We start from the raw sequence: 72,089 nt of genomic DNA, 5'->3' as shown, positions 1-72,089 counted from the left end.
TGAACTCAATGGCAAAACTCCCACCGACTTCACTGGGGTTAGGATATTATCCTTTGGTTCTCATTTTTCTGAGATTTCTGTGCAATGCAATCCATTTCCTATTCTTCCTTGAGGAAAAGTTTTACACAAATAAAAAAAAAGCATTTAGTGCATATGGCAATAGTTTTCAGGAAAACATTTGACCACATTTAACACAGATAAAAATGAATATATCAGATTAGAACAACTTTAATATTATGTTTAATTAATTTGCACAGTCAGAAGTCCTTTGCTACAAAAAATGATGACTTTCTTCTTTACCGTACCATAAATAGGTGACTTTATGAATTATCACACAGAATGTTAATGACTTTAGTATTAAGTCATAACAATGAAGCAATACACATTCCAATCTGTCAGCAAAATATACCCACAAGCAAGACATGTTTCAATAAAATGTCATTTTGTTACACTTAAATTACTTCTGTTTTTATTAAGCATCAAAGTAGAGTTTCAGGAGGTCAGTGAAAGCTACTATTAAGTACAGAACATGTTAATTATAGAAAATGGAACTTGGCCTGCTGAACATCTGCTATCCCATCATATATCATTACAGTTATATTTGATTTTCCACACAGAAAATTGTTTGCACCTGTCCTCATCTGTTTACTGTAAATATTTGCAGCATATCAATAGCACTTACTCCCCTAAATAACACTTCATGCTGTTGAATTGGTGCTGCTATTTATGTCAGAAGAAGTACTTTCCACCATTTATCACTGTTTTAGAAGTGTACATATACCTACCTTCAGGTATCATTCGAAGATAACATTGGAGTATGCTACCTGGACTAACTGTTGTCAGCCAGATTTTTGAATTTCTAAGTGTTGTAAACATTCTGGAGCTCATCCGAACAGAGATGAGAGATGAGATCCTAACAGAGCTGAACATACCATCTGCAGACTACCAGTCAGAAAACCTGAGGTTCTGTTTCCCACTTTGCCATTCACTCACAGTATGATCTTGGACAAGTCACTTGAGCTATCCAGGCCTCAGTTTACCCATCTTCAAATAAGGATTAATGGTACTTACTCACTTTTGTAAAAACGTTGAGATCTTCAGGTCAAAGTGGAGGAAATATTAAAATAATACATTAAAACCTTTGTAAGAAGTATATGCATGTTCTAATTTTTTTTTCAGAAATGACCATACAATTTCAAAAACTAGTTGTGCATTATTTTGCTTGTACAACTAATTTATTGTATCATACATATACACGCACAATTTTCTTCTTTGACTCATTTTCCATTTTGCCTCTCATGGCTCTTTTGGGTGAAATTGACATTGCAATACAGGAATATCAGGTCATTGAACACCACGGTTTTTCAAACTCAGCACAGAAAAAAGTCTCTAGTATCTACAAGATTATAATAATTCAAAGAGTATAATTTATGAAAGCTTTACATGGGCTCTTGGTAAGGTATTTCACTCAGAAAAAGGCATTTATGCATGATTTATTGATTTTATTACTATATTTTTTTCTGCTGATCTCATCTACCCAATATATGCACAGTTTCTCCCAACTCATGATCTCAGAGGAAGGTGGCCAAAAAAAAGCATTCCCATTCCAAAAGGCAGTTCATGCCTACTGCAAACAATTCACAAATGGAAGGGTAGCATTTGCAGCATACTGTTGCCTTGTGCAGCCATGCATAGATTTTACTGTGGCAGTGAGTATAAGTATGTAAAGCTTCAATTTGTGTTTATGGAAGGATGATTAGAGATTTTAAGGAGACTGTCTTACTTCCCCTGAAGAGCTGTCATGCCTAAATGTTTACCAGATGCAGGAAGTAGAGTAGATTTTCAAATTCAATCATTGCCATGATGAAACAGCAGTTCAGAAGTCACAGATTTCCATATTCTTACAAATTCTGCAGAGCAACAGTATACCATAGCCTACAAATGCCAAATCCAATTCTTCTACTATGGCTCCTTTAATGGAAAACAAACATGACCTCTATCAACCATAAAAGCATTTTCTCTACTCTTTTGTCATTAAAATTATTCAGAGACTACACCTAATAAGTAAAACAATAGAATAATATTGTTTGTTTTGTACTGTGACAATCTTTAATCCCCAGCCATACATACAATTTGGTGGATCTTTTCAACAGAAAAAGTAATAATAATTTAGTAATAACAAAAATGTAAATTTAAGAGTTTACATTTTCCAGTTATCACCCTGGATCCCTCTTGTTATATTGGGTGATATGCTTAAAAGGTGGTCATATCAGACTATTCGTACTTTTTAGTATATTACTATTGTTATCTTTAATAAAGTAAATAAACTTCCATTCATGGTAAGGGAAATCAGCCTGCGATTCTTATATAAATTTTATTTTTCTTTCAGCCTGATTTACTTTAGAAAAAGCTAAAATAAATCAGACTGAAAAAAAAATTATATAAGAATCACAATTTAAGCATACAAAGGGGGAAAAAAACCCTAAAATATGTTGAATTGGTAATCAGGTCCTTAAATAAATATAAACTACTCTCTCTTACCCAATGTCTGCCTTAAGAATTGGAGTTTATTTGTAGTCTCAATCAAGCCTATAGCCTAACTTGAGTTTCCTTAGCATTGGCATGAGACCAACAAAATGTTTTCTGGTACCTGACTATTAAAACTTCTGATGTACACAGTTCCATAATACAATAACTATAACAACCAATAATACAGGAACACACAGGCAAATGAAATAGATATGTTTGTTTAACCCAAAAGTAGGAGTCAAGAGAGCTGAATTTCAGTTCAGACTCTGGCATTGACTTGAAATGACACTAAGGTCTGGGCAAATCATTTAACCTTTCTCAATTCTAGTTTCCACATTTATAGAATACATATCCACAAAGCATTTCAAGATTTTTTGGAAGAAAGATGTTATATAGGGGTAAAGAATAACAACTAATGATTTCGGAAGAGGAAAAAAGGAAAGCAGAAACCAGAAAATATTATTAGTCATTCCCCATTCAACCCTAAATCCTAGAATAGAAAGATCATGTGAAATGTGATGTCCAATTAAAGGGAAAACCATCCCAGATTATCTTCTTTATTAATGTTAATTATAATAGGTACTAGAGCTGGTGGTTTAGTGACAAAACAGAAATCACAAACATTTGTTTCTATTCTGGACCACTGACTAGTCTACCAAATTTGTTCCTTGTATTTGTTAAACATATTTTTGTTCTCACAAATGTTTGGAGAATGGCTGTTATAATAATATATGGAGATATATCTATCGCATAGAACTGGAAGGGACCCTGAGAGGTCATCAAGTCCAGCCCCCTGCCTTCACTAGCAGGACCAAGTACTGATTTTGCCCCAGATCCCTAAGTGGCCCCCTCACGGATTGAACTCACAACCCTGGGTTTAGCAAGCCAATGCTCAAACCACTGAGCTATCCCTTCCCCCCCATAGGAATATTCATATTTACATAAGAACAAAACTATTTCTGTACAAACATTCTCTATTCATTATTTGCTATATGTTTTTCCACCATTCTTTATTCTTTGTCTACTTAAACTTTTAAGCAGGCCAGGTACAGAGGAGAAAACAACATAAGAGTCAACTAACCAATCTTGTGCAACAAACAACAGTCATAGCAAACAGTCTATGATTAATCTATAGGCTCAAAATTATTTGCTAGGTCTATTCAGCAAATGCTTATGAGTAGACACATCTACAGAAACAAATAGAAAAAAAACCTGGCTAAATTCACTGTCTAGTTTATTCACAATAAATGATTCAACCATGACTAGCAGTGATTTTCACCCTGGTGAAAAGTTCCCAGCGCTGAAAAATATGTTTAGCTACAATGACCTGTCAGCAGGCATCTCGTCATAATTAACTAGTCTTCTCCAGAGTGAAGTCGAGGAATGCTTGGGCTGGAAGCAGTACAGCATTTAAATCCCACAGTGGCCACTATGGAGCATCTAAGGCAATGGTTCTTGACATTGTGGGGCTCAGAACCCATTTGTAAATCTTGATGGCCTGTTGTGACCCAGTTAATAGCTTTAGTGCAAAAAACATTTGCCTTACTATATATTTCTTACCAACAGTATACACATTAATGTAATAGGCACTAAATAAGTACACTGTGCACACTGTAGCGGGGGTTCCTGCAGCTCCTGTCCTGTGGGGCTGGCTGGGCTTGGTTTCCTGCTTCAAACATGAAGACCCCCTGAGTTGCAGCACTGCTCAGGTTTGGCCTGGCTCTCCTGATGGGGGAGTTGGCCAAGCCAAATTTGTGAGAGTGGCATTCCAATGTGGCGGATGGGGATGCAGTGTCTCTCATTCAAATTTGGCCTGGTCAGCATTCCCGTGACATCATGACAGAGGGGAGCAGTGCTGCAACCCTGTGCACCAGGTTGCAACGAGTGGGGCTGGGAGCCAAATCTAGCCAGCCTCACAGGACCAGAGCACAGGATGGGTTTTGCAACACACACCCCCCCCGCCCCCAGGACCTCCCATGCAACCCTTGGACACATTCCCATAACCCAAATTTGTGTCACAACCTAAAGGTTGAGAAACCCTAATGTAAGGGGACATTGAGCCTAGAGCAAAGTCTAGATGGGACCAATACAGAAGTAATTACTTACTGTAACTCTGCTTTCTGCAGATGATCTCTCACAGGATTCTCCTTCTTGCGATCTCAAGTGTCCGGCATCAGACTCACCAGAACTGAGGCATCTATGCAGCAAGCTAGGGACTTGACTGGGGTATTGCACCAAGCTGGCGTTCTCACAACGTAACTAGCTCATAGCCTCTGAGCATGGTCTTGAGGCATCAAGGCACACAACTATCCAGATGCTCTGTTGCTGCACCAACAGGTTGTATCATAGAATCATAGAATATCAGGGTTGGAAGGGACCTCTGGAGGTCATCTAGTCCAACCCCTTGCTCAAAGCAGGACAAATTCCCAACTAAATCATACCAGCCAGGGCTTTGTCAAGCCTGACCTTAAAAACCTCTAAGGAAGGAGATTGCACCACCTCCCTAGGTAACCCATTCCAATGCTTCACCACCCTCCTAGTGAAAAAGTTTTTCCTAATATCCAACCTAAACCTCCCCCACTGCAACTTGAGACCATTACTTCTTGTTCGGTCATCTGGTACCACTGAGAATGGTCTAGATCCATCCTCTCTGGAACCCCCTTTCAGGTAGTTGAAAGCAGCTATCAAATCCCCCCTCATTCGTCTCTTCTGCAGACTAAACAATCCCAGTTCCCTCAGCCTCTTCTCATAAGTCATGTGCTCCAGGCCCCTAATCATTTTTGTTGCCCTCTGCTGGACTCTTTCCAATTTTTCCACATCCTTCTTGTAGTCTGGGGCCCAAAACTGGACACATTACTCCAGATGAGGCCTCACCAATGCCAAATAGAGGGGAATGATCACATCCCTCGATCTGCTGGTAATGCCCCTACTTATACAGCCCAAAATGCCGTTAGCCTTCTTGGCAACAAGGACACACTGTTGATTCATATCCAGCTTCTCATCCACTGTAACCCCTAGGTCCTTTTCTGCAGAACTGCTGCCTAGCCATTTGGTCACCTAGTCAGTAGTGTACTGAAGTGGTGGATCACAGGACATAGGGTTAGACACACAGATTGCATCTGACACAATATCATTAACTGGCTTAACTCCATGTTCAGAAAACCTAGAGTGACAGAGCAGAACATAAATGTAAATCTGTGTGATGCTCCCAGGCAAGAAGATGAAACCTTTTGTCTCTAGGGAGTTGGAGTAGCACTGACTGGAAGTCTGTAACTGAAAAACATGCACATTCTGACATCTTGGAAAAGTTACTACTATTTGTACTAGTAAATGAAACCTGGTCTCCTGGCTCTCCCCATCCCTGCTCTAATCACTAGGCTACGCTGACTCTAATGGAAGTATTAGTTTCTGCCTATCCTTTAGATTAATAACTTTAAATAAATATTTGCCTATTAAGAGAAAAACAGAGACCAGGTCAAAACTAGAAATCCTAATAAATTAATCAGTTTAAAAGAAATGAAATGTCTGTAAACAGTTTCTCCCAAAGATTGAGAAGGCATCTCTATAAAACTACCATTTGAGCATCATTATAAGTAATGGGAGTCAGCCATTGTCTTAGAAAGTGTTTACATAAATACATACAGTTGGGTTTGATATACATTCAGGATGATATCTTCCATCTTTTTTGTCAATGTATGCAACTAGCTTAAAGTTTGTCTGTAAGAATTATGACATGAAGAGTATTTTCTATTAAAGTCTCCTTTGATTAGACCTCCCATGCAGTCGTCAAGTGTATCTTCTTGATACTTCACTGTCAATTTTCTAAATCTCAAATGCCACTGAGATTTACAATATACCTGCAGGCTCCCCATGAAGATTTTGAAGAACCTCTCCCTGTTATAAACAGGGACTGGCAGCCTGTAAATAAAGATAATGGTGGAATTGCTAACAAGCTCTACTTCCACCAAATGTAATTTTATTGCTAAATCTGAAGCTGTATTCATGAATTCCATATGGTTGACAATTTCCTACTTCTTATAAGACAACTGGAGGTGTCTAAAATTTGTTTGCAATAAAAAAAGTTGGTTTTGAAGTCTGCTCATAAATAACTGAGTATTTAGTTTCTATATCACATTTTCCCCTTGATTATTAAACCACCATTAAAAAGAGTTGAAAAATATTAACCAATCTCTCATGTTGGTCAGCCACATTTCCAATGTCACAGATGCTCCCACTTTTCAGTAAAAATGCTTACTACTACCTCTTTTAATGAGAACACAAACTTCTCATCACCAAAACTGTGAAATACATTTGGGGTGGGAGGGAGAACTCCTTGTCTTTAGACCTAACAGATTGCTGCATTTTACTGATTGCAATATTTTTTCTTTAAATTATTTAATAAACTTTCATGAGGACCCAAATGATGGAAGACAAACAACTAAAACCAGAACACATTGATATAAGCAGGGTCTGAATAAGTGATGAGCTGGGGTAGAAGACTTCAGGACCTTGTTTGCATAAACACACCCACTCTGCCAAGGTGCACAGCATAATGGAGTTGCTTTGCCTGAATGATTATTTTTGGCAGGTGCTGGATTGCAAGTCACTTTATCAGGTACAGGGCTACTAAAGTGGTATAATCTTTGTTGTATGAATAAAGGGCAGCAGAACTGTTCTTGGCATGGACTGGTTGAGGCGTTCACCCTCAGTTGAACTGTGCTCGCTAAGCAGGGACTTGTAGGGATGCCAAAGTCCAGTGGAGACAAGAGAAGGTGAGGACAGGTGTTCCTATCTGGTGGTGTGGGCTCTGGTAAGAGCCCTAAATGTCACTTGACCCTTCTTCCCTCCACTGTTTAATGGCAGAGCTGATTAGACTCAACTGAGAGTCTTTTGTTATGGATCACTAGAGTTGAAATCACTGGTAACTAGGTCTAAGTGCTAAGCCTTGGGCCTGCTGTGGGACAGTGTCTCTGATGAAAAAGACTGCCCAGCCTGTACTAGCAGAGAGACTCCCCACTGAGCTGAAACAACGGAGAGCTGTACTAAGTGGTGGGACCTCAAAACATCCCAGAGGTTGCAGTAGAGAGGGCAGCGTTTGAGTGAATGACAATGGAGCAGCCGGCAGCAGAGTGAGCGACAGCGGAGCGGCCGCCGCCAAAGCAAACCACGGCAGAATGAGTGACAGCAGAGCGGCAGTGACGCAGAATGAACAGCACAGCACCAGCTGAGGCATTGCTCAAAACTCCCTCCCCAGGTTGGGAGTTGAACTCACAAATGCACGGCACACCTCCGTGTCTTTGCTGACCAAAGACAACAACTGTGAGTGGGGTGCGGGGAACGGAGAGGGGAGTGGCATGTTAAATGGACATTTGTTTTTCAGACTTTCACACTGCAAGGCGAGAGACTGAGGAAAAGAACAATGCCCAAAATACTTTGGGGTGGGTGTTTTGCTCATGGTCATGTTTTTTGAACCAGGCTTGCGATGTTTTCCCAAAGTAATGCCAGGTTCCTTCCCTCCTTTATTAAAAGTTTTCCTTTCCATACACACACTCAGTGCTTGCGAGTGTGGATGTATTGCTTCTTAGAGGTGGTGTGTAATTCCCCCAGATTACTGGGTTGGGGCTTGAGCCAGTTCTATTATCCCCTAGATAACCTTAGTCCTTGTTGCTGCCGACTCCATCAGACAAAAGGGTTACACTAAGGATATCCCAGATAGAAGAAAAATATTTACCTAGAATTCTGCTTCTTTGAAGGTTTCACCTCACAGGATTCTTGTTCTTGGTCTCAAGCCTCCAACTTCTGTGCAGTAGAGGAAGACCATGCTATAGTATAAGTCAGCCTTTCTGCCAGAGAAACTCTCTAGCCAGGAGAGCGGACACAGAAGTGGTCTCAGAATTGCAGCATTATGAAGGGAGATGGAGGGAAAAGAGGAAAGATGAGGCCCTGCATAGACCACCCCAACCTCCCAGTGTCCCCTGGACCCACAACTATGCAGGGGTGGCACCCCTCCTCTCCAGTGGGACTAAGACCCATGCAGGCTGGGACAAGGACACTATTGCAGAAAGGAGACAGCCAAACTCTCAAGCGGGCAGAGAAGCAGCCTCAGCAGGTCTCTGCAGCAGGAATCTGAGAGCACTAATGATGTCATCAGACTGTGTTCTACAGAATTCTGTTTTCTCTGCCTGCATTGACTGGCTGTGGGTGCTGGCCTCCTCCCTCACAGCCTCTTTACCTCAGTCTCCCTCTACCTGCCTGTCATCCTATCCTCATTCTGCCCCCCCTTCAGCCAGGGGCACCCTCAATCCATGTGGAGCCATTCCCACCACAGCCCACGCTAGGCTCACCTCCTACCTCCCAGCCCAGTCCGCCAAGTGCAGTGTCACTCCCCATCCCAGAGAGTAGACATGGGCAGCTGGAAGAGGGACAAAGCCAGGTGGGCCCCTGGGGAGAGCCTGGTACAGGAGCTGGCCCCACAGCAGCAGCGGGGAAGATCAGCCCTGGCCACCCCACTACCTACTCAGTTTTGGCCCCGCCCCTGCTCTGTCATGATGGGGAGTGTAGGACCAAAACCGAGGGAGTGGTGTTGCGACCTGGTGTTTGGTGTTGCAACTGGATATGCACCAGGTGGCTAAATTTTGGCTCCAAAGCTCCCACGCCATAACAGAGGGGCCACAGAGCCAAACCTGAGCAGCACTTGGACCTCCGGGCACCAGGTCGCAACACCACTCACTCAGTTATGGCCCCCTGATCAGGACGGCTGGACAGCAGGGCCAAATCTGAGCAGCAGTGGGCTCCAAAGAGGGACAGTGCTGCTTCTCCTCATCGCTACCAATAGCACTCACTGTGCATAACCAACACGTGTACAACTGCAGGCAACACTGCCTTCAATGTTCCCTCTCCCTTCTCTTGGCTTTCCATTTAGCTAATCTCTTCCTCACTAAACTCCACCCAAGAAATTAACAAAACAAAAGAAAATCATGGAAGTAATATACTGTTTACAAACCATCACTCTGCTTGTGTGTTAGATCCCTTTTCCCCATTCTTTATCTGCCATCTATTTAGACTGTAAGCCCTTCAGGGCAGTGACGGTCTGTTACTCTGCTTGTACAGTGCCTATTAGCATAAAAGGGCCCTGGCTGGTCTCTAGGCACTACTGACCTAAATATAAGAAATAAAAATAATCACATTCTCTGAATTACTCTCTTTTAATTGCCTCAATAAGAGAGAGTGCCTAAGCATGCCTTCAGAATGTTATATTTCATAGCATACAAACAGAGAAGTTAGAAAAAAACATAAAATACTCTTGCTGGAAGGTTGCAATGTAACACTACATAATTTCTGAGAATTCAGAACTATAACACCTACAAAACAAAGACACAAAGCAGGCAGCTTCCTTTAAAAAAAAAAAAAGGAGGAACCTCTCACCCAACCTTAGTCTAGACTGTCTGTCTGTAAAGTGACTCTTATTAGGCCCAATTGCATGCTTCCCCATAGAGCCCCCTAGCCTGCAAGCAGGACCAGGAAACCCCCCAGGGTACATAAAGTGACGGAGCACAATTTTAACACAGGTTTCAATACACTACAAAAAGCATATGAAGCTCATGTTCCCTGCTCTCGTAGCAGGGGTCTTTTGGAGCCCACAGTATAGATAGGGTGACCAGATAGCAACTGTGAATAAACATGACAGGGGGTGGGGGGGTAATAGGCGCCTATATAAGAAAAAGGTCCAAAAACTGGGACTGTCCCTTTAAAAATGGGACATCTGGTCACCCTAAGTATAGATAGGGCCTCTGTGCAGACTGGCCTTCATGCCTCAATACATATAGGGCTCTTGGCACAAGGGTGGAGCTGGCCTTACTAGAGCAACACCACTTCACTACTCAGTAAAGGAATTTCAGTATAGGGGAGGGAGTGCTTCAGAGTACAGAGATACTGAAAACTTCTCAGGGTCAGAATAAGGCAATGCAATCAACTCAGGCTTCCTTCTGTCCCATGACAACTGGAAGTGGTGAATCTGGATTCATGCTAGAATCCACTCAACTCCAAGGCAAAATTGACACTCAGGGGTCCAGCCTATGGCAATCAGATTGCAACATAGGTGCTGGAACTGGGGTGCTGCCGCACCCCTGGCTTGAAGTGGTTTCCATCATATACAGGGTTTACAGTTTGGTTCAATGGCTCTCAGCACCCCCACTATACAAATTGTTCCAGCACCCCTGGGTGGCAATGAATCCTCTAGAGTCCAAAAGCGCTTGCATAAGTCAAGTATCAGAGGGGTAGCCGTGTTAGTCTGAATCTATAAAGAGCAACAGAGGGTCCTGTGGCACCTTTAAGACTAACAGAAGTATTGGGAGCATAAGCTTTTGTGGGTAAGAACCTCACTTCTTCATCTCAATCCCAATACTTGTTAGTCTTAAAGGTGCCACAGGACCCTCTGTTGCTCTTTGCATACGTCAGTCTATGAAAGCTCCAACTGTTCAGCCACCTTGGATAGGGAATGGGTTTGAATACAATTTGGAGACAGAAAACTCTTTTGCCTCAGGGTAAGCCGCCATGGGACCCTCTCCTGGGTAGTAGCCTGGATAACCCTCAGAGGAACTGAGGTCATTGTAGAAGGCAGAGATTGGGAACCAGACACAAAAAGAAAGGAAAAGAACCAAATGGCAAGAGGAAACAGGAGCCTCCTGGCAAATCCCAGAATACTTATTATCATAGCACACTGCCAAAAGATAGATTGCAAGACAATTACTAATGTAAATGCATTTAAAATCCCGTGACCAGCCCAGGACTAAGGAGAAAATCACGCAAACAGCTGAGCAGAGAGGACCGCTTGCAGCAGAACTCAGAGGGAGCTCACCTCAGCAGCAGATAGCATCCAGAAAACAGAGAGGGAAGCTATCAGACTGTACTACTCACATGGTAGGGTTGGAATGTTCCACCTGTGGATATTAGAGGGGAAGGTATAGCCCTCCAATAATCTCTAGTTTTTGGAGTTGTGTCCTTTCTTACATTGAGTGAGATTGGGAACCTCTTGAAAGAGCCGGTTACTTTTTACAGTTAAAAGCATGCTGCTGCAGCCAGCCCTGATTAGTAACAGACAACTTCTATTTGGATAATTAGGAATTAACAAACAGACGAAAGGTCCTGTAAATTTCTGCATGCCTCCAACAATGATTGAAGTCCTGGATACTCTGACGCTTGCAAGAACAGCCCTTTTACCTATTTAGAAAAATACTGTGCATTAACTCATTTTTCAATTTCCCCCATATACGCTAGTAAATCCTTCCTTCCAAGACCAAAACTTCCCAGAGAAATGCTCCTGAAGTGTCTTGAATGCATACCAGTAATGACAAAACGAAAGGTGCAAAAATCGTGAGTCAGACCCCCCCCCACCCAATCATTAATTTTTTTCCTAAAGATTCTATTTTGTTTTTTGGTTGGTTTTGTGTTTTTTGTACTCCTTCTGTCCATCCCCATGTGTACTCGTGGGACAATTACCATTGCCCATTCTCCCATATTTATTGGGTAAGGTGATTTTGACATGTTGCAGGAGCTCTCAGCCCCACTGTTCAATGTATAGCAAGTAATCTTAAAACTGCAAAGGAAACGGGAGAGGTTATGGTCATTAAGAATAAATAGGAGATCTAAAGGATGTAGAAGCATGCCCATAATTACCTATTCCAGTTTTTAGTCTCTCTCCCCTTTTCAGGTAGTACTAAAATACTCACCCAAAGAGTATAGGTTGATATATGGATTCCATACTCAGATGGTCAAATTCAATGATCTAGCCTTTTCTAGAATCTGTGACTCATCTTCCACATCCTCAGGTTAGCTCTGTGAACCACCTGTTTAAATCTGGCACCAGTTGTATTTAGGTTGTCATAAAGATAAAGCACAGGGTAGGGGCCTAGAGAGCCCAATGAAATATCAGATTGGCCTTCTTAACACTTGTTAATGTTAGACGTTTTGAATTTATGCATTTTTCCTTCTATGGTAAATTCTATTTTACTAATGTGTTGCTCCATCTCAGACAATGCATTTGAGAGCTTCTGCATATTCCTGGAATGAGCACTGGTCAGTTTGATATTGATCACTCTCAAATTACATTAAAAAAATTGTTACTAGAATGTTATTTAGGTTGCAAAGTCCAGCACCTGAAAGTAACTCAGTTGCCCTGTGCAAATTATTCTGCCCACTTGTGCATCTATCCTGTGGCAGTGAATGAGACTAGGATCCTGTGGAAAAATTAGCATGTGTTCATAAAATTAAAGACTATTACAATACATACACATAAGGTGGCAGATTTAATGTTGTATGGACATGCATAAAACTAGCATTCTTAACTTTTGAGTGACTGATGATGGAACCTGAATATTATTCTTTTAATGTATTTTAATGTAATTTCTTAATATTTTTAAATGGAAAAAAGGTAAAAACAAGTTATGCACATACATCAGCAGAGTTCAAATCCCAATCCTCCAGCACCACAGCATAGACATACTACTTGAGCTACATGATGAACTGCTTAACTGGCAGCAGCAAAGGGCTGTTATCCCAGAATGGAGATTGACTGCTGGGTCCAGCTACTGGGTCCTGGTGGTGGCCTACACCTGTCAGCTCTCTCCTCCCCCAACCTGGGAGTTGTGTAGCACTAGTCCCATGGTGTGGGGAGAGAACAACTGCTGGGTCAGGGAGGCGTTCGTCAAAGATCAATCAGACCCAGTTTCTACTCATGTGTTACACCCAAAGAGGGTGTAGGCCATGAGGGCCAGATGCTAGATTGGAGGAGGGGAACCCAGCCCGGCTCCCTTGTTTCCCGCACTACAGGTTCTCTGATAGCTCCCAGACATTTCCCCTACAATGTCTGCTGCTGCAGGAGTTGTGGTTGTAAGCTCAACGTTAGAATGTTGGTAATCAAGTTATTTTGAAATGGTGACAAAATTTTCCTGATGAACACAAACCAGAGAAATAGTAATTGTTAACAGTTTATATCTCAGCAAAAGCTGAACAAAATTTCATAGTAAAAGGGCACTTGTATATTTTGAGGTTATTCCCCCTGTTGAATATGAAAGGGCTATTGTAAGATAGGGAGGTGAGAGTTTCTGAAAGGAAAGATTTATATATAATAGAAAGGGTTAGGCAATCTAAATATAGGAGTTCTCCTACAACTACTTCCTTTGCATGCGGGCACAATGTACCAATGACTGGAGGGCATTCAATAGCTGTTTGACCAGCTCAGAAATTCCACTTATTCCTGAGAAAACAAAGTCCAGGTAAGAGCCCTGATATTCCTCAGAATTAAGTAGAACGCTGCAGCATATCAAGTCTGTCTCCCCATGGCTAATGTGAAGAATATAAGAGTCTGTCATGGATTCCCAAAAACTGGAAAAGCTGCAGTATTAGGAAATTATTTTTTCTTAGTTGTGGGATTAATTAATTTAAATTGTCCATTTTGTTAGCCTAGTTCCATAGCTCCACTTGCTTCCCACATACTTCTGAAATGCTGGACTAGTTGAGATACTACATCCTCTTAAAAATAAATGGTGTGCCTTAACCTTCTATGCCTACTGAAATATAAAATCAGGTAAAAAAATGGCCATTTTTAAAGAGACCAAATATTTTGAATAGCTAGCTTTAAAAAAAAAAAAAAAAAAAAAAGATCACTGCACCGCTGATCATTTAGAAAAACAAAATGGCCAAAACTTCTGTAGATTCTACAAAAACAATGTTTAGTGCTCCTTTTGATTGCTAGTCAATGGATTACTTATACACTATTCCTAAAATTTTCTTGACACAAATGACATTGCTCATGTACAAAGATTTTTTTGGCAGGATATAAGGCACCATGAAAGTTGAAGCTGTTAAGCAAAATCAGCAATTTTAAGATGCATAGAAAAAAAATCAATGTTCGCTACATGGAAAAAAGACAAAATTGCTAGAGGAAATCTGTCAGTATGCTACAAAAGTATAACAGAAAATTAAAAGTAAACACACATTAGAAATTCCTTACAAAGTCAGAGTGGTGGCATGTTTCTCAAACTTCAGGACTTCATCCAGGAACTGGTAATTCTTGAACACTTCTGCATCAGCAAGTCTAATACAAAGGGGATTTCTTTTAGGGGTCAATTTTCCCATTGATACAAGAAAGATTTACATATGCAAGTCCATTAGCATTAATGGGAGTTACCCACATAAATCCCCTTGCAATGATAGGAGGAAAGACCCCATACTCTGCAAAGATCCAAGTTCTAATGATTACCTGTCAAATGGCCCTAAGCATCATCATCACCAGAAAAAGCAGACATAGCAGATTCTTGGTGGAAAATACTTCCTAGGAAAGAGTAACTGATTGCTGTCAGAGATCAGGCAATACAACACCAGGAAGGAAAAGTGGCATCAAATTGCAGGTTTGAATATTAAGGGTTAATCCCATTAACCAAAGTTAAAAAGAAAGTACTCATTAAAAAAGGAATTCAAACATATCAAAGCACTTGTTAGAAAAAAAGGTGTGAATATTGTATGAGCTCCAAGGTGCTTGAAGGATAATACAGCTACTTGTTTAAAAATTCAATTAACCTTATCTTTCTTTAACTTGATTTATTAATAATCCCACAGATAAATTGCTGGTTCTTAAAAAGTCATGTTATCTTTTGAATACGTCTTGTCTGACAAGCCTTAAAAACTACTTCAAATAAGCCTAACCCTCACTTTGTAGGCTTAAATCATTTAATTTGAGAACAAACCACAGTTCAATACATGATTTCCATATAATAAAAGAACATCAACAGTCTTGTCTATTCCTATTCCAAGTGAGCTATTGGGTGCTCAACTACCACAGGAAAAAACAGTTAAGATTTCATTCACTATATGAAGAAGACATGAAAAGAGTTTTTAGGCAATCAATGTAGTGTAAAATCATAGCTTATGACTTGTAAGTTGCACAGCCCTTGTTTTAGCTAAAAATCAAATGTGTAATATACAAACCTTTTACTTTACATTGACATGAATGCATGAAATATATTTATTAAGTAAATTTCTTAGGATGCACGTAAATTTTAATCACATCACAAATAGCAATGTGACAATAAACGGACATTAAACAGTTCGGCAAAACTTTAGAAGCTAGCAGTAAAGTGCTTTTCTTGCACAACTGAAAGAAAATACAGAAAGAAATGCACGTGCAAGCAAACCTTTAAATTTCAAACAACAAATGTTACTTTCTTGTAAACATAAAAGATGAAAACTCAAACATGATTCCTGTTACTGAAAGGCAAATAGAAACCAGGTTTTTGTCTGAGTTCCTTTACAGATTTGTAAATGTTAACTATAATTAACCTACATTCATGCTTTTTGATATATACATAGGAATGGTAGCTGAGAATGAAAAGGCAGGCAGACTATTTGTTACCATCTGTAATTAGCTGCTTAATTGCAAGCATACCAAGGATCACTATTATTTAGCAATCAAAATGGATTTCAACTACATTTTTTCTGAGGACTTTACAATTAACAGCATGATGCCTATCTAGTAAAAACAAATGTGACAGAATGCAAACATTAACACACATTTAATAAATGCAATCTGGATATTGTATTATGATGCACAACAGAAAATAGTGTTCTATATTGTGTTGGCTATGTTGTAAAAAAATAAATAAATCGACCTTTATGGCACAAAGCCATCTCCAAGGCAGGCACATTTACTGAAAAACTGTAGAAAATCCTAGCTGTATTAATAATTTCAGTCAATACCGGACATCAATTATTTGATGGCATTATTTGTATTGATGTACAGTATTTAAAACATTACTATAATTTGCTGTATAATGATATAATCATATCTAAGCTTAGGTAGCAGTTTAAACTCTGACCATCATCAACATTTGTTCACCGTGTATATGTATAGATATTGGTGAATTATACTGTATATATTTGACTTCAGGTAAATATTTAGATTTTTTGGTAAAACTTCCACCTCTCAAATTTCACTTTTTTGTAATTTAAAGCCCATATGTACTTATTTCTTTCTTTAGAGTGTAGAATTTCAAAATATTATTTAGAAGAGAGGTGAAAGCCTATTTACTATCATTAACCTTTTCAAGATTTTTCTAGTTTTGTAATTCTGTACACAAACCAAGTTTATAAATACATTTACAAATTCTCTTGTATAAATATGCTTTATGATTTATCATTACAAAATGCATAATTTACAGCTATCTCACTACTTTTAGATGCATTATCTGGGATGAAGACAATTGTAATTATAACCAGTCCAACATTTTCCCTTCAAAACTATGGCCAAAAATTTCTATTTTAACTATTTAAATTGCAAACCCTTATGTACGTGCAAGTTTGGGGCCTTAATCTTGTTTAAACAAAATATTTACAGAGACTCAAAAACATGCTGTATTTCTGGTGGTTCTTAATTATGTAAGAATAATTTTAATTAATTTAAGTAAATTTAAGTAATTTTAAGTAATTATATTTTCTTCCTGACTAGACTGTAAAAGTCACTGGCAAATATAGATAAATTCTTGACACCAATCAAAAAAGGAGTGTATTAAATGTTTTTAATGTTTTAAGTACTAATATACATGGTTTCAATTGAGACCAATGTATTTATTATATACAGTTTATTTCTGCTTAATATGAATAATGAACCTATGACACCAATTTCAAAAACTAGTACAGAATATTTTTCATAAGCAAAGTAAATGTGATATTAGCTATTCTAAAAGCAGCCTTCAAATGAAGGACTTGTATCAGCAAATATAAAAGTTTATCTGCTTGAATACCCTAGAACTGTCAATAGTGTCTAATGTTCCCTCCTTTTATGCAATTTAAAGGAGGGAAAGATTTTGGGGCAGATCCTCTGCTGGTGTAAATTGAAGTCAATATAGCTATTACAATTTACATCAGCGGATGATTTGTCCCATTGCCAATTCTATTTAACTAACTCACAAGTTTTGTTGCTATTGATAATCTTGAAGTGTGTCTCTGTTTGTAAGGTGGAGGAATCATTACTAAAAACAAAGTCTTCTCAAGGAAATTAAAATCAGATTTGAAAATGAAATGTTTTATTTTATGATTCTGGATCCAGCTCTGATAACCTCCCTGTGACAGGTTGAGTATTACTCAATTATAAGCAGGCCCATCGAAATCAAATGAGGCTTCTTAAAAAGTAAGATATTATTCATCCTAAGTAAGGAGATGGTATATAATACATACAACTGCTTGTACTACTCCCCGCCCCCGACTAAGTCAAACTCTTCCACTGAGATGATAGTGATACTGGGTTCAATCTCAGTACATTCTATTCTTTATGATGTTCTTCTGAAACTTTACAGCTATCTCCATCACTGCTTTCCTTGGGCGAGGGCTCTGTTTTTATATTGGATGAACTACTGAATCCAGGGTCTTCTGGCTGAGCCCCATCTCCATCATAGATTATATCTTCTGGATTTGGTGGTGGTGGACAGAATTCTTCCTTAGGAAACATTTCTTGAAAAAGTGTCTCAGCCTATTCAAGGAAAACACAAAAAGTTAACTTTAGGTTGACGTTTAATATATTGCAGAAATATTTTACTGACATTTAAGAATAAAATTCTATCATTGCAACAAACTATAATGATCATTTGACAGTATTACTAAAACCAGATCAAAATCCGAAAGAAAACCAATGGTGTGAAAAGACAGATTCTGTGGTTTTTAGTTTCTCAGCAATTGTTGGTGCATTCTACAGTATATTGCAAATGTAGCTTTCATTTACAAATTGTATGAATCTTTTTCCATTGAGAAGACACACCTGGTTCCAGCAAAGGTATGAACTTTACCGGCCCATTGGAGCCATTAAAATGTTAACATTTAACATAGATCATCTATCCCCCCAAATACCTCCTTTTTTAAATTAAAAACTGCAAAAAAATCATAGCTGTATTGCTTGCATGTAGGATTTACTACTGATGTTTTTCTCATTAAATTCATAGCTCAATATTAATTACTATTACTGTAAAATGTACTATTTTTGTTGACAAATGTATATGTAGTTTTGCATGATTTATTTTTATATTTTATCAAAACAGTTATAAATGCTTATATATCTATAAAGTTTGTGTTTGTATGCATGTGTACCCAAACATACAGACCACCTCTCTGAAAAAGGTGTCTATATACATAATACATTATATTTTAATAAGAATAAAGTTGCTATAAGAAGTAACACAATGATTTCATTATTAAATAATTTATTCCAGACACTGTTAAGGTTCAGTAATTAAGTACTTAAAAGTGACAGTGTTAAGCTGTCGACTGTCACAATGATTGATGTTAAAAAAATGCTTACTGTAGGAAGAATCAGGACACATGCTATAATAATGCATGGATTACAATAGTAAATACACTACATTCTGGGTAAGCATGCAACGGCAAAGGAACAGTAATTCCTGCAAATCATACATTTTGCATAGATTCAAGATCTCGGGGACCAGGGGCAAAATCCCAGATAGCCATAGCTATGCAAAAGGTATCATTACTTATTTTATTATTCTATTTACATTGCTTTTCCCAAATTAAGCAATGAGCGGATTGCTTTTCCCAAATTAAGCAATCTCCTTTTATAGGCCATTTAATGATTCTGATTTACAAGGAGAGCTAAGGAGTCTTACAGTTTGAGGATTATTGTTTAGATAACATCAAATGATATACACTGTACAGACAAATTGAAGACAAGTTCCCTGTCCCTAAGAGCTTACACTCTAAGGCAAGTGGATCTGGCACTAGCACAGTCCCACAGAAGTCAATGGGGCTCTACAAGAGCACAGGGATCCACCTGAGTGCATCTCTTTGCAGGATCAGGGTCTAAATAAAATCTGGAATGAGATGAGATTTGTACTCTCCACTCCCACTTCCCACCTCCACCTGTGAAATTAGTGGTACTCAAGGGATTAGTGGTACTCAAACTGGATTTTCAGCTTGGAAATGGAGACTGAAGGGGTCTATTTATTCACAGAACAGATACAGCATGGACAGCGGCAACAGAAGATTCCCCCACTCTCTCCTTTCAATATACCTCATCCTGATGTGTGTAGGCATCACTTCAAGAGATTAGAGGATAAACTTAGTTTCTGTGCCCATCCGATCACTGGCATTTGCACTGGCCAACAATGAGGTCAACCAGTACCAACTGCAGAGGTGGGTTTTGTGGTGTGGGTGCCTGTCCACTCAGGAACTGTTAATACAAGTCCACATTAACCAAAGAGCCTTTTAATGATGAACTTCACTCACCTCTGACCAGCAATGGATTTGAACTGAGATGAAGGATTCCATTACTAAGCTTCTATCTAAGTGACACAGACTCATTTCGGTATCATTGTAAAATTCTGGTTTCCCTAATTTACATTTTTTCTCCTATTTCAAAACTGTTTTCCATTACAAATCAGGAATATAGCATGTCTAATACACAAATTCTATTTTACAATACAAACCATGCCTTTTCAATTTGAAAATCAGGCAAATTGATTTTTTGATTGGAAAAAAAAAATCCCAAACTCTGTATATCAAGTCTCAAAGGAAAATTTTAAAGATAAGGTAAGAAAACATTTTAAAAAAATCTCCAGCATTTCTATTTTAACCCACAGCAAATCAACAGTTACTCTGGTGACATTGCTATGATGAAGAAAATGTAATGGCATCTTACATTTAAAGAAAAACACCAACTAAAACAGACCAACATTTGCAATGCATCTGCCTTTGATAGTCAGTATCAAATTAGCCAGCAAATACCCACTCCAAAACTTGGTCAGATAATTATGAGATTGAACATGGACAGCATTTCTCAGTATGCTATGTAGGACAGCATGACTTTGATTGTAATTGAACAATTTAATAGTACAGAGTGCTTTCAGGTTTACCAATTTAAAGTGAACCGTATTCAGTTAAATTATTATTGCTTATTCTGCATGATTTCAACAGCCTCTTCATTACAACACTTTGGTATTCACGGTAAGTAACTGATATAGTAAATAGTTTCTTTGATATTTAGTGGTTACAGGTAACAGCGTTCCAATCTGTAAATTTCTAAGTTAAGCACCATACACTATTGTGTAGAGAAACTACAGAGATATTGTAGTTTAACAACCATTACACTGTTTAAAAAAAAATTAAAATGACAATGTACTGTATAGTTTTTTTTTTTTTTGTATTCTGGACATCTACCTTTAATAGCTTGCACAGAAGCTATGTAACCCCTTTCTATTTAATAAAATGTATACAGAATCCTGTGGAACTAACAACAGGATGAAATACAAAATGACCAATAAATTTCATAAATCTCAATACTTCCAAATACCACCAGTTAATGGGGAAAAGGCATGCAGTGCCACAAATGTTGACAGGGTCTTTAGTGCATACTATTAACTTGAGATGAATAATATCTTACGCATTTTAAATACGGTGCTGGTATATTATACTAAATATGAAACCTTGGCTTCAACCACCACACTGACCTACTACACTATAATTCATCTATAAACAGTTTATGCTGTTGAACAAATAAATTTGGGAGCCAAATTCTGCCCTTGATTTAAACTCAGAGCTTCTGTTGTCTTTAGAGGGAGTTCCAAATAGCACTAATTCCTCTCTTTAGCCTTATCCTAGAGGGAATTAAAATATCACATCAGATTAAAACCCAATATGATATACTAGAAAATTAACCAATTAAAATTTAGGTTAAATAGCCTGTTTACTGGATTTTTTTGGCGGTAAAATCATCTGCAAAGAAACTGTGGTACTGTCAGTCATATAGAACATACTAGTAGTTGTACAAAAATCAGACCACCACCATGCTAATATAGCATGTTCCCTACAGTAAATTTTCTAGCACTTTTGTTCTATGCAGTTTAAATGTATCCTAAGTGAGGGAACTTCTACCATTCCTAGGAAGATTAATCCATAGCCTCATTTTCAAGAAGTTTGCCTTATGTTCAGGCTACATTTTCCTAGTCTTAGTTTAATCCCATTACTATTTCTAGTAACATCCCTATGTTTTGTTCTAAAATATTCCTCTCTCCCCTTGCTGTTTAAATTCTTTATGTATTTGTGAACTATGTTCCACTGAAAGCTAGTCATTGCTTAGGTCAACTAAATATATTATTTCCATAAATCAACCCTTCCAGCTTCTGATCATTTCTTTGGCTCTTCCTCTGAGCTCAAGCCAGTTTACAAATAGCTTTTCAGTGGTCACTTGCCCAGAAGAGAATACATACTTTTAGTTGCAGTCATTTCAGAGCCACATAGAGGAACTACAGCAACTTGAATTTTTAAATTTAAAGAACAGCAGTAGTTTCCAGTTACAGTAATATCACTCACATTGAAATGGAGTTGAGGGGAAAACAATGATGGTCCTAGAAAAGGTGGTGGATAATAGGGTGTGGACGGAATGGTGTGGACATGGTATACCACAGCTCATCATTGGGTAAAATGTGTAATATGCCCAAAATTAACTTTTAAATGTAATTTAAGCAGCTTTTAAGTGGAACTCAGTTTAAAATGGTAAAACAGTTTAAAATTCCCTTTTAAACAAGTCATTTACAATGTAACAGTGCTACCCTAATGTTTTGCACTATTTCTCTCTGCATAATCCATTATCCTCATAGTATATCCTCTTGGGAAGCAAAATATTGCCTTGTAAAACAAAGTGAAGGATACTATTAGCCCTTAATTATACTGTTCTGACACTAAAGTTCAGGCTGTGTCAGCCATTCCATTATAAAACCGTATTTTAAGGGTTTATACTTGGCCATAAAAAACAGCAGCTGGATAAAAGTTTTCCACTCATGTTCTCTGGCCAGAGCCACTTAAAAAAAACAACTTTTAAAAAAATATTAGATTCACTTAACATTATGTAGGTGTAAAAACCGTTTGTGTGTGCTAGCACTGAAAGCACTCATATCATGGTGATAAGTGCAGTATATAGGTCTAAACTGCCAACCTATCTTACTAGGGTGGATTCTTGAAGGGAACAGCAAAGAGGAGACACCTTTGAGGGTCTTTTTTGGGGTGAGGCAGGGCCTGGACACCAAGATGATCCATTCTTCCTCTGCTGCACAGTAGTAGGGAGAGCAGGCAAAGAGGAACTAGGTGATATAGCAGTACTTGAGGGGCATCCTACCTGCAGCCTGGATGATTGGGCTGCTGTTTATTCCACCCATAGTTAAGGTTATTTCCACACCTCTGTGCTGCTCTGATAGGCAAATTTAGATTTGCCTAGTAACTTTTTTTTTTTTTTAAATCTTCTCCAAAGCACTGGGAGGTCATGTCTTCAGCTGAGCATCGGTGTCATATCTTTTCATAAAGCAAACAGAAGTTACATAACTACATCCATTGTACTTTGAAAATTTACTCTACAGTGTGAACTCTACTTTTAATTTTTTCTGGCTTTTCTTGGTTAGTGCTGCTCTCTTCTCTACAAAGACATCAGAATTCACCTTATTCTCTTTATTCCCATTGCCAAAAAAATTGCCTGTTCCCTGGTTATTTCCCTATGTGATTACATCTATCCTGTGTTCTTTCGTCTTCCCATCTTTCACCTGTAATATAGCCAAAAATCTTGATACAAGGATCATCCTTTTCAGTTATGTCTGCTTTCTTGATTCTCTAGCTTCCCTTCCCCACCCCCATTAAGTTTAAACTTTCCCTCTATTATCAAATGACACTATAGCTCTGTCCATGTCTAAATTATGCCCCTATCTTCTGTTATAACCCAGTGTTCCACCACAGTGTCTTCTAATGATCCCTTTCTTTTTCTCCCACTCCCACTTTCAAGTCTTCCATATTCAGAGAATATCAAGGTTGGAAGGGACCTCAGGAGGTCATCTAGTCCAACCCCCTGCTCAAAGCAGGACCAATCTCCAGACAGATTTTTGCCCCAATCCCTAAATGGCCCCCTCAAGGATTGAACTCACAACCCTGGGTTTAGTAGGCCAATGCTCAAACCACTGAGCTACCCCATCCCCCTTATTATTGCACCTTATTAGCTGGCTTCCTATGAGCCCCAAATTTTCAACAACTTCTCTTCCAAAAAATTTCTTAACAGTCACCAGTTCTATGAAGCACATTACAGCTATATTGTCAATGCACTCTGTTTGTTGTTTTATAATGTATTGTTTTATACCCAGCACCAGCTGAGGCCTTTAAACTGAAAGCTCTTCAACCACAAAACTGAAAAAATATGAGTTCCCTTACCTGTTTGACAGCATAGTCATTTCCTAATGCACAATCTGGCCCAGAACAGACATAGACGTTTGAGGGTAAACAGTCATATGAATTCCTGTCAATGCCTGAAGAATCTCTCATGTTGAAGTATACTGCCCATAGGACTCTGGGCTTTTCCAGTCCTCCTCCATTTTCAGACTCTAAATGGCAAGAAATGTTTTCAGTGACCAGCATTCAAATATAATAAGAGACCTGTATAACTCAACATAATAAAACAGTCAATTCAGTTATTAGCATGAAATTACTGTAATAGAGTGTAAATATATACATTTTAAAAGGCACTAAAGCATACTGATAGTGCTTTTAATACATTCTTCTTATTATAAGGTTTCAAGAAAGGAATTTTCTAATTAGCCACTTAACATTTTAAATCTTGCTGGATTATTACAATTTTTAACTTTTGAATACATTTTTTTGTTAAAGTAAAAAAAATTCAAGTTAATTTGAATCCAACATGCCTTATACTGCTCCTGATTGACCCCAGAAGAGTCCTCTTACAGTATGTGCTAAACTGACCACCTCATTCTGCAGTTGCTGATTTTGAAGTTCAATACATTTCCCAACCCTTTTCACTAACTGCTACAACAACCACGGATAACAGAGAACAAAAATAATAAATTACTCCAATTCAGGTAGCTTAGTCATTCTATTTTGCCTTTTTTGTTGTGTTGTTGTTAAATGGAAATCAAAGGTGAATTTATCTATTTATCTCTGTTTATCAAAGACTGCATGTTATTCTTAATGCACGGGAAACCACCAATTTCTATTTCTTCCTCATTTACTATCTGTATCTTCTTCCTGTTACTCAGTATATTGTTTGTCAACCTGCACAAAACCAGCAACACCTCTTAGAAGACGATAGTGCAGCAAGGCAAAAGCAGAATGTACAATACTGATACTGAGATTTTTAGATGTTATTTTATTTGGCAAATTCATTCTGTCCCTTTTTGGTATTCTACATTGTCTATAATAAATGCTGCAGGCATTATCATCCTGCATAAAACTTTACTCCTTGTAAAATAATCTGTTAGATTTATTCTTTTTCAAAGAACCAACTGTCCTGCCAGATAATGCTGACATTCAGAAAAACATAAGCAACATAGTACTGTAAACAAAACAGCAAGAACACAAGGATAAATCTATATCATTCCATCAGCATCTATTTTTTATGACTATCAAACAATTTATTTTAAAAAAATAGGTGTTAACCCTACTGAATAATTTGAAAACAAATTAAATCCATCAGCCTGTGAAAGCATGAACCTTAATACAGAATAAGATGCACTTTAATATATTAAAAAGTTCATACTGCTCATAAAAGTTACTTCTTCCTCATTTAGGCAGGAAAATAAATGAAGTCCTCTTCTCCAGGTGACTTTCCCTCTTTGACCTGCCATGGGCCAGTGCTCACTTTATCTAGTGATTCATTTTCAATAACTCCAACAGTATTTGTTCTGACATTTTAATTAAAATACGACCACTACCTCATCCTGATGATAAAAAGGCCTATGTGTCAGTGAAAACTAGCTTTTCAGTGCCTCAGTGCACCTGAGGACCCCTTCTGATCTGAGTTCTTATAGAAAAATTTCAGTCAGGTTCTAAATAATATTTCACTTCAAAACTGGATCACTTTAAACATTAAGATTAATGTAAAAAAAGACACTGAACTGCAAGCTAATCATTTATTTACCATTTGATACTCTAAGAGGCATACAACACTGCTTTTTAAAATGCAAGCTACAGATTATATGTTTAAGCCTCGATCTCTAGTATACAGCTTTGTGGGCTTTAACTGAATGAGCACATTAGAAATGAAATATCCGAATGAAAGAAATAAAACACACAGGTAACTCCCTATTTTACAAACTTGTATTTACAACCCTCCCTTTTTTTGTCCATAATCTGTCTTCCAAAGTCCAATAGGTAGGTAATTGCATTTTCCTCAAATTTTACAAAAACCTGATTTTTCAATTTTTGCTGTTCCCCTTTTGTAAAAATGAGATTTGCCTGTACTGTAAACTGAAAAGAAAGAAAAGAATATTTTTTGAAGATATATGTGCTACTCAAACCAAATCAGACCTTCTGATGAAGGAAATAGCAGCTTTTCCACTTTTTATTATCAAAAAGAAACAGTTTATCAACGAGCCTTGAAGCTACAAAAGAGAATTAAGAAAAGGGGAAAAGAGAAGAAACAGGAAAAGAGTGAAAAGTTAAATATCAACTATTCACAAAACATGGTAAATAGGCTGTGAATCCTTAGCTACACAGTGATCATTTTGCAAGTTAGTAGGTTATCAGCAATGATTATTAGAATGATCTACACTAGTTAGTATGTGTGTTTGGTCACAAAGTAATACTCCAATTGACAAAAAAAGTTCCAGTGTTTTGCTATGAGAAGGCAATTCACTATCGTTGAGTATGAGTACTCCAACGTTAAAAAAAGCTTTAATTCGTTCAGAACACAGCAACCACCAAGAGTACCTTACCCTGCTACTCCATCTTCTACACTGCCTCCACACAAAATACAAGGTTACATTCAAAATTCTGGTATTGATTTTTGAGGACCTTTGATGAACTGGCTTAAGATACCTCAGAGACCAATCCTCTCTTTCAAACAACTGCATTCTTCAACAGCTACATTCCCCAGGCACTATGAAGCTGTCCATGTCAAGGGCGAAGCGCATGAAAACATCTGCCAGGGTTTTCTCAGAAATAGGGTCAAGGCTTTGGGACTCATTACTGGGAATAAGGCCTGGTCTACACTACGAGTTTAGGGCGACTTTAGCAGCGTTAAATCAAATTAAGCCTGGACACGTTCACACGACGAAGCCCTTTCTTTCGCCTTAAAGGGCCCTTTAAACCGGTTTCTTTACTCCACCTCTGACTAGGGGATTAGCGATAAAATCGGCCTTAGCGGGTCAGAATTGGGGTAGTGTGGAAGGAATTCAACGTTATTGGCCTCCGGGAGCTATCCCACAGTGCTTCATTGTGACCACTCTGGACAGCACTCTCAACTCAGATGCACTGACCAGGTAGAAAGGAAAAGCCCCGCGAACGTTTGAATTTCATTTCCTGTTTGCCCAGCGTGGAGAGCACAGGTGACCACGCAGAGCTCATCAGCACAGGTAACCGTGATGGAGTCCCAGGATCGCAAAAGAGCTCCATCATGGACCGAACGGGAGGTACGGGATCTGCTCGCCATATGGGGAGATGAATCAGTGCTAGCTGAACTCCGTAGCAGTAAAAGAAATGGCAAAAAATTAGAAAAGGTCTCCAAGGCCATGAAGGACAGAGGCCATAACAGCAGTGCCGCGTGAAAATTAAGGAGCTAAGGCAAGCCTACCACAAAGCCAGAAAGGCAAACGGAAGGTCCGGGGCACAGCCGCAAACATGCCGCTTCTACGTGGAGCTGCATGCCATGCTAGGGGGTGCAGCCACCACTACCCCAACCGTATGCTATGACTCCTTCACTGGAGAAACACACAGGGAAGAGGGTTCGGGGTACGAGAAAGAGGAGGAAGAAGATAATGTGGACAGCTCACAGCAGCAAGGAAGCGGAGAAACCAGTTTCCCCAACAGCCAGGATATGTTTATCACCCTGGACCTGGAGCCAGTAACCCCCGAACTCACCCAAGGCGTGCTCCCAGACACTGAGGGCACACCGGGGACCTCTGGGGAGTGTACCTTTGTAAATATTACACCTGGTCTGAAAGCAAGCGTATTTAATGATTAATGATTAATTTGCTCTGGCAATCGCGGCCAATACAGGTACTGGAAAAGTCTGTTAACGTGTATGGGGATGGAGCGGAAATCCTCCAGGGACATCTCCAGAAAGCTCTCTTTCATGTACTCCCAAAGCCTTTGCAAAAGGTTTCTGGGGAGGGCTGCCTTATCCCGTCTGCCATGGTAGGACACTTTACCACGCCAGGCCAGTAGCACGTAGTCTGGAATCATTGCATAACAAAGCATGGCAGCGTATGGTCCCAGTGTTTGCTGGCATGCAGACAACATCCATTCCTTATCGCTCTTTGTTATCCTCAGGAGAGTGATATCATTCACAGTCACCTGGTTGAAATGGGGTGATTTTATTAAGGGGACATTCAGAGGTGCCCGTTCCTGCTCGGCTGAACAGAAATGTTCCCCGCTGTTAGCCACGCGGTGGGGGGAGGGGTGAAGTGATCATCCCAGAGAATTGGGTGTTGGGGGCGGAGGGGGGTTAGTTGGGTTCGTGCTGCATGTTAACCCGGGAACCACAGCCCCTCCTTTTACATTGCAAACCCATTTTAAATGGCCAACCCAACGGGTGCTTGCTATGGGAAATGAGGGCGCTACTGTTTGAAACCATTCCCACATGTTAAGAAGGTGAAAAAAGCCAAAAGACTGTGGCTTACCATGGCTGCCTGCAAGCCGTAATCTGTTGCCTGGCACTGCGTGAGTGATCTCTCACACCAAACCGGCAGGCCCTCAATATAAGAGGAAAAATGCGACCTTGTAACGAAAGCACATGTGGTGTGTAATGTGAACAGCAAAACTTAACGTGAAAGAGTGTACCCATTGTTCTCTAAAATGTGTCTTTTTTAACCACCTCTCCATTCTCCTCCACCAGCTGCAAATGTTTCTCCTTCGCAGAGGCTAGTGAAGATTAGAAGGAGAAAACGGCGGACTCGGGACGACATGATCACGGAGCTCCAGATGTCCTCCCACACTGAAAGAGCACAGCAGAATGCGTGGAGGCAGTCAATGTCAGACTACAGAAAAGCACAGTATGAATGAGAGGAGAGGTGGCGGGCTGAATCGCGGGATGAACAGAGCAAGTGGCAGGCTGAAGAGGATAGGTGGCGTCAGCTTGCAGACAGAAGGCAAGAGTCGATGCTCCGGCTGCTGGAGCATCAAACTGATATGCTCCAGCGTATGGTTGAGCTGCAGCAAAGGCAGCAGAAGCAGAGACCGCCGCTACAGCCCCTGTGTAACCAACAGCCCTTCTCCCCAAGTTCCATAGCCTCCTCACCCAGATGCCCAAGAACACGGTGGGGGGGCCTCCGGCCATCCAGTCACTCCACCCCAGATGATTGCCTGAGCATCAGAAGGCTGGCCTTCAATAAGAGTTAAAGTTTTAAACTACAGTGTGTCCTTTTCCTTCCCTCCTCCCCCACTCATCCCGGGCTACCTTGGCAATTATCCCCCTAGTTGTGTGCTGAATTAATAAAGAATGCATGAATGTGAAGTAACAATGACTTTATTGCCTCTGCAAGCGGTGCTCGAAGAGGGAGGGGAGGGTGGGATTTTTGGTTTACAGGGAAGTAGAGTGAACCAGGTTGGGGGGTGGGGCAGAGGGTTCATCAAGGAGAAACAAACAGAAGTTTCACACCGTAGCCTGGCCAGTCACAAAATTCATTTTCAAAGCTTCTCTGATGCGCACCGCGCCCTGCTGTGCTCTTCTAACCGCCCTGGTGTCTGGCTGCGCGTAATCAGCGGCCAGGCGATGTGCCTCAACCTCCCACCCCACCATAAACTTCTCCCCCTTACTCTCACAGATATTGTGGAGCACACAGCAAGCAGCAATAACAATGGGGATATTCTTTTCGCTGAGGTCTGAGCAAGTCAGTAAGCTGCGCCAGCGCGCTTTTAAACGTCCAAATGCACATTCCACCACCATTCGGCACTTGCTCAGCCTGTAGTTGAACAGGTCCTGACTACTGTCCAGGCTGCCTGTGTAAGGCTTCATGAGTCATGGCATTAAGGGGTAGGCTGGGAACCCAAGGATAACGATAGGCATTTCAACATCCCCAACGGTTATTTTCTGGTCCGGGAAGAAAGTCCCTTCCTCCAGCTTTCGAAACAGACCAGAGTTCCTGAAGACGCGAGCATCATGTACCTTTCCCGGCCATCCCACGTTGATGTTGGTGAAACGTCCCTTGTGATCCACCAGGGCTTGCAGCAGCATTGAAAAGTACCCCTTGCGGTTTATGTAGGTGGTGGCTTGGTGCTCCGGTGCCAAGATAGGGATATGGGTTCCATCTATCGCCCCACCACAGTTTGGGAACCCCATTTCAGCAAAACCATCCACTATGGCCTGCACGTTTCCCAGAGTCACTACCCTTGATATCACCAGGTCTTTGATTGCCCTGGCAACTTGGATCACAGCAGCCCCCACAGTAGATTTGCCCACTCCAAATTGATTCCCGACTGACCGGTAGCTGTCTGGCGTTGTAAGCTTCCACAGGGCTATCGCCACTCGGTTCTCAACTGTGAGGGCTGCTCTCATCCTGGTATTCTGGCACTTCAGGGCAGGGGAAAGCAAGTCACAAAGTTCCATGCAAGTGCCCTTACGCATGCAAAAGTTTCGCAGCCACTGGGAATCGTCCCACACCTGCAGCACGATGGGGTCCCACCAGTCTGTGCTTGTTTCCCGGGCCCAGAATCGGCGTTCCACGGCATGAACCTGCCCCAGTAACACCATGATTTGCACATTGCTGGGTCCTGTACTTTGTGAGAGGTCTATGTCCATGTCAATTTCCTCATCACTCTCGTCATTGCGCTGCAATCGCCTCCTTGTCTGGTCCTGGTTTTGCTTTGGCATGTCCTGGCTCTGCATATACACCAGGACAATACGCGTGGTGTTCATAGTGCTCATAATTGCCGCGGTGATCTGAGCGGGCTCCATGATCCCAGTGCTATGGCTTCTGGTCTGAAAAAAGGCGTGAAACTAGTATCTGACGGAGGGAGGGAGGGAGGGAGCGAGGGGCGAGTGACGACATGGCGTACAGGTACAAGGAATTAAAATCAACAAAGGTGGCTGTGCATCAGGGAGAAACACAAACAACTGTCACAAAGAATGCCACCCCCCCAAAGATTAAACTCAAAACCCTGGGTTTAGCAGGCCGTTGATTTCACGGAGGGAGGGGGAAACAAATGAATACAGAACAAATCTATTTTTTACATCTTAAGCTGGCAGACGACGGTGCAGCATGACTGATAGCCCTCGGCATCTTCTGGGTGCTTGGCAGAAAATACTGGGCGCTTGGCAGAAAATAGCATACTACAACTGATAGCCATCATCATCAAGACTGCCCAGGTGCCCAGGATTGACAGCCACTGCAGTACGATGACGACGGATACCAGTCGTAATATACCATCTTCTACCAAAAGGCAAGGGGCTGCTGTTGTGTGCAATGCAGCCCCAGGTCTGCCAGCCCCACGTCTGCCAGCACCCAGATCGCCGATGAAGGCTACCAGTCATACTTCACCGTCTACTGCCAAAAGGCAATTAGCTGCTGCTGTGTAGCAATGCAGTACCACGTCTGCCGGCACCCAGAGGACATATGGTGACGGTGAGCTGAGCTGAGCGGGCTCCATGCTTGGCGTGGTATGTTGTCTGCACAGGTAACCCAGGTAAAAAGGCGCAAATCGATTGTCTGCCGTTGCTCTGACGGAGGGGGAGGTGCCTGACGACACGTACCCAGAAGCCCCCGCGACACTGTTTTGCATCATTCAAGCATTGGGATCTCAACCCAGAATTCCACTGGGCGGCGGAGACTGCGGGAACTGTGGGATAGCTACCCATAGTGTAACGCTCCATAAGTCGACGCTAGCCTCGGTACTGTGGATGCGGTCCGCCGACTTCATGCACTTAGAGCATTTTATGTGGGGGGGACACACAATCGGCTGTATACAACCGATTTCTATAAAACCGGCTTCTATAAATTCGACCTAATTTCATAGTGTAGACATACCCTAAGAGTGATTAGAAATCTCATTATCTTCAGGATGAAGTATACAATTCACTTCAACTTAGAATTTGTACAACTGCAGTTACAAACAGCAAACAAGAGGAGAAGTGGAGGAAAAAGATGAAGACGAGAAAGACGAGAAGCAATGTAAGAGGAGTCATAAGAGAAAGGAAAAGAACACCATAAAAAAGCACACAGCCCTGACTGCTCTGGGGAATCAGACTGGAAAAGTAAATCATCAGCCTATTGGGATTTTATTTTATCTTGGGAGTGCCAATACTAAAATGATGGGCAGCAGTATAAGAAATAAGGAAGAATAAGAAAAAGATGGGATACAAGTAACGCATTGGAAATTGCACTGATGTTTCAGCAGTAGTGTCTGTCTAAGTTCTTTTGAACAAACCCTTTCCCATGCAAGGAAACATTTGTTAGAAATGAAAACACCAGAAAATGCTTTCAGGCCTCCCATGGTTTCTTCAATGCTGGACATTTATAGCCAAGGTCTTGCTCTGCTCCTTCAGAACTGTTGGACCTAAACAATGTCTGAAGGTATACCCAAGACCATTACATCACAGTCAAGGAAAGAGATAAGTGACCTTTAATTATGTTCTCTCACTCTTTTTAAAAATATTTTGAATCCATTCCTTTACTTTAGAACATGGATACCCAAACAGCCGACCAAGCGGAGATCACTCTTGTTTTCATCTTGATAGTGGATTCAGATGTTCAGTAGAAGAAATGTTAAAATTCAAAAGGTAAACATATTTGTAAAATTTTTTCATAATACTTTTCATCTATTTTTCTTACCTCTCTCTGCTTCAGCATTTAGGGAGAACAGCTTCTGTACAACAGGCTCTAAATCTTCTTTAGCGGTTTTAGTTGATGAGCAGGTAAAATGAACCAAGTCTGTTGGAGGGGGAAACACAGATTGATTATGATTCTTACCACTCCCTTACATACAAATATTGATTACAACTTAAAAAAAAAAAAAAAAAAAAAAAAAAAAAACACCAGCGCCAAGAAATGACTTCTCTAAACAGATGTCACTTCTCTCAACTAAGAGAAGAGCTGCATTTTCGGAGCAGAGAAGTTCAGTTTAGGAAGAGTAATGATAAATTTCTGAGAAAGATCCCCAAACATAAAATGAAACTTTTGGGGGGGGGCAGTAGACTCTCTTTTTATAAACATTACTGGAACCAGTAACTCTGCTATCCACATCTGACTCTTACAGTGCAAAAATTTAGCTTTCTCCAATTCTTATAGAGCAAGTCAATTAAACATTTAATATCTGCTTTTTAAACTTAAATTATACATAATATAAAAATCTACCTTAAAAACAAATCCACAACAGTACATTTCCTTTTCTAGATCTTTATGAATATTTTCAATCTCTTCATTCAGACACATTGGTATTTGTACCTGAGAGTCTAACTTCCAATTTCCTTCTTTTCCTAAACTTAATAAAATAGCCTGCAAAGTGCCTGCAAAACCTCAAAAGGAGTTCAGAGAGTGAATGTGTTTTCAAGCAATTTAATCCAAAGTCTAAGGCAATGTTTCCATTCAACACTGTACTTAAAAATATCGGATCATTTACTTAAAGCAATACCGAGATAGCAGTTCACTATGAAGGTATACGTGTAGCTCAGTCACATGTTGAACAAAGAGGTGTGACTACAATCATTAGCACAGCATTGCCTGTAATAGGTTTAACTTGCCTCTTGAATAACAGTCTTACTAGCATGAGTGGAAGTTGCAAACAACTATTTCAATGTAGTTCTGATATAATAGCTCAATATCCAGAGTTTTGTCTGTAGCAACCTGCAGTGAGGTTTGGAGGGAGGAGCACAGGCTGCAGGAAGAAAGAGCTTGGAAGAGGCACCAGACAAATCAGTCTGAATAGAAAGCTAGAACTCTACCAGAAGTTGCAGCACCTCTATAAACTATCCTTTTTAAAAAAATACCACTTTAGTTTTATAATCTTGGAGTCCTTTCAAATTATTACCTAGCAAATGAAACACTATCCATTCCAAAAGAAGCCAATATTAATTTTAGGGCCAAATTCCCCTGTCAGATTATGTGTCATCTGTGCACTGTAATCTGTCCTGTTTACATTCACAGATCTCATGTTAATGTCAATAAGTTTTCTGTGTATATTGGGAGAGCAGAATATCATTTGAGATCCATGGGTAGATACAGAGAAGAGATTTTACACTTACAGAAAAGGCTTCCAATATCAGGATATGACCACGTTAAAAAAAGCAGCAACAAGAAAAAGTGATGCATATACTTGGCACAATGTCAGCTATGGTGTCTCTCCAGACAGCTTGTAAAAGTGGAGGATGGATCAGAACATGCGTCTGAAGCTTACTGAAACTTACAGTAAAAAGATCCATGTCAGAGTTTTCAACTTTTAGAGTCATTGATGTCAACAAAAATATATTCACAACCCAATAATTTTGAACCAGATTTTCAGAAGAGTTCCGAGACCCCAACAGGTTCTATTTAGGTATCTAAATAAGGTCCTGTATAAACTATTGCATCAGGTTATATCTGAAAACACTTGCTAGCCAACATTTTAAACACGCCCTATTTCCCCTTGTCCATGGCTTCAATGACTGCTTTGTCCCTATGCTTCCCAAAGAGATTACCAACAGAATATTTGGGAAGGATGTCATCAGATGTTAGTCTGCAAGTCCAAATTCCACAGACGGAGCTGCAGTCCCTCCAGGATTGAACAGCAAATCTTAGTCAGCTGAGAGTCCTGAAAGATGCTGCTAGGGAAATTCTATTTTAAAGTAGATTTTATATAGGTTTTTGTTTGATTTTGTACTCCTAATGCCCGCACCCCCCATTGAGAACAGCCACGCAAAAGACGTTGCAGACAATACTCTCAGTGCTGAGGTGACTATCCAAGTTTTGTCTCAGTGAAGATGCTATTCTCGTGTCCGTGAGGTCACCACCCTTTTTGTTTTTTTAAAAGCACAAGAGCATGTGAAATGAGATCTCCTCCATCTTCTTTGATTCCCGTCTGTGAGCTCAATGGCAACAATGGGGCTGAATAAAGTCTGTCTGTCTTGTACCAGCTTCATTCATCTTTAAACCTTTTTGATCTATGTCATTATTTACTGTATCTATCCAACACATCCCTGGTATTCCTGTTTTTAGTTTCTTGCATGTGTTGCTATGTATGGTATCCTTTCCAGGTCCAGTTTTGACATTTCTCCAAACCATCACAGACGTCTTTCTTTAATTTTCTATGACCGTGTTAATTCTTGCCCTAGACTTTTTCTTATCTCTTCAATTTTTATTTTCTGCAATCTTGAAACTCCCAGTATTCCACTGAGCCAGTTCATTTCTGCAATCAAAACCTTTTGTTCATTGGCTGTCTTCATAACTCCAGCATTCCAACCTGAAAAACAGGACCAGCATGAAAGTGGTCTCATCTGTGTTAACTTTTGTTTTTATGAAATGTCTTTTAGCCTTCCAGATCTTGCCCACTTTTCTGAATGCAGCAGCAATAAGTCTGAATCTTCTTTTTATATCTTCACAATTCTCATTCTTCGATAACAGTCCTGCAAGGTACACAATTTTTTCCACTTGTTCTAATTTTTGGTCAGTTTGATTTTACCTCTCTTTTCTTCCAGTTGCCATAATTTTTGTCTTCTACATGCAGCTTTTCAATCAATTTTTCTGCTTTCCCAGTCTGCATTGTCACTTATTCTCTGTAAATCCTCCTTATTCAATGGTGTGATGTCAAAATCATCTGTGAATCTAAGGTTGTGCACTATCCTACCACATAACATGAGTCTTCTTGTTTCATCTCAGTGCCACAGCCATTACTGCTTCCAGTACCAAGCTGAACAAATCTGGTGACAGAATGCATCCCTGTCTCACTCATATGCTCATTCTGAATCATTCCATCAGCTGTCTACTCTCATTGTACTTATCGACTTGCTGTAGATTTTTTCTTATCAGCTTTGTCAATTTTTCGGGGACACCATACATTCTCATAACTTAGCATTTGGCACAAAGGTTATGGCATCAAAAGCCCCTTTGAAAATTTATAAGTCAATTCAAGTTTAATTCTGAGGTTTGAGAAGGAGTGTTACTAGGGAAACAACAAGGACAGAGGCTGATGTCATGTATCCTGCACACTTCGTAAGTGATTTTGGGCTATGGAGAGGACTTACAGATCAGAGAGAGGCATCCTTATATGGCACTGGTGGAATTTAGATTATAAGTAATTCTGTGCAACTCAAATATTGACAAATTTGAGGTGCCACATATCAGGGTACAATCCAGACAAGTGAGGAGCTATGTCATCACCTGCCCTGCAACCTTGGGTGCTTCACAATGTTTTGCATGCTGATCACATCCAGGGCCGCTGAGAGCGGGTTCGGGCCCAAGTGAAATTTTTTTTTCAGGCCCTCCAGCAAGGGCGGACCAGCTAAACAGGGCCGAGAGAGGGAAGCCGGGCCCCGGGCCCACTTCCGGACCGCCGGGCTTTGGTAATTTGTACCGGCTCCCCCCGCCCCCTCTCGTCGGCCTTCACATCCTGAGTGTCTGTGGATAGTTGCAGCCCTGGTCCAGCAGCTGTGACCCCAGCAGCCTGTCAGCAGCACACTAGTCACACTCTGACTTCCATCAGCTTTGGTAACCACTTGCAGGGTGACTCCCACACACTCCCAGTGCTGAATTTTCCCCAAAACATGTGTTCTGCACTATCCTGCCCTCTCATTGACAGTTCAGATATTAAAGGTCCATTGCCCATGTAAAGGGTCAATAATCAACGGTTTGCTATTTTAACTGGAGTTACCGAAACAGTTCAGTTTAAACACAAACACTTGATTAGTTTAGATTAAAAATAAAACTAGTTTATTAAACTCTATCTCTAAGTATTTAAAGTGACTAGAAGCATAAGGTGTTAAAGGCAGGAATGGTTACAAGAAAAATAAATATAAAACAATTCCTAGTAGCTAAATCTTCACAAGTTAGGTTTGGTTCAAGGTAAAATCTTGATCAAAGGTTCCCAACAACATAGCTGACCAACCTAGGAGGGATAGCTCAGTGGTTTGAGCATTGGCCTGCTAAACCCAGGGTTGTTAGCTCAATCCTTGAGGGGGCCATTTAGGGAACTTGTGTAAAAATCTGTCTGGGGATTAGTCCTGCCCTGAGCAGGGGATTGGACTAGATGACCTCCGTGAGGTCCCGTCCAACCTTGATATTCTATGATTCTCAGGTTAGGATCTCCCCCTAGAGTCAAAGGGCTAGTTCCTAAACAGTAAAGGCGACGACATGGAGTCAGGTGGTGAAGGACACTCCTTGTTCTCTCTTCTCACTTGTGTTTGCTGAAATGCACATGTGCTTTGTCTCCTGCCATCTCTTCTCCCTGCTGTCTCAAGGACCTGTTTACTACTTGTATGTAAATTGAGGTAAACACAAATGTCTTTGTTTAGCATAGACCTGTTTAACAACTTTTGCCTAGTCAGAGCTGGGTGGTTTTGAACATGGGCTATCATCACCACCACACATGGAGACTTCATAATTTTACATATAATGTTGCTACATACATTTCACCATGATTATAATGATCAGTGAGTTATTAGTTTTCAAATGATATCTCACAAGGCATCTTTTGTACAAAGTTTATTACAATAGTATGTAAGGTATGAATACATGGGTACTTTCAGTCACGGAAGGGAATTCATAGAAGAGCACCAAACTGTTAAGGATGAGAGGAACTGGCTTTTGATTCAAGTTTACAAGAACCAAATACATACATATTGTGACAAAGTTCCTCCTCTATCTTGGTAGGTCCTGCGCTTATTGGCGGATTTTCCTGCCTCAGAGATTCACCATGTGGGTTGGGGAACAGCCCAGAGACCTTCCCTCTGGAAGAACCCACAGTCCAGGTCAATTGGGAGGTTTGGGGGGAACCCGGGCCCACCCTCTACTCCGGGTTCCAGCCCAGGGCCCTGTGGACTGCAGCTGTCTATAGTGCCTCCTGTAACTGCTGCATGACAGTTACAACTCCCTGGCCTACTTCCCCATGGCCTCCTCCAAACACCTTCCTTATTCTCACCACAGGACCCTCCTCCTGGTGTCTGATAACGCTTGTGCTCTTCAGTCCTCCAGCAGCACACCCTCTCACTCTCAGCTCCTTGCGCCTCTTGCTCCCAGCTCCTCACACTCGCACCACAAACTGAAGTGAGCTTCTTTTTAAAACCCAGGTGCCCTGATTAGCCTGCCTTAATTGATTCTAGCAGCTTCTTCTTAATTGGCTCCAGGTGTCCTAATTAGCCTGCCTGCCTTAACTGGTTCTAGCAGGTTCCTGATTACTCTAGTGCAGCCCCTGCTCTGGTCACTCAGGGAACAGAAAACTACTCAACCAGTGACCAGTATATTTGCCCTCTACCAGACTCCTGTACCCCACTGGTCTGGGTCTGTCACAATATATTTGATTAAATATCAAATAATACTGGACTGTGAAAATTTATTTGCCCATTTTTTTATATGTGAGTAAAATATCATAAGTTGCCATCAATCATCATGATAAAGTGGGTGTGTGGGGGACAAACAGATTTTGCTTACAGTCTGGTAAATATTCATGTCAATTTTCAAGGCTGTACTATGGGGATAGCATGATTTCAAGTATCTAAAAAAGAGACTGTACGAAGCTCTGAGAAATACACTGTAGAAAGCTATCCGACATTGACAGTGGAAGAATTTGATTGTTAGAGAGATTTTTTCCTATGTGGAAAGTATATATTTATCGTCCTGTATAACCAATCAAAACAGAAAATGCTACATACTGTATGGGCAAGTCAATCTTGCTACTGAACACAACTATACACTTCCTGCGTGTGATCAAATTTGCAACCTTACTGTATGAATATAGGTTTAGTATTTAATTTTCTTGGTTGCTGGATATTTGGTTTTTTTTTATGAAAAAAGGGATGGAATTTTTCATTGATCTTCCATGGGGCAGCTACGTGATCTCTTTCTCTGCTCCCCAGGGTCTTCTTTTTGGATGGAGCCGGGCACTGTACTATACTGTCTCTATTGGACTCCATAGATCGCTGTTCAGTATTAAAGATCTTGAAGCAAGCATTACCTCGTACTGGACCCCTCCACTGGAAAGCAGTTACAGGGGAACTCATGGATCACACAGTTCTCAAGAAGCAGTGTTGCTATGACTGGAAGCCTTTTAGTGGTACAGCGATGAATGGAGAGGATATGCACGCTGTTCACTATCTCCAGTTCTTCCTACCCAAGTGGATAATTATCTTGAACTCTCAACCACACAGTATTTTCTGGCCCTTTTCCCCTCCCAGTTTCATCAGAGGACAGGACAATCTGTCTCAAGGGAGGGAAGGGAGCAGGTGGAAAGGAAAATGCTAGTTGCAGTATTGTGGAGAGCATAACTGTGCTGTGAGCATCTCCACAGATTTTCAACTCAAACTGAATAGGTTTTCAACTTACCATTCTCATGTCACTATACATTACATACAATTTTGATCAAGCCAACAGTACGAAAGGCAATTACTTAAAATTGAATAAAAATGTTACTGCATATACACAAACCTTATTTCAGGAAAATTGTATACAGTTTTGTAATTTAAAAAAAAAAATTTTTTTTTTTTTAAAGAAAAATTCATGGCACTTTTTTTTTTTTTAAACTGCAGTGCAGCATAGCATTAAAGTTAATTTATTTCATTTACAAGTGTATCAAAAACGTTTTCAGTGAACTCCTAGCCCCACCTAAGTCAATGAGAGTTTTGAAAGACCAAAAAACCCAACATTTTGTGGAATATAAGAAATTAATATATCCTTTGTCTCAACCAAGAATGGAATCTTTCAGCCCAAAATGAGAGTATATCACAAAGATAAGTAAATTAAAATGTGTGGTGATAATGAAAGTCGTCTTGCAACCTTAATTAAAATGTTTTACTATCTCAAATGTTGGAATACAATTTATTTTTCTAAAAAAACAGCTATAAATCACTGATGTTCACATCATTTACTTTCTATAAAATCATTTTTATTATCTTTGAGGTTATGGTTATGAGTCACAAAGTCTCATCAGTATATATTTTGATTATGTTTGATTTACTCAGGTATAACTGCATTAGTTACAGTGGTTGCCAACATTTGTCTTCAAGTAATTCTTCTAGCAGGAAGAACGATGAGTTTAGTTCATGATTTCATCATTACAGTCTCAATTTTTAGGGCAAGTGAAGGAGTTTGGTTCCACTCAGCTGGCAATACCGATTATGTGCCTGTCATTTATGCACTATGATCAAAGACTAGATGTATTTGTATACTTATCTTAAGTAATTGTTTGAGGGAGAAATCAGTCAGGTTAAAACCCATTTACAGATAATGATGTAAAAATAAAATAAGAGATTTATGAAATATGCTCTGCTACTAGAATTTAGCTCTGCCCAAATGCCACCATGTTATTTCAACACTGAAAAAAAATTAACAGTTCATCATTAATTGAGTATAAGAACAAAATAAGTAAAGGATTTAAATTGCACACTTTGATACATCAAAACAAGTACATTCTGAGGAAAGGCTACAAAAATTCTGAGTGAAGTGGAAGTAATGTGGATGGGCGGGATGGAGGAAATGGTTTAAGATTCCATCATGCTCTTGTGCTAGATTTTAGCCTCAATTTAGAATATTGCTTGCATGTGAGTTTATAACCCACTCTGAACATTAAATGCTTTCTAGGTTTGACTTCCTATTGTGTTTCATAATATAGTGAAGAAACCAAGGCAACACATCTGTCATTTAAATGAATGAGCATTAGCAACACAACTGACCTAAAGTACTCTGTTGTATAAATACATAACAAAATAATTATTACAATGAATTTTATTTATTCTATACTATAAAAACAGTTTTAAGGGACCAGGTGGCTCAGTGGATAAGCTCACCTCCTTTCCCTTCTGAAGACCTGAATTCAGATGTAGGTTACAGCACATGAGTTGGTTATTATTCAGTATCATTCTACTTATCTCCTTGAAGTGTCTCAAACTGGTAAACCCTTAACAGAATTTAGAAAAGACCAACTGATTACTGAGAGATTCAATAGGAACAATTTGTTCAACTTTTTCAGACCACATCAAATGTTAACGGTTCAGACATAAACACTTATAAATAGGAATTTTTAATGGAAACACTGGAAGGTCCCTTCTAGTCATTTCATTCACACACACATATAAAAAAATTAAAGGCTAATGCAGAAATATTTAATATAGCCATACAATTCCGATAAAATCTCATTTCTCTTATAATGTTATTATGATGGAAAAATCCTATTTTCTAATATTGGAGCTACATTCTATAGCTACAAAGAAAAAGACTTAATATGTGCTGGATACAATATTTTTGCCTTAGCAATTTGTCCTTTCAAGAACAAACTCCAAAAAGAGGTGTCAGATGAGATTCAGATGGTTAGTGCTTTATTTATTGACAGTAGGAAGTTTGTTATGTTGGATTAATTGTAGATCTGAAAATATATCAAATAGAATTACATTAATTGCTCAGTATACACAAGAACAAAGGAAAAAGATGGAGATCAACAGGACCACACATTTAAAAAACAAAAAAACAGATTGTTTCCAAAATATTCTGTGAAAAAAATCCTTCCTCTTAAGTGTATTTTCTACCTATGCTGAAAGGCTGTTCTCATGAAATGAAATATTTGTAATCCTCTGTAGAGTATAACATATTGCAATATAGGATTGGATTTATGGTGTTAGGCTTAAAGGTAATCTAAAAAGGAAAAAAGTTACAATTGTGCCATTCCTTGCATCTTTATGATGCATGAAAAAGCACTGAATTTCATGTCTGATCTTCCTATTTTGCTGGAGGATTGCTTAGATGAGTCAGAAGAGGCTACTGGAAGCTGTTTCAGATGTAAAATCAAGGGTCGGGTGTTTAATTCTTAAAAATTTTCTCCCAAGATTTTTAGTTAAGTGCTCACAAAACTCACCCCCATTGTTCTCCCTCGAAAAAACAAAAAAAAAATAAATTAAAAAAAAATCACTTCTCTCAATAACTCATGTTTCACTTTTTTTTGGTAACAGTGATGATATAATCCTGCTAATTCTTCAGGTCATCCTGATAACCTGAATTTCCAATGTAAAAAATAAGCAGGAGGAAAAAAGCTCTTTGGGGAAAAACCCACTAACCTTGCCTTCCCTTGTACATGAGAACCAACACACGGTGTAAGCCCACGTCCGCACCCATCTTTTGCAAGATTTTTCATAAATAATCCACACAACCTAGCTAATCTAATCTTGGTTCTCTCATGAGAAAAGATCTTCAGTTTAATGGTGATACTGTAATGCACACACATCTCTGGAGACTAAACCTAACTATTTATTATTGAGTTTTAACAATAGTGTGCAAGTCTAAGTGGCAAACAAACAGATCCACTATTCTACTAAAGATAAACTTGTATTGTTTTTATAGTTCAACTGCCCCCTTTACAATGCAAAGATGCCCCCAACATTTTTCCTCATTTTTTCTCAGCTTATTTGTTAACTCAGAAATATCAGGTTCTGACTTCCTCATTTGACAGAGGACTTTGGCAATAATTTAGCATCTGGAAAGTGACAACACAGCTTCAGACTGAAATTGAACTGCAGTTCTCCCAACTCCAATTGGGAGCACAGTAAGTCACCCAGCTAATTAGTGACTTTCACTGAGTCGGTGACAGAAGCTGTACCCTCAACAGATTACTAAGTGCTGGAGCATGCAATTGTATTTACATTATACCATTCCTTGGTGGTGGTGGGTGGCCATTAGTGGAGGACAACCAAGTTGCAAATGGAGCTCCCTAGCTGCATCAGTGGCAAAAGCTGAAACAACACACCCTGGTCATGTCCCATCTTTGGCCAATCCTGGCCACATTTGTGGCAGTGCTAGCTGGCTATTGTGCCACTTGGGGAGCAGGAATTGCAGATGCATTGCCCCAGAACACTGAGCTAGCAAAGGCTGATTGCAAAACAAAAGTCAGGACTAGAGCTTGGTGAACATTTTGCATTGGAATGATTATCCAATTAATAATGCCCTTTTTGAAAAACTTGTATCCAAAAGTTTTGATTTTTCCTCAGTAAAAATTAAAGTGATGCCTTCCTGGCTGCCCTTACGAAAAAGCTTTTGCCAGTTTTACTTTCTGCCAGTGCTCTCTGCCTCCCACAGCTCCAGGGGAGGGCGGCAGAGCACCTGGGCTCTGTCTCCTGAAGCTGGGGGGTGGGGGTGGGGGGTGGAAAGCTAAATACCAGGGTGCTCTGCTTCTCTGACAGCCAGGCTGGAAGGCTCTCACAATTTAACAAGTAATTTGATGACAGCCTTCCCAGTGGGCAACCTGGAGGCCAAAAAATTCCATTTTGATGCTTCTTTTTTTTTTTCTAAATTCCCTTCCATGAAAAAATTCACAATTTTGTCCCAATATGGGACAATAAAAAAAAAAAAAAAAAGGGGGGGGGGGCAAATTTTTTCCTTGGAAGGGGATTCCCTTTTTTCAGGGATCTCTACTCAGGACCTCTATTTCTGAGAGAGAAAAAGAAAAGTTAGGAAAAGGGGGATTTGGGGAACATCTTTATATCATGAAGTAGCCATGCAACATTTTAAATATTGTTCTGGATAGGTGGGGTTGTAATTTACTTTTAAAATCTCTTGGTACATAAAGAAGAATATTTTCATTAACTGTGTTAAAGAAATGGGCAAGCACTATTTTATAATTAAACCAACAGGGCAGAATCCTGCTTGATCACACACCATCAGTGACATCAAACTTAGTGATAGTAATGATGTGAGTCAAGGGGACAAGATTTGGTCTTCGGTATTTCTGTGCCAGAAAATACACTATACTATAGAGTTCTACACTATATCTTGTTAGTTAAATGAGATAAAACAACACGTGGCCCTAACTGCAACTGGATATGAGGACTATACCTACATGATCAGCTCTCCCCAGGGACTCTTCTGGAAATAAAGGAGCATTATAGCAAGAGTTTACATAAACAATTCTAGTACCTGAGTTTTTCAAAAATATCTTTTTAGATAACTAAAAGCAGCCCACAGAAGCCCATGAAATACTAGGTACATGGTACTGAATAAGATAAGGGTGAGTGGAATTATTTCTCTTTCCTATTGACAGCAGTAAGATATTATAGATTATTTTGCTCAAGCAGGAATCTGATAATTGTGCAACAGACGAATGATTCAAACAAATATTTTAACAATTTTTTCTCATAGCTGATGGAAGCAAAAAAAACCCACCAGTCAAAATACATTTATTCTGAACTTACAGGTGTTTTTCATGCACGTCATGGTTGAAGAACACAACTCAATGATTCGAACTGCTGGCTGCCCTCTTTCCACTGGTGGCACTGTCAAAATGGAAATCTAAAAGAAAGGAACAGAAAATACTGAATATCAAATTAGCCAAAGAAGCAATTTGATCTTTGTTTCATTATTCTACATTATAATGGTGCAATATGTCACACTGTTAACAGACTATTGACTATCTATATAAAAATGCCTATTGCCACAAGGGATCCAAGTGGGAACAAAGCTTCAAGTACCCAAAAAAGTCAAAAAACCAAACACCCCAATATTGATGATATCATATATAGCTATTTCTTTAATATCTACACAGCATATAATCTTGAATATATAATACAAATTTTAACATTAAATATACACTTGCAAAATCTTACTCAAAGTTGATGCTGTTATTGACTATTAAGTTTCAAAATATCCATATTTTCTAAAATAAGATTTAAGTCCTACAAATAAGTTTGAAGAAGTTCATACTTGAGTATTTATATGGTCACAAAAAGAGCTGTTACAGACCAGTGGGTAAATAAGTATGCAATCTATCAACACCATAAATATGTATTTATGCAATAGACTTAGAAAGCTCCAGAGAAGCTGTTGTCAAATCCCATACATACTATACATGACAGATTTATTTCCTTTTATGAACTGCTTTAAAAATTCATAAACAAGTCTGTTAAAGTAGAGTAACATGAAGGATCAAACATCCCACAAAATCAAGGCAATTCCTGGTTAAGGTAAAAAGTAATTGGCGACACTTAAGACTACTTTAATGTAATTTTATTTTCTGGTGTACTCCTTTCAGAAAGAAATCCATGGGATCAATCCTAACCTTACTCACATGTATAGTGCCACAGAGACTACTTTTGCTAGTAAGGTCTGCAGGACAAGATGTACAATAATAATAAAAAAAAAATCAACACTGTAGCCATTTTTAGAAAAATGTTTCTTAACCTTTTCCCACATGGAATCTAACAAACCTAACTATTTTCTTGCCACAACTGACATAAACACAACCCTTTGAATTTTGAAACTGCCATTGGTTCATGAGGATGGAAATAAGTGGGGAAGCCAAGTGTCTAGTGGAGTCTTGATTCTATATGGGCAGCAGTTGGTTGTGAGAACAGTTGGAAGAACTGGGAGTCTATAAAATAACATGCACACAAAATGAATGATGTAGAGAAAAATGATAGGAACTTAGATTCTCCCTTTCTCATAACAGAAGAGCATGTGGACATTTAACTTAATTGAAGGATAAAGGAAATGTTTTAACCACACAGTAGACAGATTGGCAGTAAATTCCACAAAGAACTTAGCACAATAGAGGACTGTATATTTATATGGATAATAAAAATATCTGAGTTATAATAGTCAACATTTAAAAGTTTTGGAAGGGATATAAAAAAACCTTCATGCTTTGTGGCCAATCATTATTATGGATTAGAATGAGACTTCCCTGATGGACAGATTACACTGGTCTACAATTTTTGAGAAGTCGTCTGCTTCAGAGATAAAATGTGCTATTTATTATGTATTTTGATGTGCTGAATTCAAATATGACAATTAAAACAACTGATTGGCTACTGTTTCTAAGGTATTTAAGTTTTTACATTTTATGTCTATGTATATTGTGTAGATAGTAGAGTTTTAATCATAAATTGTAAACCTAGATCTTTTCATGCGTTTATGGTTGCTTTACATGATAATATTTCACCTGTCCTGTTTATGTAACACTTTAAAAATCAGCAAAAGGGTTATATAAATAAAATTTATTATAAAACAAAAGGCAAAAAACTATTATGTACATAGTTTAGTCCTATTCAGTGTGTACTCGGCGCTTCTTGGCTTGTCTCTTGTATTCATTAACTGGAGCATCTCTCGTCACTGCCCAGCAATAGTCTGCAAGCATTGATGGGCTCCATTTGCCCTGATAGCGTTTCTCCATTGTTGCAATGTCCTGGTGAAATCGCTCACCGTGCTCGTCGCTCACTGCTCCGCAGTTCGGTGGAAAAAAATCTAGATGAGAGTGCAAAAAATGTATCTTTAGTGACATGTTGCAACCAAGGCTTTCGTATGCCTTGAGGAGGTTTTCCACCAACAACCTGTAATTGTCTGCCTTGTTGTTTCCGAGAAAATTTATTGCCACTAACTGGAAGGCTTTCCATGACGTCTTTTCCTTGCCACGCAGTGCATGGTCAAATGCATCATCTCGAAGAAGTTCACGAATCTGAGGACCAACAAAGACACCTTCCTTTATCTTAGCTTCACTTAACTTTGGAAATTTTCCACGGAGGTACTTGAAAGCTGCTTGTGTTTTGTCAATGGCCTTGACAAAGTTCTTCATCAGACCCAGCTTGATGTGTAAGAGTGGTAACAAAATCTTCCTTGATTCAACAAGTGGTGGATGCTGAACACTTTTCCTCCCAGGCTCCAATGACTGTCGGAGTGGCCAATCTTTCTTGATGTAGTGGGAATCTCTTGCACGACTATCCCATTTGCAGAGAAAACAGCAGTACTTTGTGTATCCAGTCTGCAGACCAAGCAAGAGAGCAACAACCTTCAAATGGCCACAAAGCTGCCACTGATGTTGGTCATCGTTTATGCACCTCAAAAGTTGTTTCATGTTGTCATAGGTTTCCTTCATATGGACTGCATGACCAACTGGAATTGATGGCAAAACATTGCCATTATGCAGTAAAACAGCTTTAAGACTCGTCTTCGATGACTCAATGAACAGTCTCCACTCATCTGGATCGTGAACGATGTTGAGGGCTGCCATCACACCATTGATGTTGTTGCAGGCTACAAGATCACCTTCCATGAAGAAGAATGGGACAAGATCCTTTTGACGGTCACGGAACATGGAAACCCTAACATCACCTGCCAGGAGATTCCACTGCTGTAGCCTGAGCCCAACAGCTCTGCCTTACTCTTGGGTAGTTCCAAATCCCTGACAAGGTCATTCAGTTCACCTTGTGTTAGGAGGTGTGGTTCAGAGGAGGAGGATGGGAGAAAATGCGGGTCCTGTGACATTGATGGTTCAGGACCAGAAGTTTCATCCTCTTCCTCGTCTGACTCAAGTGAGAATGATTCTGGTGCATCAGGAACCGGCAGTCCTCCTCCGTGGGGTACTGGGCGTATAGCTGATGGAATGTTTGGATAATGCCCAGTCCACTTTTTCTTCTTTGACACACCTTTCCCAACTGGAGGCACCATGCAGAAGTAACAATTGCTGGTATGATCTGTTGGCTCTCTCCAAATCATTGGCACTGCAAAAGGAATAAATTTCCTTTTCCTGTTCAACCACTGGCCAAGATTTGTTGCACAAGTGGTGCAGCACATGTGTGGGGCCCACCTCTTGTCCTGATCTCCAATTTTGCAGCCAAAATAAAGGTGATAGGCTTTCTTAACCATAGTGGTTATTCTGCACTTTTGTGATGCAAAAGTCACTTCACCACAAATATAGCAGAAGTTATCTGCAATGTTCACACAAGTACAAGGCATCTCTGCTCACTTTGGCTAAACAGAAATGTGTCCCTTTGCAAAATCAAACACGGACAAATAAGAGAGCACGACACTGTATGATTTCTAGAGCTGATATAGGGCAATTTGTTCAGCAGAGTGATGTAAGCTTCGTTATGATTGCATCATCCATGACTTCTAGGAATAACATGATGCAATTCATATCATGTATGATGCACTACCAGCTTCAGATTGCATCATTCATTGTTTCGCCTAAAAAGCAAGTACTGTCCAAACCCAGTCATAGATTTATTCATAGATCTAGTCAAAGGTGTATTTTAGTCATTTCTGGTTTAAACTGAGATCCCTTCCCTTTATAATTCACTTATCCTCTGCCCTTCCCAAGTCAAGGGTCGTATGTACTGACCCAATAGCATATCTTGAAAACTAGAGCCAATCAACAATTTTAAGCATCATTTTCGTTCTCAGTGACCCAGAATTAGTAAAGTTTGACTACATTTATTTCAGAAGCATTTTGGCTGTAGAGCAGTGTTATCCCACATCTGTCTACTGCAGGTTCTCTTTCGCTTTCCTATGCAGGATTTGGTGCTGGCTACTGTCACAGGTAAGATACTGGATTCTGTGGACCTGGGTCTAATACCTATGTTCCTGTGACTGCAGGTAATAACTGGCTTTGTGGATGCTTCTCTTCTCTCCTATATTCCACTTATGTAACACTTAACTCTGGGCACAGCTGCTGCAAGAGGCTGTGAAGCTGGCGCCACAGCTTCTAGAATTGCTGCTTCACCTTCCCCAGAGCTGACCACTGTGCAGGTGAGTTAAAGGCTGCACTGTGATTAGATTTGGGAACAGAGGAGCAGCAGGATGGACGAGGGAGAAAGTCACTCCTTTCTGCCTTCCATTGGGTTCTAGCTACATGGTTCTACCAATTTTGCTTCAACCCTGGGGATTTGATTCAGTGAGCATCCCATGTGACCAATCTGCAAGTTGCACTCTATGGGTTGAGAAGCACTAGTATACAGTATCTGATTTAAACTAAATATATTATGCTATTTAAAAAAAAATTCCCCTTAAACATTAAGGGTATGTCTACACTGCAATTAAAAACCTATGGCTGACTCAGGCTCACAGGGCTCAGGCAGAGGAGCTGTTCAATGGCAGCGCAGACATTCATGCTCTAGGACCCTGTGAGGTGGGAGGGTTCTATAGCTTGGACTGCAGCCCAAGCCCAAATGTCTGCACTGCAACCAAACAGCTCTGCAGCCCCAGCCCTGCAAGTCCAAGTCAGCTGGCAAAGGCTATCTGCGAGTGCCTAATTGCAGTGTAAATATACCCTGAGTGAACAGATCATGAAAGGCACCAGATTAACAGTGCCAAGGACTATGCAAGCTTCCTCAAATAGCTCCACAAATAAACACCAGTCTTGGCCTAGAGGAACCTCTCATAGGGATAAGCTTGATGTTTAGTCTCAATTCTGATTCAATTCTTGGTTTCTCTGAGACTACTAACAAAAGGTGTCAGAGTGACTATTAACAAACACAAAAATATGCCAGTCCCATTGCTAGCTAGTAGTTTTCCATTTTGACTGATTTTACATTTAATTTGCTACTTTAAGGAGAAAAAATGGGATTAAGATAATATCAATAGAACCAATTAACTGGAAAGCTAGATTCAAATAGAAACAAAAATACAAATTAATTCTTCACAGAAGTTTAAGTTGATCATATACAACTATTTAAAAAGATTACAAATACGGCATTGATACATACCTGCTGGTCTGAATCTGTCTTTAGTATGGACTGATCTGTAATGAGCACTGCTCTTGAGATCTGCCTACAATTAAATAAAGCAATTATGATACTTAACAAGAGAGAAAACAGCTATTTGGATTCAGGCCTTTTGAAAATAATTTAGTTACAATATTACCACTGTGGCAAATTATTTTTGTTACTTAAATATAAGCTAGCTATCATTATTACCAGGGCCGGTGCTACCATTAAGGCAAACTAGGCGGTTGCCTAGGGCGCCTAGATTTGGGGGCGCCAAAAAGCGGTGCCCTCAATTTTTTTTTTACAGCGTACCTGGGCTGGGCTGCCGGCGGCACGCTGACACGTGCGGCTCAGACTCCCTCTCCCAGCGCAGCAGCTGCTCCACTTCTCCCACCTCCCAGGCTTGCGGCACCAATCAGCTGTTTGGCGCCGCAATCCTGGGAAGGGAGGAGAATTAGAGCAGGGGCGGCATACTCGGGGAGAAGGTGGAGCAGAGGTGAGCTGGGGTGGGGAGCTGCCACAGGGAGCTGCCACATGGCTCCCCGGGCTGGGGAGCTGCCACGGGGGGGGGGGTGCCCCAAAGTGTTGGGGGGTGGGGGCGGAGCTGCCGCAGGGCTCCCCAGCCCAGCTCACCTCTGCTACGCCCCCTCCCCAAGCACGCCGTTGCTGCTTCACTGCTCCCACCTCCCAGGTTTGCGGCGCCAATCAGCTGTTTGGCACCGCAATCCTGGGAGGGGAGGAGAATTAGAGTGGGGGTAGCGTGCTCGGGGAGGAGGTGGAGCAGAGGTGAGCTGGGATGGGGAGCTGCCTCATGGCTCCCCGGGGGGAGGGAGGGGGCGGAACGCCTCAGGGCGGGGGGGGAGCTGCCGCGGGGCTGTGGGGGGGTGCAAGGTGGAAGTTTCACCTAGGGCACGAAACTTCCTTGCACCGGCCCTGATGATTACACATTATTAATTACATATTTTGTGTTACGAAGTAGGCCCACTTCTACAACCTCAATTAATGCACTATAGCCATTACCAAAATAAAAGCACTAATGCAAGTAAAAGACTGCAAGACCAAGGCTTCAGCTTCTATTAAATGAATAAAAATATTTTGTAACCAGAATATTATATAATTCTACATTGCAGAGATTCTATAACATTCTGGTTATAAAATAAATAGCATTTTGAGGCAATTTTATATTTTTATGCACAAATACCTATATTACTGACACATTTCATATGCATTCAGTAGGAAAAAGGAAATGAACAAGAAAAAATTTTTAATTTTAGAAACATGCAACTCATCATATAAATTACAAAAATCACATGGCCTCGATGAATCGTATTCAATGCCTAAAAACTGTATATTTGAGACATTTCTATTTATTGCACTTTCTGCAGCATCTGGGTCAAGCTTCCTGGCTCTTGTGCTACTTGGTCAGGCTATTCAGCAACAAAAGCCATGGTACATAAAGCAAAAATGGTACAAGAATAATGTTACTTTTAAATACTACACCAGGAGCACCAAAAGGCTCCCCGAAACAATGTTCTGAAAGAATTTTTTTTGGGGGGGAGGGAGGGAGGGAAATGATGCAACGATCGCTACCAATAAGGCTACGGAATTCTTGCTGGCTGCCAGCATCATATGAAGATGTGAGCTAAACAAGAAAAATCTCAAAAGGAAGAACTGTAACTGCATCTACAACATATTTAGGGTAAAAAAATACCTTAAAAAGGAAGTAACAACAAAGACTGATGTTTTTAAGTTTGTAGAGAAAACTATTGGTGTTTGGATTGGAAGAGCGACCCCAGGTGGGCACTACTGCCTCAAGCTATATTGTCAATCACTTTCAATTTGAAAAGCAAGTTTTCCACCACAAACAAACCCATGTGTGTCTGTACACAAATATAGAGATAGACATCACTGCACAGGATAAACGGTGCTCAGGGACTGAGGTATTCAATATTTATTTTTATCCTCAAAGTATGCCCCCATTCCTTATTTACTGTACACCATCCAAATGCTGCATGAAACAAAGGACAAGTATTTTTCTCATCTTCTTTCCTACATCCGAAGAAGTGGGCTGTAGTCCACGAAAGCTTATGCTCTAATAAATTTGTTAGTCTCTAAGGTGCCACAAGTACTCCTGTTCTTTTTCCTACAGTACTAATTACTGTAATATGTGAGCCTAACACACATCTTCACAACACCGGCGTGAGCTTGGGAGAGGTTTCACAATGGAAAACTGAAGCATAGGGAAATTAAAGCCAGAATTTGCAAAATATCTCCACTAATTTGGGCACCTAATTTTCGACATACCCCAATTTGAGACACATGGCCTGATTTTCCAGAGTCCTTAGCACGGCTGGTTGAAAACTGTCAAATAAATATCTCCCCTCCAGAAAATGGGGTTCTATCTACATTGTCATTTTCCACAGGGAAATATAATTTTTTGAAAGAACTTTCCATTGGGAAAATTGAAACAAAAAGCAAAGCATGATGGCAGCTTGACCACAAGGAGAGATGACAGTATATGATGCAAGATATAGTTTTGCCAGGGAACAAGGCCTACAGAGGAGAAATGGGGCATAAGAGACCTGGAACTACAATTCCCATGAAACATCATGACAACTCAGCTGGATACAGAGATTACTATTAACTCAAAACAAATCTGAGATGAAAACAAATGTCAAAATATTGGTATTTCCTGTAGAACAGATAATTTTTTTTATCAAGTCTCTTACTTAGCATTTTTATAGCAATTTATATGTTCAAAACACTCTGGCAAAGACTCCAGCCTAAAAAAAGGTGCACTGGGCTGGGAACCAGGAGATCATGAACTCAAGTCTTAATTCCCCTACTGACTGTGTCAATCTGATATTGTACCCGATACATTTTGCCTGTCCCCCATCTGGAACACATTGAATACATAAGGGCAGTATATGTGCAAAGCTAATGGAACGACTTTTTTTTTTCTTCCTTGTGACAAGAAGCTAGTAATGAACTCTGATCAGCAACACGGAAAAAAGTGATGATTTTCAACACTCATCCAAATCTGAACAACAGGCACCACTCTAAACCAATTAATATCCCCCTGACAAATACTAAATTCCTGCTGCATGAACAGAAATGTTAAGAGTTCTTCAAAAAAAAAAATACCCTTCAGAAAAAAAATGTATAATGAAAATACTAGGGGAGCTGAATATAGGGTGCATAGTGCCCTCTATAATATGCACACAAGAGATTAGGCTATATTACCATGAGGCTGCCCTCTGCATCAAGTTGTGAAGTTTCATTTGCAACATATTTTATATATTGGAGGTTTTTAAAAAATAGCATTTACTATGCTTCTTGCTCAATATTTACCTGTAGCACACATTTGTGCAAGTTTTCTCTGAAAGGTAACTGTCTTCCACCACAAAATAGTTAGCACTTATTCTTTGCCCAAAATGATCTATGAGTGCTTTACATCTGTAAAAGAAGCACGACACAATAGGAAGAGATTAATTTCATGATATAATTTTTATAAGTAATTTGTTAGGCTCATTAAGTTGAACATTTTTTGAGGGATTCAACTGTGTTTCCAACAATTAGTAATAAATGCTATGTATTTTACTTATAAACAGCTAGAAATGACTCCTTAGCACAAATCTGATTACTTACAACACGACCTTACAAGAAAAGAGAAACATAATGTAGTGCATGCAGTTCTTTGTTCTAAATTATACCAAAAATAGTATTAGAGCATTATATAATCATTTCACAAACAAAAATCATGCATTACATCCACATTGCTAACCCTGGCTCTTTATGGCAACTGCAGACGGTGATAACTGAAAAAGTGAAACTTAGAATGATTTCCTATAAGGAACCTCCAGTTCCTACTCTTACTACGTGTCCAAACCCGTATCACCACGCTTAGTTTTCCATTGGTACCCTTTATCAAAGCAAGGACAAGGTTACTATAGTAATAAAGCTTTAATGACAAGTTAGAAAGAAAGAAAGTTTGACTGTTGTAAGGGAGTAGTCTTGAGAAATATGGGGTTGTGAGAAGGGATAAACTGAGTGATCCAAGTGATCTTTTCTGGCCCTACTGTCTATGATTCTACAAAGCATTTGTGATCTAACTCTTTAGTTGTATTGACAAAGCACAATAGATCATGTTGTTCTAAGAGCAGAACAATGGTCATGATAGATAATACTCTTTTAAAGACAAAATATAAGAGTTTTAAAAGGTAAAAAAATTATTTTAAGTTTGCTTCAGGCAAATGTTTGAAAATCTAATATTAAGAACTTCTCTAAGGCCTTGTCTATACTGGTACCAGCATGTAGGATATGTGCATAAGTTCTGATTTTGACTGTGGCATGTAGATGCTACTAGAATATAAAAATAATGACAAATTAAATAATAATTTATAACTAAGACCTGGGATCCCTTTGAAGGCACAACACAGATTCAGCCTCTATGAAATACGGTCTAACTACCTTTTTGTGAAATACTTCCACACTAGTTATTTTCTAGGAAATGTCATTGGTGTTAGTCTTCAAGGTAGCCATTCACTCATTTACTAAGTAAAAAAACTGCTGCTATCTATATAAAAAAATTGTGATACTATTGTCTGGAAATATTTGAGGTTATAATAATCCTTCATATCTTCTGTTAAAGTACAATGCAACAAAGTAATGTTTCTTTACTTATCAAGGCTGAAAACTGAGTCCAAAAACCAAAATATGTAACAAGAATACTAGTACAGAAAGCTAAAATGGTGGGGAATATGCGCTGAAGTTTAGCTATTTTATTGAAATATTATACAAGCAGAGAAAAAGGATCTCAAAGAATTAGAGGTTATTTACCTGTAACTGGAAGTTTGAGATGTGTGGTCCCTGTCTGTGTTCCACACATTAGTACACATGCACTGCAAATGCACCATAGCTCTACTTGTGCTCCAAACCGAGCACATAAAGGGTGAGGCAGGCCACTGCCTCTCCAGTTCCTATTCTTACCGTGAGTCCAAACAATCCATGGCAGAGGGGATGTGTCGGCATACAAATAGACACCACACATATCGAAGAACCTCTAGTTACAGGTAAGTAACCTCCATTTCTTCTTCAAGTGATGGTCCCTATGTATATTCCACATGCGGGAGATTAAAAAACAGTCGACAAACTGATGGTGAGTGTGAGGAAGCAGAAGCGACAGCTGACTGTAATAATGCAGTCCCCACAGCTATATACACAGTGGACAACAGGACCCAAGCATAATGTCTTGTGAAGATATTCGAGGATCTCCAGATGGTTGCTCTACTTACCTCTACTAGGGGTATGTCTCTCAGAGATGCAGCAGAGCCTGTTTGTGCCCTTCTGGAATGAGCCCTCACACCCTCTGAGGGGGCATGTGATCTAGTTAGTAAAGGATAATACAACCAGAAATCTATTTCGAAAGTCTGAGCAGATATAACTTGACTCTTTGATCTCTCTGCTACGGAAACATGTGGTTTAGGTATTTTTCTAATGCCTCTTGTTCTTTTTAGATAAAAGACCAAAGCCCTTTGGACATCCAGAGAATGCAGGCTCCTCTCTTCATCCGAGGCATGAGGTTTAGGAAAAAATACTAACAAGTTGATGGTTTGACTCATGAAACTCAAACACTACTTTAGGGATGAATCCGGGGTGGCTGCATAACAAGGCCTTTTCCTTATAAAAGATAGTATATGGAAGGTCTGCCATGAGAGCTCCCAGCTCACTGACACTTCTGGCTGATGTTACAGTGATTAGAAAGGTCACCTTCCTAGACAGATGGGCCATAGAACACGTGACCAGAGGCTCAAAGGGAGGTCTGATGAGAGACAACAGAATGAAATTAAGGTCCCACTAAGGTGCGAATTTCATCAGTGGTGGAAAGGATCCAAGAAGTCCCTTGAAAAAAATCTAGGTGTGACAGGATGACTGAAGATCACACTATACTATAAAGCCAGCAAAACAAACTATATACAATATATTTACAGAAATGTTGCAATAGAAAGGAGCTGAGGGCACCAAAGATTCTGACTCAGACCATGCAGTGGTAAGAAGGAACTGGAGAGGTGTTCTCGTGCATCACCCTTGATGCCTTTGGTTCACAGTACAAATAAAGCTACGGTGCATGTATGGGTCAATGGACACTTCCTGTAAAAAAAAAATCTGAACTTAGGCGCATGCATACCCAAGTATGGAATACACATAAAGACCATCACTTGAAGAATAAAAACAAAATAGTTACACTTAGCAACTAAAGATTAAAACATTGTTAGAAACAAATTAAACATGTTTGCTAAGGGCAATAATTAAAACTTGCCACTACTGACCAGCTGACATGCTTTGAAGCCATGTTTGTTTATATTTTCCCAAAGCTGAGAAGCTGAACATATTGGACAAGACTACAATTTCAGAGGATACCCTTCTTAATGACTGCTGTTCTTAGTTCAACTTCAAGTAGGATATACATTCTACAGTTTCTTCCTTTGGGGCTATTTTTTTTTAATGTCACAAAGATCTTTAAGGTTTAATACTGGATTCTCAAAAGGATTTTTAAGGCTTTCTATAATGTCAGATCATTTTCTATATAAAAACATTGAACACTTTTTCGCTGAACTTTTTGGCTGACATGCAAAACATCTCCCACTTAGAAGAGTGAAGCCTTTTTGAATCGGCTACCCAAATAAGTGACACAAATCAGTTGCCTCAAAGGAGCACACTCCAGAATGTATTACTCATCTACCAATAAAATATCTGATTATAAAGTAAGCATAAACATTTTCTATAACATTAGTTAGTCAGTTTTCTTACAGTAAACAAACCTAAAAAGCCCACAAAAGATGAAATCCTGTCCCTATTTAAGTAGATGGTAGGGCTGGCATTGTCTTCAGTGAGACCAGGATTTCACCCCAACTTTCTATGGAAAGTCGGTGCTTGAAATGAGAGTCAGAAGAGAAATACGGATAGAATAGACTCATGACTTAGTCGGAATGGTAGCAAGAACTTAATAGTGACAAGGGTATAAAAAAGTTGTAAAATCTAAATATTAGTTTCATAATAATGGACAATGTGCGATTTGCAAACCACCTGTCTAACATTCTAACTGTCTAAATTCAACAGTTTCAGTGCACATAGTCCATTTAAATATATTAAATATTAAAATTACATATTTTAAATAAATGTTTAATATTTTATTATCAAGTTTAAACATGAAATACCATATGCATATAATGTAAATCGTTCTACTCAACAAGTATTTCACTTGTTACTTCTATTTTTTTTAAATGTGAGCTGAACTAATTTCACTCTAGAGCACTCATTTAAATACTGCTAATAAACAAGCAAGTCAAGCTGGCACATTCATATCTAATTATAACCTTTTATATTGTTTATGAAACAAGTTTCCCCCATCCCCCCCAAACATTCTGGAGGGGGAAAGGTTGATTAAATGTCATGTTGCATCACTCAAAGCCAGCAAAAGCAACTATATAGGCTTTTTATTTTCCTGTTAAGTGTTGTTTTCTCTCCTTTGTTCAGGAATAGCTATCAAGTCATATGTCTGATAAGGCTTTAAACAGAAAAAAAGATAGTGCTTCTTGCTTCTTTTAATATCAGTTTCCACTTCACTTCAAAGGATGATCATGAGAAGATTTCTTTCTAGTGCTGCTACCAAATAAGGAAAACACTTATGCACTGACATTATCAGGTCTCTGTCATCTGATATGTGTTGGGACAATGAATCATACAGAACCCTCCATTGACCTTCTTTCAATGTGTCTAGATAAAAGGATGAAAATTAGAATCCATCTCCTTGCAGTGCCATGAGTTATAAATGTACTTTATAGGGCTCATTATCCAAACTAATGGACTAAGGGCGACATCCTTGAAATGGACTTACCAGCACTGACAAAGCCACTATGCAATATTTCAGGAAAGATATGTAAATTACTATGTGTTTGCTATATCTTTTTATTATAGAAATATAAATTTACATTTGTCACATCTTTTCAGTTTTTGGGCCAGAATTATTTTAGAAGAAACACATTTAAAGTAGGCTCAACATAAAATGTTAGCAATTATTTTTAATGTAACCATACTTGAAATATACTTGATGTGAATTAAAATACCTTAAATCTTACCAAATTAAGCTAAATGAGCAATCTCTGCTAAGCATACAGGAATTAAAAGCAAAAGACACTAAAAGGATAATAGTAATGAAATTCAATTTGCATTTCCGTTAGGGCAAACAGCATGATGCTCTTTCAGTTTGCTAACACACAACACCAGAGTTATGTCAAGTTTATAGTATCTAGCAACATGGTATCTTAACTAATTAAACCTTTTTTAAAATTGGTGATTTACATTAGGTTGCTTGTTTATGTAAACTTTTCAGCTTTTTTCCTTCCTTTCTTTACGTTTAATTGAAGCAGAATTACTTATTTATACAACACCTGTTCAAACAAAGATACATAGCTACAGTGAAAAAACTTTTAGTTGCATTATTCAAGTCTTGGAACAGCTAGATATAAAAGATTCCAGCTTTCTATAACCTCTTCTTTGCATATTATAATAATGGTTCATATACGACGAACTACATGTAAAGGGCTATTATTAACAATTACATTCCAGAAAGCCATTCTATGATATAAGATATGGACAATAATCTAGTGAAGATGGAATTTCATTGGGTACTGTGGAAGGGAGTATTGATCCTTATCTGTCCTGCACTGATAAGATGTTAGATGTGCTTCAGAGAAGGTGGGTAGTGGCCTGAAAACTTGTTTTAGTGATAGAGAGGCTCCTCATGTGTATCCTTAAACCACTGTGACAAACAGGACCAACTTTGTTATTCATACAAACTTTCTGAGCTGTTGGCCATGTCAGACGATAGCCAACCAGCAAATAAAATCACTTTATTAAACTTCAAGGACAAGTCTATTTTATTCCTTGTTCTTTGAGTGGCCACTTTGTTGGTGAACTTGCACTAACTCGTAGAGGAGTTATACAACTTCTTTTGATCAGCTTGTATCCATTACAAAATCTGCCACACATAGATCACTATCTATCTTCTGGATGTGTGCCTCAAATGTTAGACTATACTCATTCGGATGAATACAAAGGTGTTTGTATGCTAGTAGAGATGTGATCCAAAGCCAATTATTTGAAAATGAAAATACTCATGAACTATCTGGAAATGCTTGGAATGATAGTAAACTAGAAATGCTGGTATACAATATACACTGTATGTTTATACTACGTGATACTGAAGCCCTAAACTAAACTTTTAATAGCAGTGACAGGTAGCTCAAAGTGGAAGACACATGTAACTCAAATCAAAAGAACAAAAATGCCAAATGTGAAAATTTAGCAGAGAAAAGGGAAATTTCTTGAGGGAGATTCAGAAAGGGGTCCTAGCTTTGAGAGTGGCATTCTTGAATGCTCTAGAATGGCTGTGTCACAAAAGAAAGGCTTTGCACCATTTCCTTTAGATGGTCAGGTTCTGGATTCACCTAACCTTCTCTGGAAGTTTGTTGCATAGCTGTATTCTGTCAACCAAGAAAGCTTTGTCCCCGTCTTTTACACTGTCTCACTTGTTCATAGATTGAAATTTAGTTTTTATTTTTAATATTGCCTGGACTTGTCAACTGATGGCTTTGAAAATTAGGATGAAGACCTTAAAACTGGCATTGGAAGCCTGGTAGCCAGGAAAGGGCTTGGAACATGGGCTTAATGTGTTCATGATTGCCCAAACCATGGAAGATGCAGGTAACCACATTTTGGGCAGCTGGACTTTATGCAATATTTTCATATAAAGCTTCAGATAACAGTAATTAAATGACTGTTCAAAGGTGAATTATTTCAGGAAGAAGGAATCTGTTAAAGACGGTCAGTGAAAATAGGAGCAGATGCCCTAAAATGCCATGAGTGGGCTAGTTAATTAGGCAAATGGGCTAATCCAAGAACATATAGGAAGTATGAAGACTCACAGGAACTCTGATGAAGTGAATAGATTATTTATTCACATTATTTAGGGCACACCTAACAGGCAAAGAGTGGTAACTTCAAGAGTCACGTTTCTAAGAAGAGTCTGAAATGCTTAGCAGTGTGATGCTGCATGGATTCTCTTTCCATGAAAAAAAAAATACAGAAAACAGGAGAGGTACAATAGTAGAAATAATTGGCAAGACAAATAAGAGGAATGTTGTGGCCATAAAAGAGGCAAAGATGGCGCCAATGGTAGATAAATTCTGATAACACACAGCATTTGGGACATGCTGGAAAGAAAAAAAAACTGCACTGTGTGGAAAAAAGGTCACCAACAGAGTCTAAGAGAGTAATTAAGAGAGATGGGGAGAATATATAAAAGATGAGAGGTCAATTGGATAGGAAATGTGGGGGCAAAAATCAGAAAACTGGGGGGGAAATTACTAGACGACCTGATCTCAAATAAATGGGTTAAAGAAGAAAGTTTTCCAAGTTTTTCACAAAATACACCACATCTTAATAGAGGAGTGGACCAGGAGGTATCTCCCCTCCTTTTTGAAACCACATATTACATTTATCATCACATGTTGCCCAGCCATCTATTCCTTGTCTCACTGAACACTGCTCTCCTTTTAGTGGCTATGAGTCATAGCCCCAGTGGAGGCTTTGCTCCCCAAAGGTGATTTCTGTTTCCTCTCTTCACCCTTTTGTTTAGCAATAACTATGTCAGCTTCTCCTCCTCATTTACAGTTGCTTCTACATGCACACAAGGCTTTAATTTGAAAGTTCCTGGAGGCATGCAGAATCAGCTGGTAAGAAGGAGGAGAATCAGCACCACTGGACCAGTCAGCCCTCTGTGGATTACTAGTGGTCCGTGGACTGAAGCTTGGGAACTGCTGTGTTAAGCAATTAGTACTACTGAATCAACTGTGGAGTAGTTAGCCCTGAAACTGGCAACTCTGTATGTTCCTAGAATTTCAGTGGCCCACAAAGAATTGGTGTTACGTGCATATCTAAGCACAATATGTTCAGTTTAGCTGTGAGAACCATGCAAGTGAGTTGTGTCAATTTCAATTAACATATTAAACAATTGTCCTTATTAAAATGTTATTGCACAAGCCCATCAACATTGTCTAACAAACAAGAACTGATTTTCAATAGCCTCCTTACAAACTCTGAAATATTTGTCAACAGAAACTGAACAACAGTTTAAAAACACAGAGTTACAAAAGCTCACACAAAGTACCCGGAAACAAAACAAGAATTCCAAAGAATAAAAATCCCAAAACACAAAAAACAAGAATTTCCATGTACAGCTTCTTTCATCTGAAAAGAAATCAAAACATTTTAAAAACCATTTATAGGAATCACTTCAACCACCACTGCTAAGTTGCCATACCTCTGGCTTAGAACTCAACAGCTGTTGAATATTGCACAGCACCTCTAAAGCAATAACTTACACTACTTTGTTTCCATTCCAATAAACTTAAAAATATCCAACTTAGAAAAAATACTCTGACTTTTTTTGTTTTGTTTTTAAAATTAAGTTTACTCTCAGAACAAGATTTAGATCATCAAGTTTCAGTTTGCAGCCATTTTGACTTTTAAATCCTTGAAAAAAAGACACACATAATGGCAACTATAACAATCCACAGAGGTGCAAGCAATGTCACTGGGGGGGAAAAAAATGTGGGACAATTTTTCTTCACTCAACTTTAAACCTGCCTGCAGGCCTGATACTGCTGTAAAAAAATTTATCCTAGGATAAGAGGGCAGCATAGTTTATGACAACAATCTACCTAAAAACTCATTAAAGTCTTTTCTCTTGGAGTGACATGCATTATCAGCAAAGATTAATCTGATGAGTCTTTAGGTGAGCTCCATTTTTAAAAATGCAATAACAGAGGGCTTTGTTGTCATCTGATGAAAATCAATTAGAGTAGGTAAGGCCACAAGGAAAACTAACATCACTCATCACCAGCCCCCCGGCAGCTGAAATGATTTGTCTTCCAAGCTTGGGTGATCAGGAGCTGTAGTAATATCACAGGGAAATTAATTTAGTTTCTATATTCTAGACCCACTTTCCTTGTTCTGGAGGACCTATACACAAATTACTTTTAATCAAGGTTGATGTGTTTTTAATACCAAGGAGGATCTTTGAAGAAATTTTTTTTTAAATCGACTTCAGCATTTTTTAACTGTGTTTTATGTATAAAGGTTACTTGTACAGCATTATATTTACCGTCCAGATTCTTTGTCCACTACAAGGCACTGTACTGAATGGCGAAGACAATAGATTCCACCAAATACGGCACACATCCTAGAAACATATTAGAAAAAATAAAAGAGATTCATTGTGACTGATTGTAAACAACTTCTATATGGTGATAAGAAAGGGAAAGTGAAGTAAGTACAGCTTACTTCTATAAATTCTATACCAGAATTTAACATCCTGAGAGATAGAAGTCTGAACCACAGAATCAGAGAGATCGTTCTGTACCACATGAGCCATAGCATATACTTTCAAAACTGTATTCAGAACCATGCAACTGAATTATTACTAGTGCCCAGAGACGTTAGATCAGATAGCACTTTGCGCACACGTACTAGCACACTCAAAGGGCTTGATCTAGAAGTGGAGGGTGTTAAGCACCTCTTACAATGTGGCCAAAGTCAGACTATGTTGCAAGTTCTGCTGCAAAAGCCTTGTTTTAGAATATAAACCATATTTTTTGCTGCTGTTGAACACTTAAAAATGAGTATCAAAAGATTACTATAAAAAAAGACAGCAAATTTAATTTTAAAGATTTCCATCCCCCACAGAAACCAGTATCCAAATCCAGATATTCTTTTGACCACATGGACTTTCCTATCTTGGATCAGAGCACCTGCTATTCTTGAGGTTCTCTCTAGAGGACTTGTATTTGAAGCTGAGAAAGTCCTGGGGAGAAAAGTATTTATTTTAACTGTTACCAAGAGCTTAATAAGGCTCTTTACAATTCTGCGACACTCAACAGGATCTCTACTACTGTTATTTAAAAGAAAAAATGCCTATTTCTCTATTATACATCATCAAAGATTCCCTTCTTTACTGAAAAGATATACCAGCTGTCATTCACTTTCTTGTAGAGCAACAACAATAAAATTCTCATACTCTTGTGGTTAATAAGCTTAATCTGAATTGTATTCAATATATTAAACATATAAATTACAAAGGCCAGTAAAGAGGATTACATCTTTTTTAATTAAAAGGAAGTTAACACATATTGCTCATTATATGATAGTCATCGTATTTATCTTACATTTATGTCAGCTATCTATGACTCATGATATGGTAAATTCTCTTAACTTTATTACATTCAATGTAAAACACATTAGATCTCTGTGGGAAGGCACAATGATACTAACACAGAACAGAACTTATATTTAATTGTTAGTAGAAACAAATGACACAGTATGAGGAAAACAGAAGATTATGTAAACTTCATTTACTGGGGCAGCTACTAATCCTCAAAATATGGGAATATTCAGTTTCCCAAATTAGGGAACATATTGCCTATTGTAGAAAATAAGGGCCAAATAATCTCCCTGGCGCACAGCTTGAATCATCAAGGCAGTGCAATTCTGAGCAGCTGCAGTAGCTATATGGCTGGCATACTGTATAATAAAACAGATTTAAGTATATCACAGATACTCTGGTTCCACCAGACTTTCAAATGAAGAAACACATCCCTAGCAGAGCTTTGAAGCATGCAGGTGGAACTGACCTTCTGTATCCTTTACCCATTACTGCCTGTGCAGTACTGGTTCTACTATAACAAAGGTCTTCTATACCAGTGGGGGCTGTCAGGACACCCTCTTATAGAATAAATACATAGATTCATAGACTCTAGGACTGGAAGGGACCTCGAGAGGTCATCGAGTCCAGTCCCCTGCCCTCATGGCAGGACCAAATACTGTCTAGACCATCCCTGATAGACATTTATCTAACCTACTCTTAAATATCTCCAGAGATGGAGATTCTACAACCTCCCTAGGCAGTTTATTCCAGTATTTAACCACCCTGACAGTTAGGAACTTTTTCCTAATGTCCAACCTAAACCTCCCTTGCTGCAGTTTAAGCCCATTACTTCTTGTTCTATCCTTAGAGGCTAAGATGAACAAGTTTTCTCCCACCTCCTTATGACACCCTTTTAGATACCTGAAGACTGCTATCATGTCCCCTCTCAGTCTTCTCTTTTCCAAACTAAACAAACCCAATTCTTTCAGCCTTCCTTCATAGGTCATGTTCTCTAGACCTTTAATCATTCTTGTTACTTTTCTCTGGACCCTCTCCAATTTCTCCACATCTTTCTTGAAATGCAGTGCCCAGAACTGGACACAATACTCCAGTTGAGACCTAAGCAGCGCAGAGTAGAGCAGAAGAATGACTTCTCATGTCTTGCTCACAACACACCTGTTAATGCATCCCAGAATCATGTTTGCTTTTTTTGCAACAGCATCACACTGTTGACTCATATTTAGCTTGTGGTCTACTATGACCCCTAGATCCCTTTCTGCCGTACACTCCTTCCTAGACAGTCTCTTCCCATTCTGTATGTATGAAACTGATTGTTCCTTCCTAAGTGAAATACTTTGCATTTGTCTTTATTAAACTTCATCCTGTTTACCTCAGACCATTTCTCCAATTTGTCCAGATCATTTTGAATTTTGACCCTATCCTCCAAAGTAGTTGCAATCCCTCCCAGTTTGGTATCATCTGCAAACGTAATAAGCGTACTTTCTATGCCAATATCTAAGTCGTTGATGAAGATATTGAACAGAGCCAGTCCCAAAACAGACCCCTGCGGTACCCCACTCTTTATACCTTTCCAGCAGGATTGGGAACCATTAATAACTACCCTCTAGTATGGTAATCCATCCATAAGTACACAAGTACAAAAATTATTATAAAGCCATAAATCCTGAAAGAAACCAACATAATTTTATATCCTGTTATCAAGTTATAGTCTATCAACTCTCTTCTAAAATATAAATTTGAAGAGAATACTCTGAAATGCTGATCAGGTAAAAGTGATGACATCTAACTCATAGATAACATAGGTTATACCAGAAACCTACTGACCGCTATACGTACCTACATGCCTCCAGCTTCCATCCAAGACACATCACACAATCCATTGTCTACAGCCAAGCCCTAAGATACAACCGAATTCGCTCCAACCCCTCAGACAGAGAAACACCTACAAGATCTTTATCAAGCATTCGTAAAACTACAATACCCACCTGGGGAAGTGAGGAAACAGATTGACAGAGCAAGACGGGTACCCAGAAATCACCTACTACAGGACAAGCCCAAAAAAGGACAACAACAGAACACCACTGGCCATCACATACAGCCCCGAGCTAAAACCTCTCCAGAGCATTATCCACGATCTACAACCTATCCTGGAAAATGATCCTTCACTCTCACAGACCTTGGGAGGCAGGCCAGTCCTCGCTTACAGACAACCCCCCAACCTTAAGCAAATACTCACCAGCAACTACACACCACACCACAGAAACACCAACCCAGGAACCAATCCCTGTAGCAAACCTCGTTGCCTACTCTGTCCCCATATCTACTCTAGCGACACCATCAGAAGACCCAGCCACATCATCAAGGGCTCATTCACCTGCACATCCACTAATGTTATATATGCCATCATGTGCCAGCAATGCCCCTCTGCCATGTACATTGGCCAGACCGGACAGTCCCTCTGCAAAAGAATAAATGGACACAAATCGGACATCAGGAACAGTAACATACATAAGCCAGTAAGTGAACACTTCAATCTCCCTGGTCATTCTATTACAGATTTAAAAGTCACTATCATTGAACAAAAAAACTTCAGAAACAGACTTCAAAGAGAAACAGCAGAACTAAAATTCATTTGCAAATTTAACACCATTAATCTGGGCTTGAATAGGGACTGGGAGTGGCTGGCTCATTACAGAAGCAGCTTTTCCTCTCCTGGAATTGACATCTCCTCATCTATTATTGGGAGTGGACTACATCCACCCTGATTGAATTGGCCCTGTCAACACTGGTTCTCCACTTGCGAAGTAACTCCCTTCTCTCCATGTGTCAGTATATAATGCCTGCATCTGTAACTTTCACTCTATGCATCCGAAGAAGTGAGGTTTTTACCCACGAAAGCTTATGCCCAAATAAATCTGTTAGTCTTTAAGGTGCCACCAGACTCCTTGTTTTTATAGGTAACACTGTCTTTTTAGACTGACCAGTGAACATATTACCTCATTTCACATTCAGTTTACATTAATGTACTACAACAGCTACCACTAAATTCTATATTACAGCTGGAACTGTCTGGGGTGCTATCACTATAATAAAAATAACAGCTTACATTTAATTCAGTGCCTTTCATCCATAAAATCAAACTTTACAAATTTATTTAGGTAGAAGTCACTTCACACCCACCAGAGACAGCTACAATCCAAAACAGGCATAATCTGATATAGGTTAGGAGAAAAAAAAAAGTGGTTTACTAGGGGAGCTTTATGGACTACCAGCAACTAGGGCTTTAGTTTTGCGTTTTATCCAGCCACACAATGGCACAATTCGGTGTTTACTAAGACAGAAGAGTGCCTCCAGCTGAATTAACACTTCCCACCACAGACTTTTTTGACACTTTCCATCCAAGAGCCTACCAGACCTTGCTTAACGCATACATACAAAAGGTGGCATAAATGATCATGGCAAGAATTTTCCCCAAAAGACGAATGGACCTTTTGAAGTGGCCATGGGGATCAATGATTAAATACTATAGAGTTCCAAACAATGCAGTATCAAGAGGTTTTCCTTTCAAAAATATGCTACCATTAAAAGCAAGTAAAGAAAATTAAACCACCGAAAATAATAAACCAATATTACTAGTCTGCTCTAAAACCATGAAAAAAGTCACAGCTTAGAGAGAAACTCTAAAACAATTACAGTACATTTCTAAAGTTCCTTAAAACGTGAAGGTCCCAGAATAAGCAATCCACTGTAAAGACTACAGAGCAATTTGTGATCTTACAGTATCAATATGTGCGTGATAGTTTGATGCTGACCTATGAATTAAGGTTCCAAAATAAAGTCGGGTTTTAGTCATCACTTTCGCTCATACTGAATAAACATTTGGTATATATTCAATATTTACACTTCAGGTAAGGTTGCAAAATATTTACGTTTTAGGAATGACATGTTCCAGGGTCCTGATCTATGTCACAGAGGAATTAAAAATAATGACCGTTTGATGTTTGAGAGAGAAATGAGCCCAATCTGCAATTGAATTATTGACCTGCATGGCAAAAGATGTGCATACAGAGCAGGTGATGCAGAAGTCCTCCTCTTTTTGTGTTTCAGGCAGTTTTGCTCACTCAGACGCTGGAAGCACTCAAAGCTCTAAATTACAACTGGCAATTTGGCCTCACATCCTTCTTGGGATATCCAGCGTTTCTTAAGAAGAAGATTGTTAGGGCCATGATCAAGAAGTTATATGTGAGACTGACACTTATTAGGCAGGATGATTATTCTCTTGTTTTTAATCTTCAATTTTTTGGGGAAATATAGTTAAGGAAGAAGTAGAATTCTAGAATTCCTTGATCTCTTTTAAAGATTTGGTTTGCTAGGTGAACAAATTGATCAGTCTTTACCTTCAGTAAGTCATTAAGCATCTATGGTGATTTTTTTTTTTTTAAAGATCTATCAGCAAATTTTGATATCATTGACTGCAAGGTTCTTTTGACATGCCTGGAAACCACAGCAGGAATAGCTAAATTGTGCTTATGTGGCTCAATCCTTCTCTCTCAAAGAGAACTCAAAGTAATACTGGATAATTTGCATTGCAGTGCAATTGATTACTTTGATAACACTCAGCTCTCTGTCCCCCCCCCCCCCCGGCCTTTTTTTCCTCTTAAATGTATCAGAATGGCATAGTCAATAGGTTTTCCCAGTGTCCAGCCTTCAACCATTCTTGGATGATCTGTAACAATCTGAGGCTCAATCCAGAGAAGACCAAGAAAACGTTGGTAGCATGGGGGAATAGATATTAGAAACAGAAATGACATCTTTCCCTTGATTAAAGGAGTCTGCCCAAACTTTTTGACTTAAAAATTAAAATTTGGGATTTGTCAGATCCTCAACCTCTTCTTCTATATTTCCAAAAAGCAATGGCAAAGAGTTTCCCACCCTCACCTGCTCCTGTCAAGAAAGTTGAGACATTTCCTTTCTGATACAAGCCTCAACAACCTCAACTTTGTCACCTTCAGCCAGACTCAATTACAGTAATGTGCTTTATTTGGGCATACAACTGAAGAAACATCAGTTGATACAGAACATACCTGCCTGCATATATAAGAGAGGGTTGGCCCCTCACAGACAAGCCAAATTATGGGTTGAGCCTGGGGGGGGGACTTACACCCCAGGGTGGATGATGGACTGTGTCTGGATGCTGGGACTGTCTGTTTGACAAGCTGTTTGCCTATATATGAACAGGAGCAGACAGAGGTAGCCTTCTGCAGATTCATCATTCACAATCACAATTTTTTTTCTTCTGGGGTTATTGATTGCATAGGATACCACTTTGTCACACTACGTGTATGGGTTGTTTGCTGTATATTGGGTTAAGGAGGAGTATGGCATTCATTGCAGTTAGGGCAGGGGGACCAGACATCTGGACTTTGTAACAATTATGTTTGTATTGCATAGGCAACTTCAGACTTTGAAATGTCATCACAGCGACATGGTAGAATTCATCTGTCTTCATCTCTCTTCTGAGAGCTGGTCCTGGCAGTATTGGAAACAAAATTAAATGGGAGGTGGGAGGCAGGTAGTTGGCATATCCAACCCCAGAGGTCAAGAGTTCGGGGTTTTCTTTTTCCTCTGAATTTGGCATCAACCCAGCTTCACCAAGCCTACCTGTTGCCTCCAAATTTCTAGTGTAATGGCCCCTGACACACACAAGCATACAATTCTTGACCAAGAAATAAAAAAGAAAAGAATCTGGAAAAGCAGTCTTAAACTTGAGGGGGTGGTGGATTTTCTATAAGCACATAGGAAACAACGCTAAAAAAAGTAACAAAGCTAAATTTGCAGAATACAGCAATCAAAGAGACAGGCAAGAAGATTAAGGTTGTGTTTCCAGCCTTAACTGTGCCATTTTGCAAGTATGCATTGCAATACAGTCAAAATTACATGACCACAGGTTCTAAATATACATGTAAGTAAGGCCGTAGAGAAAAACTGTATTGCATAAGTAAAGGAAGTTTATATTAGTCCCTTATTCATATGTTCTCATGACCTTCTAATACATTACCCTTTTGTGCTGCTTGGTCTCTGATTTCACGTGAAGTTATCTGCACACTTGGAGCAAAAAAATCCTTCATCAAGAGTTTTAAAAAAATATTTCTATAACTTGAAAGACGACAAGTTAGTTCAGATTCCTTAATTCACATTATGTGGTATAAGCTTTTTATACACAGTATTTCAGTAAAACACTATTGTCATGGCACTATATTTAAGGTTATGCCAAGTTTCATCAGTTTCTTCTGTACAAAAAAAAAAAAAAAAAAAAAAACCACACCTCACCATCCCCTAATACCTTCCACTTCATATTGTCCACACAATTTTTCTGTTCTATGTTAAGTTTAATGAATTCAGTGTTACACTCCTTTCTGGAGAATGGGACAGACTGAAGACAGACATAAGAACATAAGAATGGCCATACTGGGTCAGACCAAAGGTCCGTCCAGTCCAGTATCCTGTCTGCCGACAGTGGCCAATGCCAGGTGCCCCAGAGGGAGTGAACCTAACAGGTAATGATCAAGTGATCTCTCTCCTGCCATCCATCTCCACCCTCTGACAAACAGAGGATAGGGACACCATTCCTTACCCATCCTGGCTAATAGCCATTAATGGATTTAACCTCCATGAAATTATCTAGTTCTCTTTTAAACCCTGTTTTAGTCCTAGCCTTCACAACCTCCTCAGGCAAGAAGTTCCACAGGTTGACTGTGCACTGTGTGAAGAAGAACTTCCTTTTATTTGTTTTAAACCTGCTGCCCATTAATTTCATTTGATGGCCCCTAGTTCTTATATTATGGGAACAAGTAAATAACTTTTCCTTATTCACTTTCTCCACACCACTCATGATTTTATATACCTCTATCATATCCCCCCTTAGTCTCCTCTTTCCCAAGCTGAAAAGTCCTAGTCTCTTTAATCTCTCCTCATATGGGACCCGTTCCAAACCCCTAATCATTTTAGTTGCCCTTCTCTGAACCTTTTCTAATGCCAGTATATCTTTTTTGAGATGAGGAGACCACATCTGTATGCAGTATTCAAGATGTGGGCGTACCATGGATTTATATAAGGGCAATAAGATATTCTCCGTTTTATTCTCTATCCCTTTTTTAATGATTCCTAACATCCTGTTTGCTTTTTTGACTGCCGCTGCACACTGTGTGGACGTCTTCAGAGAACTATCCACGATGACTCCAAGATCTCTTTCCTAATTAGTTGTAGCTAAATTAACCCCCATCATATTGTATGTATAGTTGGGGTTATTTTTTCCAATGTGCATTACTTTACATTTATCCACATTAAATTTCATTTGCCATTTTGTTGCCCAATCACTTAGTTTTGTGAGATCTTTTTGACGTTCTTCACAGTCTGCTTTGGTCTTAACTATCTTGAGCAGTTTAGTATCATCTGCAAACTTTGCCACCTCACTATTTATCCCTTTCTCCAGATCATTTATGAATAAATTGAATAGGATTGGTCCTAGGACTGACCCTTGGGGAACACCACTAATTACCCCTCTCCATTCTGAGAATTTATACTTTATTCCTTGTCTTTTACCAGTTCTCAATCCCTCTTATCCCATGACACCTTAATTTACGCAAGAGCCTTTGGTGAGGGACTTTGTCAAGGGCTTTCTGGAAACCTAAGTACACTATGTCCACTGGATCCCCCTTGTCCACGTTTGTTGACCCCTTCAAAAAACTCTAATAGATTGGTAAGACATGACTTCCCTTTACAGAAACCATGTTGACTTTTGCCCAACAATTTACGTTCTTCTATATGTCTGACAACTAATTTGCCCGGTACTGATGTTAGCCTTACCAGTCTGTAATTGCCGGGATCACCTCTAGAGCCCTTTTAAAATACTGGCGTTACATTAGCTATCTTCCAGTCACTGGGTACGGAAGCTGATTTAAAGGACAGGTTACAAATCATAGTTAATAGTTCTGTAATTTCACATTTGAGTTCTTTCAGAACTCTTGGGTGAATGCCATCTGGTCCTGGTGACTTGTTACTGTTAAGTTTATCAATTAATTCCAAAACCTCCTCTAATGACACTTCAATCTGTGACAATTCCTCAGATTTGTCACCTACAAAGGATGGCTCAGGTTTGGGAATCTCCCTAACATTCTCAGCTGTGAAGACTGAAGCAAATAATTCATTTAGTTTCTCCGCAATGACTTTGTCGTCTTTAAGTGCTCCTTTTGTATCTTGAACATCCAGGGGCCCCACTGGTTGTTTAGCAGGCTTCCTGCTTCTGATGTACTTAAACATTTTGTTACTACGGTACTTTTTGAGTTTTTGACTGGCTGTTCTGCAAACTCCTTTTTGGCTTTTCTTATAACATTTTTACACTTAATTTGGCAGTGTTCATGCTCCTTTCTATCTACCTCACTAGGATTTGACTTCCACTTTTTAAAAAGATGCCTTTTTATCTCTCACTGCTTCTTTTACATGGTTGTTAAGCCATGGTGGCTCTTTTTTAGTTCTTTTACTGTGTTTTTTAATTTGCGGTATACATTTAAGTTGGGCCTCTATTATGGTGTCTTTGAAAAGTGTCCATGCAGCATGCAGGGATTTCACTCTAGTCATTGTACCTTTTAATTTCTGTTTAACTAACCTCCTCATTTTTGCATAGCTCTCCTTTCTGAAATTAAATGCCACAGTGTTGGGCTGCTGAGGTGTTCTTCCCACCACAGGAATGTTAAATGTTATTATATTATGGTCACTATTTCCAAGCGATCATGTTATAGTTACCTCTTGGACCAGATCCTGCGCTTCACTCAGGACTAGATCGAGAATTGCCTCTGCCCTTGTGGGTTCCTGTACCAGCTGCTCCAAGAAGCAGTCATTTAAAGTATCGAGAAATTTTTTGTCTCTGCATTTCATCCTGAGGTGACATGTACCCAGTCAATATGGGGATAATTGAAATCCCCCACTATTATGGAGTTCTTTATTTTGATAGCATTTCATAGTCACTATCACTGTCCTGGCCAGGTGGTTGATAATAGATCCCTACTGTTATATTCTTATTAGAGAATGGAATGACTATCAATAGAGATTCTATGGAACATGTGGATTCATTTATGATTTTTTACTTCATTTGATTCTACATTTTCTTTCACATATAGTGCCACTCCCCCAACCCCGCACAACCTGTTCTGTCCTTCCAATATGTTTTGTACCCTGGAATGATTGTGTCCCATTGATTGTCCTCACTCCACCAGATTTCTGTGATGCCTATTATATCAATATCCTCCTTGGCGAGGAGGAACTTTAGTTCAACCATCTTATTATTTAGACTTCTAGCATTTGTGAACAAGCACTTTAAAAAACTGTCACTGTTTGTCAGCCTTATTATATAGAGAATGTGATATAGAGGCAAAACATTAATAAGGCACACCTTGTACAAGGGATTTGTGGAAGACATTAGTTAAAGTGATTTTCTGTTCAATAAAGGAAACATGGGGGTTGTGTGTTCTAGTATCCACCTGAGGATTTGAATGGAAGATAATGATATACATATTTATTGGCCAAATCTTGCCTCCAGGTCTAAAGCATCTACAAAGAGGATTAGCATTTTGGCAATGACTTCCTATTCTGAAACCAATTTCACCT

At 39.3% G+C, this 72,089-nt stretch overlaps 1 protein-coding gene across 1 annotated transcript; it reads right to left on the bottom strand.

Moving 5' to 3' along the window:
- Positions 1 to 15,237: 15,237 nt before the first annotated feature.
- LOC135978332 (rab proteins geranylgeranyltransferase component A 2-like) lies at positions 15,238 to 61,520 on the bottom strand. The gene is made up of 7 exons (XM_065579282.1): positions 61,368 to 61,520; positions 52,493 to 52,597; positions 49,142 to 49,205; positions 43,859 to 43,955; positions 32,337 to 32,435; positions 23,770 to 23,939; positions 15,238 to 18,049 (listed from the first exon to the last, which is right to left on the bottom strand). The coding sequence occupies exons 1-7, from the start codon at positions 61,442 to 61,444 to the stop codon at positions 17,843 to 17,845; spliced, it is 819 nt and encodes a 272-aa protein (XP_065435354.1). The 5' UTR covers positions 61,445 to 61,520; the 3' UTR covers positions 15,238 to 17,842.
- Positions 61,521 to 72,089: the final 10,569 nt, after the last annotated feature.

This window comes from Chrysemys picta, unplaced genomic scaffold, assembly GCF_011386835.1.
Source record: "Chrysemys picta bellii isolate R12L10 unplaced genomic scaffold, ASM1138683v2 scaf215, whole genome shotgun sequence".
Classification (NCBI taxonomy): Eukaryota; Metazoa; Chordata; order Testudines; family Emydidae; genus Chrysemys; species Chrysemys picta.
Note: the sequence above shows the minus strand (reverse complement) of the source record. Positions and strands in the feature narration are given on the sequence as shown.

What these genes read in the sequence shown, in the direction of transcription:
- LOC135978332 (XM_065579282.1), bottom strand. Translation starts at nt 61,444, where the DNA reads ATGTGTGCCGTATTTGGTGGAATCTATTGTCTTCGCCATTCAGTACAG. An exon ending in TGCACAAATGTGTGCTACAG is followed by an intron (nt 49,206 to 52,492) that starts GTAAATATTGAG and finishes ATTTAATTGTAG; the next exon opens with GCAGATCTCAAGAGCAGTGC. An exon ending in AAATGCTGAAGCAGAGAGAG is followed by an intron (nt 23,940 to 32,336) that starts GTAAGAAAAATA and finishes CTTGCCATTTAG; the next exon opens with AGTCTGAAAATGGAGGAGGA.